We start from the raw sequence: 71,628 nt of genomic DNA on the forward strand, positions 1-71,628 counted from the left end.
TGCCCACATATCTATTCAGGGGACACCATCACAGGGCCTAATAACATCAGCCACACTATCAGAGGCTCATTCACCTGCACATCCACCAATGTGATATATGCCATCATGTGCCAGCAATGCCCCTCTGCCATGGACATTGGTCAAACTGGACAGTCTCTACGTAAAAGAATAAATGGACACAAATCAGATGTCAAGAATTATAACATTCATAAACCAGTCGGAGAACACTTCAATCTCTCTGGTCACGCAATTACAGACATGAAGGTCGCTATCTTAAAACAAAAAAACTTCAAATCCAGACTCCAGCGAGAAACTGCTGAATTGGAATTCATTTGCAAATTGAATACTATTAATTTAGGCTTAAATAGAGACTGGGAGTGGCTACGTCATTATGCAAGGTAGCCTATTTCCCCTTGTTTTTTCCTACCCCCCCCCCCCCAGACATTCTTTTTAAACTTGGATTTATGCTGGAAATGGCCCACCTTGATTATCATACACATTGTAGGGAGAGTGGTCAGTTTGGATGAGCTATTGCCAGCAGGAGAGTGAGTTTGTGTGTGTGTGGGGGGGGGGGGTGAGAAAATCTGGATTTGTGCTGGAAATGGCCCACCTTGATTATCATACACATTGTAAAGAGAGTGGTCACTTTGGATGGGCTATTACCAGCAGGAGAGTGAGTTTGTGTGTCGGGGGCTGGAGGGTGAGAAAACCTGGATTTATGCTGGAAATGGCCCAACTTGATTATCATACACATTGTAAGGAGAGTGATCACTTTAGATAAGCTATTACCAGCAGGAGAGTGGGGTGGGAGGAGGTATTGTTTCATGGTCTCTGTGTATATAACGTCTTCTGCAGTTTCCACAGTATGCATCCGATGAAGTGAGCTGTAGCTCACGAAAGCTTATGCTCAAATAAATTGGTTAGTCTCTAAGGTGCCACAAGTTCTCCTTTTTTTTTTGCGAATACCGACTAACACGGCTGTTACTCTGAAACCTGGCATTGTTGAAACGCTTTATTTCAGCGGGGGGCAGCAAACAAAATGTCATTGAAATCAGTACTTTTTAAAAACCTTTTGATTTCAATTATGACTTTTTTGGTCGAAAAATGATTTTGACCAAAAAAATAAAATAACATAAAATAAAATTCTGGCCCAATCTAGTGCTGAGTACTTTGGAAAACTGGATGCGGTATTTGGTAAAGCACATTGGAATAGTTAAAAATATCAACTTTTGGACAACATTTTAAAATTAAAACAATAAAATGGAACATTTGGAGATGATCTGGGGAGGGGGCAAGGTACATTCCTCCATTTTTTTTGCCAGCTGTAGAACTGGTTGAATTTGTACAACATTTCAAATTTTGTAAAAAAAAAAAAATGAGAAAAATATTTGAAAATGTTGCTATCTTTTGAGTATATTTTTATTAATAATATTTATTTAATTATTATTTGTATTCCCAATAGCGCGTAGGAGCCCTAGTCATGGACCAGGACCCCCGTTAGGTGCACCTCAGTGATCTAGAGGCCTAGATGCATAGGCATGGGAACTAGGGGGGCAGAGGGTGCTGCAGCACCCCCAGGTTTTACATGGGTCTCCTCTCCCAGCCCTGCACCTGGGGCTCCGCTCCTGGCCCCGCTGCTTGCCCTGTGCCCAGGGTCCTGGCTGCCTGACCCCGCCTGGGTCTCTGGTCCTGGCCCCGAGCCCACCCCCAGCTGTGGCCCCAGCCTCAGCCCCCTTACCCCTGTCCAGGTTCCCCCCTTCTGGAGACACGGCCCTCCTCCCGGCCCCAGCTCTGGAGGGGGTGGTGGAAAGGGGTGAGGGGGCTGGCTTTAAAGTGTTCCAGCGTGCCTGCCTAGACGGGGACTGTAGGTTGCTGAGTTCTTTAGAAAATCTGGGCCTGGATGTTTATCCTACATTTGAGAAAGACAAGGTGGGTGAGATAATCACTTGTATTGGACCAACTTCTGTTGGTGAGAGAGACCCGCTGGCAGCTTTCAAGCTCCAAAGAGCAGAAGAAGAGCTCCGTAGAACTCCAATGCTTGCCTCTCTCACCAACAGAGGTCAGTCCAATAAAAGATACTACCTCCCAGACCTTGTCTCTCACATATCCTGGGGCCAGCATGGTTACAACAACACCATAGCCTACATCTAAGCATTTTGTGCCAAAGAGAATTTGAAGAACAAAATCCCCAACAGCTGAACTTTAAAAATGTTCCCAACTTTGTGTGCAGGAGATGAGAAAGAGAATGAAGTTAATTCCCATGACTCTTGGCTGCAAGGTAGTACTGTACCTAGTTGAGCTTTGAGTTCACCTCATTTTGGGACCTCTATCTGCAAGGTGCTAAGCACATTCAACTCGCATAGTCCAAATCCAATATTATTAAAGAATAAAACATTATTTAAAAAAGAATACCACGTCCAGCTGAAACTACAGTGGGATTACAAAATGCTCAGGGCTGAACGTGGCCAGAATAAATGAGAATTACAGACCAACTCATGCAAAAAAGTGCCATAGGGCCATGGTTTCCCAGTGTGTTTAAAATATTCATCTTGATCTCTATTGATCTATACTCCTTAGATCATGTCACTAGAAATCAATAGACTAAACAGCGCCTGCTTACACTTGCAATTGGACGTGGCATCTGGAACAGCTTCCGTACAAGGAGAGATTAAAAAGACAAGTTTAGAAAAGAGACGACTAAGGGGGGATATGACAGAGTTCTAAAAATTCATGACTGGTGTGGAGAAAGTAAATAAGGAAGTGTTCTTTACTCCTTCTCATAACACAAGAACTAGGGGTCACCCAATGAAATTAATAGGCAGCAGGTTTAAAACAAAGATAAGGAAATACTTCTTCACACAACACACAGTCAACCTGTGGAACTCATTGCCAGGGGATATTGTGAAGGCCAAAAGTACAACTGGGTTCAAAAAAGAATGAGATAAGTTCATGGAGGATAGGTCCATCAATGGCTATTAGCCAAGACAGTCAGGGATGCAACCCCATGCTCTCTGTGTTCCTAAACTTCCAACTCCCAGAAGCTGGGACTAGATGACAGGGGGTGGATCACTTGATAAATTGCCCTGTTCTGTTTATTCCCTCTGCAGCATCTGGCACTGGCCATTGTTGGAAGACACTGAGCTAGGTGGACCATTGGTCTGACCCCATATGGCCGTTCTTACGTTCTCTTGCTTATGTTTTGATTATTAATTACTATTATTATTAATATTAACACCTAGAGACCCCAACAGAGATCAGGGCCCAGGGACATCAATGGAAAGTCTCTTGTCGACATCATTGGGATTTGGATCATGCTTCAAATAAACAGGAGACAGACCCCTGCCTCAAACTGCATGCACTGTAAAGAGGGGGAAAAAAGCAGTGTTAACAGTCCCATATTACAGATCACAAGCTAAATATGAGTCAACAGTGTAACACTGTTGCAAAAAAAGGGAACATCCTTCTGGGATGTGTTAGCAGGAGGGTTGTAAGCAAGAAACGAGAAGTAATTCTTCCGCTCTACTCCACGGTGATTAGGCCTCAACTGGAGTATTGTGTCCAGTTCTGGGTGCCATTTCAGGAAAGATGTGGACAAATTGGAGAAAGTCCAGAGAAGAACAGCAAAAATGATTAAAGGTCTAGAAAACATGACCTATGAGGGAAGATTGAAAAAATTGAGTTTGTTTAGTCTGGAGAAGAGAAGACTGGGAGGGGACATGATAACAGTGTTCAAGTACATAAAAGGTTGTTACAAGGAGGAGGGAGAAAAAATGTTCTCGTTAACCTCTGAGGATAGGACAAGAAGCAATGGGCTTAACTTGCAGCAAGGGCGGTTTTGGTTGGACGTTAGGAAAAACTTCCTGTCAGGGTGGTTAAGCACTGGAATAAATTGCCCAAGGAGGCTGTGGAATCTCCATCACTGGAGATTTTTAAGAGCAAGTTAGACAAACACCTGTCAGGGATGGTCTAGATAATACTTAGTCCTGCCATGAGTGCAGGGGACTGGACTAGATGACCGCTCGGGGTCCCTTTCAGTCCTACGATTCTATATATTGGAAACTGAGGCATAGGAAGATCAAGGCCACACAGAAAGTTTATGCCAGGGCTAATAATTGAACCCAAATCTCCTGAGTCCCAGTTCAGTGCCCTAGCTTAAAAACAATCCTCCCTTTCCTGGGTGCTAGTAATGAAGATGAAGAAACTGATTGAGTGAGGCCTTCACTAGGGGCCCACTCCTGCTACATGCCGAGTGGCTCTGTAGAGCTAGCTGAGCATCTTGAATGACCCGAGGACACTTGGCACTGCTCAGGCGGGTCTCTATGCTTTGCAGACCCCCCTAGTGTATTATTTCTGAAGAGTGACATTCACCCCTGTGCAGACACCCATCACAAGGTTCATACATCACTTAAGCCCTACGTAAGGCCCACATGGTCCTTGTGGTGGGCCTCTGCTTAATTGCACCCTAAGCAGTGCAGAGTCTGCTCATTTGAGAAGCTGCTGAGTCATCACCGGAAACACAACCCCCAAACGAGTTGTGTTTTCTCGCCCTTTTTTTAATTTCCCTGGTTTCCTAGGGCTCATGTGGGTGAAGGATATTTGCTGAGTGAGCTGAAGACCAGGCCTGCGGATTGTGCAAAGACCCTCTGAGAAAACATTTGTCCACCCTTAGGAAAATATTTAGCTTGTCTGTCCTTTCCCATCCCCACATCCCTTCATCTCGGTGCACCGTAAGTCATGATAAAACGCACTGGCTATGACTTCTCCAGGAAGCCAGGACTGGGTGAGGAAACTGCCCCCCGGGAAGCAAATTCACCCAGAATAGGCAAACTGATCCATATTTAGCACCGGTGTGGGGGCTTGGGTGTAGCCCAAAGCTGTTTTCTTTGGCAGAGTCACTCTGTCACCAGATGCTTTCAGTCTCTCTGAGGTTTCCTTCTTCCATACGGTAGCTGGCTCTTCCTTGATATTCTAGCTCCTTTCCCATGTGGGAAAACAATTCTTTGTGTATCCAGCGACAGAGGGAGAAAGAGAGAAAAATAGGACCTTTCCATAAAAAATAACCCCACTCTCCACTAAATCTCCGGAGAACTCTTCCAAGGACAGTGCCCTGAGATAGACTGGGTTTTATGAATAGCCAGTGGCTTAAAAAAAAAAAAAAGGCTTCCAAAGCAAAACTAGTGATCCTAATCCTCCCCCCTTACATTACACACATCCTTCATTGAAGAAGAGAGAGACTGCTGGCTTCTACCTGACACTGGAGATGGTATTTCCTTTTCATCTTTAAGTTATACGAGGCAGATCACCCTGCGTCCCAGCCAGCATGCAACTGGGGACCTACCCCATATTGTTGCTTTGCTTAAACACTGTGTCTCAGCTGGGTTCCTGCCTCAGCCTGCTTTGCTCTGGAGTGTTCCAGATGCCACGTCTTCCACTGGCATTGTCACTTCCTTCACACGCACCCTGCTTACAGGGTGACACACATGCACAAAAGTACATGGGCATATCTGCCCCAGCCAGCATGCATGTGGCATAAACCAAAACATGCTCCTTTAAATTCACCCACAAGCATGTATTCAGACCCACCTGGAGACAGAGACCCATGTGCACACCTGGACTCAGACACACACACACACACACAATCATGCAGATTGCCCACAGACACCAAAATACACCTGTACGTATAAGTGCACATGTGCAGAGAGATACATGCACTGCTAGACACAGCTGCATGTAAAAACATGTGTAATTATACATATACTCACTCAGGTAAACACAGTACCCACACACATGGAAAAACCTGCACACACCTCTTCAAACACACATATGTGTGCGTGTGTGGGGGGAGTGGCTTTGGTCATTAGTAGGCGAGGTGTCTCTAAATTATAGTATCGTAGATTCTGACAAGAAAGAGGATTCCCTAGAAGGTAGGAGGTAGATGTTCCGCCAAGAAACTGGGAGTTCATCTGACTCCAACCTTCCAGTTCACCTTGATTCTAACCTCCCCAAGCTGAACTGAAAAGAGCTCCAGAGCTGAGCAAAATTTTTCAGCTGAAACTTTTTTGGGGGAGGGGGAAGGGGTGCTAAAAATTTAGATGCAGTGACACCCAAACGTTGGGCAAATTCATGTCAGTTTCTCTGAGGTGTTTGTGTCAAAAAAACCCAACACAAACTTCGGAAAAAGTCAAACTGTTTCATTTCAACTGGGAATTGGTCCTGCTTCGAGCAGGGGGTTGGACTAGATGACCTTCTGGGGTCCCTTCCAACCCTTATATTCTATGATTCTATGATTCTATGATTTGGACATTTTTGAAAGGAAACGGGTTTTGTTTCAAAATTTCCTTCAATTTTATTTTTAAAAATTCAACAATGTTAACCAGCGGTTCAAACAAAAACAAAATGTATGCTTTCAGGTCCAAGAAATGTCTCATTTCACCTTTAGAGATTTTTTTTTTACTTTTTGATTCACCGAAAATTTTGAAAATTTTTATTTTTCACCCAAAATGATTTTCTTTCCCAATTTTTCAGAATTGCCAGCAAACTGATAAATCTAGTATTTGCACAGCTCTAATCATGAATTTTGCAGCCTGGTCAGTTTCAGGATAGCAGCCTACTATTGCAGGAAGCAGGTGAAGCCACTCTTTTAGCTCACTGTGACATACCAGGGTACGATCCAGACCAGTGAAGGGTTGTATCACCCATGTCCTGTAAACTGGGGTGCCTTGCAATGCATTGCTGTTGTAGCATCCAACCTGGACTTTTCAACATCAGCCACCAGTATGCAGGTCACTCTCAGATGTGTTTGTGTAACTGCAGCCTGCCAGTCACACCTTGGCTTTCACCAGCCTTTGTTATACTGCAGGGTGACCCCAACTTACTCCTAGTCCCAGACCTTCCCACAGAAATGTGTGTCCTATACTGCCCAGCCCTCTCCTGGACAGTCCAAATATATTAAGTCTTTTATTCCTTTAACGAAATAATATACAGCATATTCCCTTATATAGAGTTACCTGGAAACTTCAATTTACACATACTGAATTAGATAAAACAATAAAACAGATTTGTTAACAACAAAGAGAGAGATTTTAAGTGAGTACAAGTAATGAGGCATAAAAGTCAGAAATGGTTACAAGAAAAATAAACGGAAAAGGCTTTCTATTGCCTAACTTAACAAACTAGGTTAGATTCAAGCAAAGTTTCTCACTACATGCTTCCAGCAAGATTACTGATCAAACTCCCCCAGAGTCCAACGGCTGTGTCCTTTGTCTTCTCAGTTGCAGAGAATGTCATGGGCAGGAAGAGAGAGACGTGTCCCTTGAGTATTTGTCCCTCCTTTTTATAGTTTCATTTCCAATCTTGAAAAAACATTTCCAGCTGAGAACCAAGAGACAGACAGTCTATGTGGAAGGATGTTCCCTGCTGTTTTTTTTCACCTGTTTGAGCTTTCTTTGTTTTCCCTTCTTGCTTGATGACTCTGTTTACTGCTTATATGCAAATTAAGCAGTGCACACATTCCTTTGTTGAGGACAGACCTCTTTGCCAACTTCTGCCTGAGCAGGACTGTGGGGTTTGGAACATGTGTTAATAGCATCATACCGGGGGATCTTATAAGTTCATGTACAATGTTGCCACACATATTTTATCAGGACAATACTGACCAGCAAATTATGAGTTTCCAGATGTTACCTTCCAAGGCCTACCTTGTACAATGATTGCTACAATAGTGTGTAGGGTGTATTACATCACGCTCACATGTAAGAGGTCTGTGTTGCACTGCTAGAGTGTGAACCCTGCTGATGAGCTCGCTGAGGGGCGATGGGGTTGTTACACCAAAATCTCACAGCTTCTTCTTCGACATCAAAACAGCCCCTGAATCTTTATCCACTGCTCCATCCATTGCCTTTTCTCTCCACTTCCTTTGGTTACTGAGTTCTCAATGGCTCTTTGAAGTGATCCTGGGCACAGAGCTGTCTGTGGCTGCTTCATATAAAACAGTGTGTCTTAAATTAGCTTTAGTGAGTTTCCACAGCGAGCTGCTCCGTTTTCTCGTTGAAAGAACTTCTATTAAGTTTTCGGTTGGTGGCTGTATTTAATCCCAGCCCGGGAGCAGCATGGAGTTGTCAACACACCTAAGACACATGCGAAGCCACCCACAATTACATATATTTGATACTCAATATAACCCTCATTGAGAGAGAGTATTTGTGAATTATTCTACAAATATGTGTGACCCTAAGAGCCCCTGAATGGCAACTGGCAAAGGGTTCGTTGTTCTATAACAGCAACTCCTATCAGGCCAGACAAACTCACTACACTTAACGCTGATTTAATAGTATTTATCCAAAAGGGGTTGTGTGAGGCATCTAATAAAAGGTTATGTCACACTGAGCTTCATGACTGCAGTGAGATGTATGTACAAGTGATAGGTAAGAATTTGCAAAATATAGTTTGCAGTCTGCGTCCCAGGCAGGGTTGGCAAGCAGGTTTTGCCAGATAAAGTCATGAATCTACATCCACCTGCCTGCCTAAGTTCATATGTCAATTAAGCATTGTAAGCCAACACAAGGGGAACCTGTTTTACACAGGGAGTCAACACGAGGGTGTGAAGACCAGGAAAGGATCCAAGTGGGTTAGCCTATCTCTGGGACAAAAGAATGAGTTTGGGGGAAAATAAACAGAAGCAAAAGGGCATGTTGTTATCCCTCACTGAGGTAGCCAAAAGGACAGCGCTTTTTGTATTTGCGAAAGATGGATCCCATTCAGGTTGAGTAGTGATGCTGGGGAATTGCTGCAGGGGAGAAATGACTTTAGACAGGGATTTTAGCCTGTTGAAGTTAAGGTTAGACTCTCAGAAGTGTGTTATCCTTTTTGTTTTATATGTGTGAGCAGGGTCTGAATGAGCTCTCCCCTGACATCTAGTGACGAGCTGTGAAAAAGGACTTCAGGAGCTGATCTCGTTTGCATGGGCACACCCACCCTGCCCAGGTGCTCAGCATGATGGGATTCCTTGCCCAAATGATCACTTTTGGCTGGTGCTGGATCCCCAGACTCTTTGTTATTGGGACAGGCATAATAAAGGGTTGTTATCCTTGCTGTGTGAATCAAGGGCAGCAGAACTGTGCTTGGCATACCCCGATTGAGGGGCTCACCCTCAACTTACTAGCACTCCCTAGGCAGGGGACATGGGTTCCAAAGCCCAGTGAGTGGAGAGAAGGTGGGTTTTGTGTAAGGGGTTATAGTGCAATCATGTAATAAAAAAACAAAAGAGTCTGGTTGAGAGTCTTGTTACGTACACCAGAGCTGAAATCACTGATATCTATGTCTAAGCATTAGACCTACTTTGGGACAGTGTCTCTGATGCAAAAGGTTGCTTAGTGTGCACCAGCAATGAGGCTTCCCCATAAACAGCTGAAATCACTAAGAGCTGTGTTAAGTGGTGGGAGCTGAAGACATCCTAGTGAGAGGGTGCCCTGTGGAGAGGAATGGCAAGTGAGTCCCTGGACAGAAAAGTGAGCAAGGTGTCTTCTTACGCACTCATCCACCCATGGTGGGAGGTGAACTTGGCAGATGCACCTCTGGGCCTGCACTGACCAAGGACAACAATTGTGAGTGGGGTGTGGAGAAGAGACAGGTACATTGAAGGGACTTGTGGTTGATGGACTTAAGAACCTGAGGGAAAAGGACACTGTCCAACTTACTTGGGGGTGGGTCTTTTGCTCATGGTTTATGTTATGAACCCTGGTTTGACAAAGATGGTTTGACAAAACAATGAATAGGGACGTTTTGCCCAAGACATCAGGAACAAGGGAAGGTAACAAACAAACGTCATGATATACGTAAGGTGGCGTGTAAATTGTGTATGTTAGTTTGGTTTAGCCTATAAATGTAGGGGTACTTCGCCTTCACTCTTTCTTTGGGCGAGGGGGCAGCGGAAGCGCCCGCCTCCAGCTGAGCCATTCCTTGCCACAGGCACTCATGTGTGAGCGTATCTGTAACCATGGAGCCAGGGCACCAGGACTGTGTCGTGATGCCAATTAACCTGGCCAAGTGCCTTTGTCACTGAACAGTGCCTGTGGTCTTTCTTTAGAAGTAACATCAAGGTCTGGGTGAACGAACGTGCTGCACTATCTACTAATAACATTGAAGCTTCAAGGACAGAAGGCCGGAGCAGCCTAACCAGTGTTATTGCGGTAATGACATTCCAGCCTTCAGTACTTGACAACAACGAGTAGTATTATCGAGACCTGCTAACCCAGCTAGCTGTATAGGGCTGGACAGCGCACTGAAGGAACACACAAGCATGTAAGCCCACTGACAACAGCCATCACACAAACAAGCTGGAAAGATGTCAAAGGGTACGTCTACACTGCATTGTAAACCATAGGCGCCGAGTTTCTAATCTGCCAGGGGGTGCTCCCCCCAGCTCCACCCAGGCCCCTTCCCCCAGGACCCCACCCCCACCCTGCTTCTTCCTGTCCTCACCACGTCCCTTCCCTGCCCATTTCCGCCCCCTCCTTCGAGCAGGCTGCGCCCTTGCTCCTCCCCCATCCCCCACAGCGCCTCCTGATACCGTGAAATAGCTGATCTGCGGCAAGCATGAAGCTCTGGGGGGAGGGGGAGGAGCTGATAGGGGGGATGCCGGTGGGTCAGAACCCACCATTATTTTCCCATGGGTGCTTCAGCCCAGGAGCACTGACGGAGTTGGAACCTATGTTGTAAACTCAGCGCTTCCAAGCCTGTGACTGAGCATCCTCACTGTATTGTAAACCTGGGTTTACAATTGCTCGACCCAGGTCCCACAGCTGTGCTAACATGTCCATACCGCACTGCACAGATCTTCCGGCTCGGGTCTGTGGCTTGAGCTGAAGATATGCTGCAAAATGACAGAGCTTGGACCCAAGTCACAGGGGGACTCGGGCTCTGACCTTCCCCCACTCCAACAGGGTCCTAGGACCTGGATCATGAGTGCTTGCTGTCCCTAGTCACCCTAATTTGTGTGTGGACATAAGTGAGGCTTGGGCTCAAACCTGACTTATGAGGAGAGGCTGAGGGAACTGGGATTGTTTAGTCTGCAGAAGAGAAGAATGAGGGGGGATTTGATAGCTGCTTTCAACTACCTGAGAGGTGGTTCCAGAGAGGGTGGTTCTAGACTATTCTCAGTGGTAGAAGAGGACAGGACAAGGAGTAATGGTCTCAAGTTGCAGTGGGGGAGGTTTAGGTTGGATATTAGGAAAAACTTTTTCACTAGGAGGGTGGTGAAACACTGGAATGCGTTACCTAGGGAGGTGGTAGAATCTCCTTCCTTAGAAGTTTTTAAGGTCAAGCTTGACAAAGCCCTGGCTGGGATGATTTAATTGGGGATTGGTCCTGCTTTGAGCAGGGGGTTGGACTAGATGACCTTCAGGGGTCCCTTCCAACCCTGATATTCTATGATTCTATGATTCTGAGTCAGAGCCTGGGCTTAGTGTACAGTGTAGACATACCTTAGAAGGCCAGCTGTGCATCCCCCTATGCCAGGACACCTGCTCCATAAGGCAAGTCCAAGCCACTTTAATCACCTGTGGGACTCACCATCAGTTTTGCACTTCTCATGCCTGGGCAGCCCAGAGAGCACTGTGTACCTGCCATGGGAAGCATCACTTGGCAGCCTCGTTGTGAAATTCCCTCAGAAGCTTGCAGGGGATTGGTGTGAAGAGCAATAGCACAGCCAAAACAAAGAGTGTGGCCGAGCAAATAGGGACTGGGCCTCAGGAGACCCTGGTTCAAATTCTGGCTCTGCTGCTGAGTGACCTTGGGCACGTCTCTCCCCGTGCCTCAGTTTCCCCAGCTGTAGTAAAGCAGTTCGAGATCGATTGATGAAAAGCACTACATACGAGCAACTATGGGTGATTATTATATCTCCAGCAACATGATCTGGCAAGATGTCCCTGCTATTAACCCAGGAGGTCATGTAAGGTCCCAGTGGAGCTCTGTACAGGCAGCCGCCAGCAGTCTCCTTTCGTGCAGGTGACGGGGGCCCGTCACGGAGAAGCTGAAAGCTGAGGCTTACGGAATGCCGGCGCGGCTGGTGCCACGTGGCTCGTCTCGGCAGCGAGCTGGCTTTCGCCGCACGTGCAGGGGGCGTTTGTCACCCTAGCCAGCAGTGAGACCCCCCCCCCGTGCCCCCCAGGATAAGACAAGGAGAGGTGGGAAGGGATCAGCCCCCTTACCCCCCACGAGCGGCCGCAGGGTCGGCATCACAGCATCGGGCTAATCTCGCGGTTGCCACACGGTCCATGAAACCGTGTTTCCCCAGGGCCACAGTTACCAGCCAGGGGCGCCCAATGCGCCCTGGAAACCAGCCGCCCGCCCGGCGCCGAGTCTTCCGCAGGCCGCCTGGCAAGGCGGGGTGCCGGGGTGCGGGGAGGGGGGGCGCACACAGCCCGGCCCAGCGGGGCGGCTACACCCCGGGGCAGCCTGGGCGCGCGGGGCCGTCCCACGGCCCCCGGCCCGCGCCATGAGCCGCTTGGCCGCAGCGGAGGTGAAGCCACCAACGCCGCTCCCAAGCCTCGCCCTGAGCCAGAGGCTCCTGCTATGAAAAGATCTGCGAGAAACTTGGCGAGTCTCCTGGCCCCATTTTAGGAAGGAAAAAAAAAAAAAAAGCAACGTTCCCCAGCGAGGATGTCGTTTTCTGAAGCGGGGGTGTGTGTGTGTGTGTGGGGGGGGGGTATTATTTGTGTGTGTGTGGGGGGTATTATTTGTGTGTGTGTGTGAGGGGGGGTATTATTTGTGTGTGTGAGGGGGTATTATTTGTGTGTGTGTGTGTGGGGGGGTATTATTTGTGTGTGTGTGTGGGGGGGGTATTATTTGTGTGTGTGGGGGGGGGGTATTATTTGTGTGTGTGTGTGTGGGGGGGTATTATTTGTTTATTCTTGTGAGTGACTCTTGCGCTCATGACGGCCAGGGGCCGTAACGGCACGTCCCGGGACAAGCCGAGCACGGGCTGAGCACGCGGCGAACCCCCAGCCCGCGCCCGCCGTCCCGCCCAGTTGCCTCAGCGCGGCACCGCCCGCCACGCCGGCCCCAGGCCCACAAATCGCTCCGCCGAAGCACCTCTCCCGGCACAGCGCCCGCCGGTTCGGCCTGGCCCCCTCACCCTGTCCCGCCGCTTCACCTCCTTCCGCCCCTCCCGAGAGCCCTGCGGCAGCCGGCCCCCCTTCCCTCCGTCGCCGTGCCCTGGGCGGGACTTTTCGGCCCTGGGCCGCCTCCCGCGCTCCTCGCGGTCGCTGTGTTGAAGTGGGTGAAGCGGGCACGTGTGGCCCTACGTTTGCAATGCACCCCTGCGGCGCCTCCTGCTGGTCGAGGGGGAATCAGCTCTTTCCAGCGCGGCGCGCCCTCTGCAGGCCGGTGATCCGCACGGCTCTGCCCCCCCTTCACCCACCCCCCACGTGTCCCTCACAGACCCCGGTGCCCCTTTCTCTGGGTGCTGCCCCCTGGCAGCACCACCCCCCCCCACGCTGCCTCTGGGTCTCCCCTTCCTGGGGAACCCCCCACCCACTATCCCCACCTTGCCTCAGTCTGGGCTCCTGCCAGTCATCACCAAGCCCCCGCGCCCTGGGGCAGACTGCTGTCTAAAGGCCACTCATCTAGGCAAGGGGGTTCGGACCGGCTGCCTTCCTCCGCCTCCCAGTACCTCCCCCGCTCAGCCTGCTCCTTCCCCAGCACGGCACCACCCTCAGTACCCGGGCGGGCAGGCGGGCAGGCCCTGCTCTCTCCCGGCCTGGCGAGAGACTCCTGGCCCGCTGGCTCACAGCCTTTTCGTACAGGCCAGCTGGGGCCTGATTGGGACGTGGCCCAGCTGCGGCTGCTTCCCCAATCAGCCATCCCCAGCCACAGCCCTCTTCAGGGCTGCTTTTAACCCCTTCTATTTTAGGAGCAGGGTAGCCACCCCGCTACAGGCGCCTAGAAAATTACAGGGACGCGAGGTGGGGAGGTGCCCAAGCTAGTCAATGGGAAAAGCCCACCAGAGGGGGGCACCACCCCGCTCTCAGAGTTCGGCACCTAAGTCCGGCCTGCTGGGAGGTGCCGAGGTCTGCTTACGATCCACAAACCAGCGGGAAGATGGGCGTTCGGGGGTGATCCAGTCAGCGTGCCTGGAGGGCGCTCACCCTGCCGGTCCTTCAGGAGAGTTCACACAAAGCAGCAGGGGGTTGGAGGACCACTTCCCTTATAACCTGTAGCCAATGGTCAGAGTACTTGGGTAGGGCGTTTGCCATGTCCCCCAGCTCAAGTCCCGCCGGGATTTGAACAGGGCCATGCTACTTCTCGCGTGAGTCCCTAACCACCAGGCTCCAGAGTCATTCTGACTCCTTCTCTGGCCCAATTAATATTTAATTATTCAGTTACTTAATTAAAATGGACCAGCTGCAGTAGGAGAGACTGGGGCGGACTCCATGGGAGACTATCCCAGGGTTTAGAGCACTTACCTCTGAGGTGGTAGATCCCAGTTCAATCCTCCCCTGAGGTGAAGAGGGGACTTGAATGGGAGAGGGTCTCCCACCCCCAGGTGAGGGTCTCCCACCCCAGATGAGTACCAACCAGTGGGCTAAAGGTTACAAGGGAGCTCTTCCCCTTCCCCCGGCCCAGCTGTTTTGCGTTGAACCCGCCTGAGGGGCCTGATCCAGTGGGTCGGGCCCCGCATGCAGCGTAGATGGCCAAGCGCCCATCTTTCCGGGGTTGTGAATCGCCCTGGGGCCCAGCTGGGAGAGCGGCGCCTCGAGAGAGGCAGCAGAGCACAAGCCCAGAGGGAGACACATTGGCGCCTTGGGAAATTTCGCTGCACACACTTAGGTGCCAAGTGAGGTTAGGTGCCTACAGCATTCGGCAGGAGTTTTGTGCCGCCTAAAACTGGTCCTCGGGCACCTAAACCTGTGATTTAGGCACCTAAGTCTAGGGTGTATTAGCCTACGGACCTTTGTGGGTCCCACCCTAAGTGCCCAATACCAACAACCCATCTTGGGGTCTGGTTAAAATTCAAAATAGATACAGAAGACCCTCTTCTGAGCAGCCGCTCCCAGGCCTGTCTCCCCAAAGTCTGACCCTGCACTTTATCGCTGCAGGACCCCCAGACTTTTCCACCTGGAGTCTGCCACAGGCTCACAGCAACCAAGTGACCCTCCCAAACCCTTCCACCAGCCAAGGGTCTCCTGCAGGGGCCTCCGGAGCAGAGGAGCTGTGGCCACAGCTTCTTCTCTCTCTCTTTCCTGGCCCTTTCTGGCTCTGTAGAGATGCCAGCTGTTCCCTAGCACAGTGGTTTTCAAACTTTTTTCCTCATGACCCAGTTGAAGGAAATTGTTGATGCCCGTGACCCAACATAATTATATCTTTTGACCAGAGTTTTCATAAAATCATAATATTGCAATACATTCCAGCTTAACCCACTTACATAACTAACACTAGACACTAGCATTAGTAAGCCAATGGTAAGGAGTCTGGTAGGTGGCCCAGGGTAGGGCAGAGGGTGCTGAGGGCTCTGTCTGGGGCTGAGGGCTCTAGGGTGGAGCTGGGGATGAGGGGTGCAGGGTGCAGGAGGTGGCTCAGGGCTGAGGCAGAGGGTTGGGATGCAGGGGGTGAGGGCTCTGGGGTGGGGCCAGGGATGAGGAGTTTGGGGTGCAGGCAGGCTGCCCTAGGGCTGGGGCCAGAGGACTCCCCCAAGCCCTCTCCCAGCTGTCAGCAGCTAGTCCTGGGGAAGGGCCTCTCTCTCCCTATGCACGGAGCTCTAGGGGAAGGGTCCCTCTCTCCCCGCTGGCAGCAACATGCTCCAGGGCCAGGGGAGAGGCCCACAGCAGCCCTGCAAGCCCCAACTTGTTCCCCTTCCCAGTTCCCACGCACCCCCTACCAATCTCCTCTCCAGGTCCCTGCTGCGCGGCAACGATCGTTATGATTTGAATCAGCAAGACGACCCAGTGTCTGACATTCCAAGACCCAGTACTGGCTCGTGACCCGTACTTTGAAAAACACTGCCCTAGCAGGCCCCTTAAAAGTCTATTCATGAGCCACAGTGGGCTGGACCCAATCCCTCTTTAAGGGCCCAGCTCTGCTGGTGCTCATGACTCCTAACGAGCGATGCTCTTTGGTCGTCTAGTCCTGGGCTCTCACCCAGTTCTGCCAATGACCCTCAGTCCTTTCCTGCAGTGTTACCCGCCCTCATGGTTTTATTGTGAGACTCCTGATGTTTGGGGTTTTCTTAAAGTCCCAACTCCCGGAGTCAGTTGAATGTGTCTTCACACTGGGGTAGGAGATCAAAGTTTGGATTTCAGTATAGTTTTGTAATCTGCACCTTGAGCTCAGCGCCCTGTGGTGAGGGGAAGTCCTGGGGCCAGGAGCCTCCTGATTCCTGTATGAAAAGGACGCCTGCCAGCAGCAGTCAGCAGCCCCTCTGCAGTGACTGAGGAGTCCAGAGTCCTCTCTGAACCTGAGGCTCATTCACATAATTATGAGTCACTATCTTTTAGTTAGCTAGTCAGGGAAATTGTTTGGGGGACCCTCTACTCCCTGAACTGTGTCCTCAAGCCAAGGGGTCAGGGTTTGGGGATTTTGTTATCTGCTGCCCATTAAACCTGCAGAGTGACTTACCACCTTATCCCACTTGTGAGTCTTTTGGGCTGTACCGAGTCCAGTCAGCCACATTGCTAACTGCTGCTGCACAGAAGATATCATGGTCACAAGTCATTGAGGGCCCCTACAAAGTTTGTGTACCAATGGGATACTCATTTTCATTGGTTATATCAGGTCACATGGCTGGGAAACATCACAGGTAGTATGAGCGTGGGCACCGGTGACCCTGAGAATAATGTTCTACCCTGTTAGGTTATATTTCTCTCCTGTTTAATATAATGACTGTGTTCAATATATTGTAGGTGCCAGGAAGGAGCAAGGAGGGGAGAGAGGCACTGCCAAATAACTTCCTATGGAAAGAGAATAAAGAAGTTACATATTGATGAGTGGGTGGCAGGATCCAGAAGAACCCAGGCCTGTCCATCACAACCTGTAAGCAGATTGGCATTTAAGAAGGTAACTGGGTAGATAGGAAAAAGAAAAGGAGTACTTGTGGCACCTTAGAGACTAACCAATTTATTTGAGCATGAGCTTTCGTGAGCTACAGCTCACTTCATCAGATGTTTACCGTGGAAACTGTTCCTCTGAAACCTGTCATTATGCAAGGCACTGCATTTAGCCGTATGGAGTGGAAATCTATCAACTGCATGAAGAAACTTGTACAGATACAGACAGACATCATCTTCCTTTCCAAATGCAAACAGGCAGTTTCCACGGTAAACATCTGATGAAGTGAGCTGTAGCTCACGAAAGCTCATGCTCAAATAAATTGGTTAGTCTCTAAGGTGCCACAAGTACTCCTTTTCTTTTTGCGAATACAGACTAACACGGCTGTTCCTCTGAAACCTGTCATTATGCAAGGCACTGCATTTAGCCGTATGGAGTGGAAATCTATCAACTGCATGAAGAAACTTGTACAGATACAGACAGACATCATCTTCCTTTCCAAATGCAAACAGAGGCAGTTTCCACGGTAAACATCTGATGAAGTGAGCTGTAGCTCACGAAAGCTCATGCTCAAATAAATTGGTTAGTCTCTAAGGTGCCACAAGTACTCCTTTTCTTTTTGCGAATACAGACTAACACGGCTGTTCCTCTGAAACCTGGGTAGATAGGGGTTGCTATGTACGCAGCTTCAAGTCAGTGCCGCCAAGGTTCTATCAGTTGCATGGTAGCAAGTGTTTGCAAAATATTTTATATATAGAAGTGCGTAGCAAATTTCATTGTGACCTAAATCATTTTGAGGACTTGTCTAGAAGGCATCTAAGTGATGTTTTGTCTCCCCTTGGAGAAAATGGCTGAGTTTTATCTATTCAGTTGGACCTACCCAGAATCTCAGCTCGAGATTCAGATCCAAGTTTGCATCTTGAAACTGTACAAACCGGCTCAATAGAGCCATAGGTTTTAAGGCCAGAAGAAACCACCGTGATCATGGACTCTGCATTCCTGCATAACACAGGCCATAGAAATTCACCCAGGGATTCCTGCAGTAGAAGGAATTAAGCTCTCAAATGTACGAACACAGAATCAAAATGCCCTGCCATCAGATTTGGAATGCATCTCAAACCACCACATTACAGAAGGGTTGGAACCATGATTTTGTTATGCCCATCACAGCAATGAGAAATTGAGACCCCCATCTGCAGTTCAGACTTGTGGCTTTAGCTATGGCCCCTCTCTAATACACACACACACACACACACACACACACACACAAAATGCAGCAAACAAGGAACAAAGACTCCCCCCCCCAATGAGAAAAGAATGCTTTAATGAGAAAAGCTACAGTAACAATAGGCATGTATATTAGAACATTCTCCAATCTGAACCGGGACAGACATTTCACTTACTCCATCATTCAGGCTGTTGACCTGGAAGAGACCTTTATGGACAAGGTGGACTTTTTTTGTGACACCTTTTAACTGACACAAAAACAAGTTAAAATGCCCACACTTCATGCCAGAAAAGGGTTTTTTTTCAGGTTGAAACTAAACTTGCACCTTCTATATCCCAGAAGCTGGTGCATTAGGTTGCATTTGTTGGCGCATTGGTGGGTATTACGCATATCCCTCCCCCACTTTCCCTCAAGGTCCAGTACACCCCCAGACAATATTTCCTGCCCACCAGAGAGATCTTTACACTAATCAGTGTTAATTCCACCTATTCCAGCTTACTTCTGAGCTAACTTTGAAGCCTCAAATTCCTCCGGACGCAACAAATGCAAAGAGATGGATCCAGTTGTGTTAGGGGGAAAAAAATCTCTGCTACATTTCAGATCTTCCAGTTCTTTTTTGGTATGAAATAAGTGAAATATCCTTCCCCCCAGCCTATATGATTCAAGTCGCTGTTTTATCTTAGGTATCAGAGAGCAATGAGAGTGCCCAGGTACTCAAAATTCAGACCCCAGTTCCTTCTGATTGCCACATCTCTGTAAAGGCCACCCATCCTCCCATGAAAAAAAAAATTATCCAAATAACTTCAGGGCTGGGACATTTTGTAGCTTTGTAACAGGAATCTGGGCTGGCAAATGAAGAGACATTCCGTTACGTCAAAATCCAAGGCCAGCATCGGGGGTTCATCGGAATCTGTCTTGTCCTAAAAACAAAGTTATTTTTAAGCACGAGGAGGGAAAAAAAACAGCAAAAAGCAAAGCCCCAAGCAGCTCCAGTTTCTCTTGGATCTGCACTCGGATTATCAATAATGAAACATCAAACTGATTCTCACTCCAATGTTATTATTTATATTGCAGTAATTGCCAGAGATTGGGGTCCCACTGTGCTAGGCACTGTACAAAGTGAAAGACAGTCCCTGCCCTGATGAGCTAAGGGTCTTACATAAAAACACAGAAAAGGGAATAGAAGAACAAAGAGGCAAAGTGATTTTCCCAAGGACATATGGCAACCCAGTGGCAAAGCCAGGAACAGTGAGTTATAGCCCAGTGTCCTATCCTCTAGACCATACTGTCTCCCTATCTCGTTACTTATATTGCACTCATTACTCTTATCTGACCACAGTTTCCATCCCACAGAGAGGGAACAGCATCGCCTGTGCCTTGTACCTTTTCTGAGTTATTAGCGTAAGAAGTGAAAAGAGCAGCAAATCTGGGAATGCTTCCCTACGGCCAGGCTGAATGTGAAGCAAGAAGAGCTGGCTGAGATCCAGAAAAGCACTTGGCCCAGAGATCTAACAAAATAAACTGAGGATTCACTAGCAGAGGATGTAACAAATTATACTTTATTATCAAGAGTTTGCAGCAGCCGGTTGGAGAGTAAGTGGAGGGACCAGTCTGTGGTTGAGAATAAAGATGCAAACAGGCAAACTAGTGGTGATAACCCATGATCATAAACAAGAAGAACACAGATGAGCTTAAGCTGCTATATGTGGCTCCAGATCCGTGCTTCCCTCAGTGCTTGGGATGTTCAGTCCTGATGCTTTGGTTTGACCTATTAAACAGAGCCACGCTCCTAATTCAAATTCAGATCCAAACCTCCACAAAACTCGAATGGATTCATGTCCAGGGTTTGGAGTTGGCTTGTTATACCATTAGGGGTCTGTTATACATTTGGGCTCCAGATCTGAATTTTCCCAAAGCTGCGGTGGGGTGACGTGCATTCGATTTGGGACTATCTCTAAATAATAATCATGATGCATTATGTTAGCTGTGGGCACAGTCCATTCTGGATGTGGGCCAGCAGGATTTTAAATGTGCCAGGCATTTGCTAAAACAGTGTGTACGTAGGGATGAGAGAGGAAGGCCCAAAAGAAAGAGAACTGGACAGTGACAAGAAAACAGCAGCTGTTTAAAGCCAACTCACATTTTAGTGGCAAATTATATTTTGGAACAAAAGTATTGGAGACCTGGACTTGACTCCTACTGAAATGAACTCAAGCTCTAGGGCCTCAGCGAGCACAAAACCAAAAAGCCACTATTCTGCTGTCCTGTCCGTGGGTTGTGACAGTGCCAGATCTCACAAGCTAAGCAAAGTTGGGCCAAGTCGGTGCACGGGTAGAAAAATAAACCAAAGCTGAAGAGAAAGGAACTGGTCCAAATGAAGCCAATCTCTTTCCCGGCCTATCAGATCCTTTGCGAAATAAGTGGGGTGGTTGGTTCCTAGGTCAGACTTTTCCCATGGGCTGTAAAGATATCAATACTGGGATAAGACACTCAGAAATGTTTTCCAGGAAAGGATAAAAAAATGATGGGCAGTAAATACTGGAAATGAAGTTCAGCCAGTTTGGCATGGCGAGACTTGCGTTTGGGGTACTTAAGCTCTATTGTGGTTTGGAGAACACATTACTGAATGGGAGGCCAAAGGTACTGCCTGGAACAACTGAGGTCTTCATCTGGAAAACTGGGATAGCTGCCCATAACGGTGGAGAATCTGTGTTGTGAATGGCCAGTAATTCTCCTGAGGATCTGGGTTTAGAGCCATAAGATTGAGTTGCTTCTTTCTATTTAGACATCATTTTTCATTCACCCGTGACTTCCTCCCTAATCGGTTTCGTCTCGACTTCCCTACAGGGAAAGACTATGACAGCAAAGCCTTTAAATTACACAACTGGGAATTGGTCCTGCTTTGAGCAGGGGGTTGGACTAGATGACCTTCTAGGGTCCCTTCCAACCCTGATATTCTATGATTCTATGATTCTATGATTCTAACTATATTTTCAAAAGTGATGAGTGATTTTAGGGTCCTCAGTTTTCAGGTGTTCAGCTTGGGACACCTCTTAAGGGGCCTGATTTTCAGAAAGTGCTGAGAGCTCATCTTCTGAAAGTGAGGCCCTTTTAGGGTGCCTTACATTGGAGTATCAAAAATGTAAGCACCCTAAATCACTAGATAGTTTTGAGACGGTAGGTCACAGGGTCATTGTACTTTAGTTCCAGTGCAGTGTGGAAAATTATGTGTAACTCCCTTGAATGGAAGTTCTCAGCTGAGTTCCTCCTACAGTCCACTAAAAATTTTCATCCCCTGTAACTGATCATTTGCATTTCACGCCATGATGGGTTTTCCAAGCCGAACACAGAGACATAGATAGATTCCATGCTCCCCCCAGCCACCCTTCACCCTCTTCTCAAAGGCCTGTATTATGGCATCTAGCAAGAGATAAGCCAAAACTAAGGGTGAGTTTCATTTTACACCCCCCAAAATTGGTGGGGTGGGTGATCAGACAAATAGTTATGAATTGGGCCTCTCATTATCAGTGTAATGGGGATAAATTATTTCCAGGCTCTTGTGTAATAAACTCTCGATTTAAGAGCTGAAAATCTAGCCCTGAAAGATTTCATCTCTGAAATGCCCTCACACCCAAAAGTGCTGTTTTCCAAAACAGAGATGGAAGAGCAAATTGGAAATATAACTCTGAACAAAACTGAAAAGAAAACATAGCTTCAGATTTCATAATGCTCATTCACAATAGTATTTTTCTTGTGGTCTCCTGAAAATGATCTGAAGGGGATAAATATCCCTATTATACAAACTGAACAAGAGATACCACCTCACAGTGGAGGGGTAGCTGGCCAGGAGATTCTCCTGTGTCCAGGGCATCTTTGACAGTGGCTTTGGAGAAAACGGCTGAGTTCCAGCTACATGGGACCCCACCCTATACCCCCAAGATGAGGCGGAGGCTGCAAAGCCAACAGGGGAAACTGAAATAATGGTGGGATTGGGGGATGAAGAAGGAAGAGGCTCACCTAGTGTTCAGTTGGACATGATGTGCTTCACAAAAGCTGGAATGAATAGAAAGAGATAATTTAGCATCTATTTCCTTCACTTCAGGAGCATTCTGCATCTGTTCAGCACTGTTGTTATTTAATTCCATTCCCCACTCATCGTTCTGCATAATTAATACAATTTAGCTTTGTAAATAAGCCCCCAGGTGCCATGGTGGCAAGTGCTCTACAGATCTTTAAGATAATATCTACAGTATGTTCTAATGGTCTCTCTAGCCCACATCTGAGTGGCCAGCCTCAGCTGCTTCTGTGGAAGGTGCAAGGAATCTCATTGAGGACAATGGACTTGAACTGCATCATGGCACCCAAACTTTGGGGAAGGTCAGATTCAAATCTTAGCTTTGGGGTTGAGGCCCATCATTGCGCCAAACTTTCACAGGCTTACTGACACCAAGCCTTGTGAGATGAATCCAACCCTAACCACCACATACCTTCATAGTTGATACAACCATTGGCATCTTCCTGGCCAGCCATTAGCTTATCAACCTCCTCTTCACTCAACCTCTCACCTGGATAGAAAAAAACAAATTCCTGCTCAGTGATTCGGAGTGTCCGAACCATCACTTGGGTTGGGTAGTGGTCACCGTCCAAAAACTACCTACACGATAACAGCACCTTCTTACTCATCTTAGCTGCTATCTGTCTGTTTGTCTGTCTTCAAGTCATAGCTGCTGACTTGGTGTAGAGAAATCAAACTTTGCAATTCTCATACAGGTGTGGGAGAGACACAGATTCTATGCTACTTCGCATACCTGCTTCATTTCACACTGAAGATCTAAGTAGCAAAAAGAACCTGGATGAAATAAGGTATTGGTAATGTGTATTTTTAATACTCAGTAAGTGCTCAGGTGCTATGATGATGGATGCCACATAAGAAAAGAGAGAGAGAGAGATCCCAAGGTGAATTTGCAATACTGAGTGTTAAAAATCCACTTTAGGGCTTGCAAACAGAGGAAATTTGACCTAAAAGCCAGTGACTCTGAACAAATATGGAAATCCCCACCATATCTTTTTCACATTATCACTTTTCTAAGTATAACCATACTTTAGGGGCAAAATCTTAAAGCCCTGAGGTCCAGATTTTTAAATATGTTTAGGCACCTCACTTCCATTGAAATTAATGACATCAATTAAAATCAATGGGACTTTGGCATCGATGGGACCTTTTTCCCCTCAGTTTTCACTCAAGAAAAACTCATAGTAAAGTCACTTCAGTTTAGCTTTGAGTTTTAGATCCAGAGGGATCCAAGATGTAACACAGGACCAGTGCTCTTTCAGGGTCTGCTCCCGCTGCCACTGAAATCAGTGACACAACAACTATTGATTGAATTGGTGCTCTTGGGAGCGAAGCATGGAGCCATCTGGAGAGTTAACAGAGACTAATTTATAGAAGGAATTTATTTTAGATAGTACTAACTATGATTATGATTTACAATGTTTCCAACTCTGGCAATTTAATTGTGAGTATAGTTTTCTTAAAGCCCCAACTCCGGGAGTCCTGTGATTAAGTGAGAATCTCAGCTCTCGTTTTTTCTAAAAAAGTGAGTTTCTAGTTGTAGGGAAAACCCTGAGAACATGACCCAGGTTAACCTAATTGCTCTGAGATCAGAAGATAAATAAAAAGAACCGAGTTTATTTTTAAAAAGTATCATGTATTTAAACTGATGGCATGATTTTTGAGTACTTCAGGTTAGCAACACTGTGATTAATATATTTATGGTAGTGCCTAGGGACTGCCTAAGAATGCAGCCGCATTGTGCTAGGTGCTGTAGAAAGAGTAAGAGACAGTCCTGGCCCCAAGCATCTTACAGTCTATATAGGCAAGACAGATTCAGGGTAGGGGACAAGGAGTATAACACACAATTTGTGATGGTTGGCAACTGTCATGTTAGTGTCAAAGTTTTTCTTTTGAATTCTGCTCTATTAGGAGGGGATCAGAGAATGGAAAGGCAAGGGGAGGGAGAGAACTTCAAGAAGGAGGGCAGGGCAGGGCAGAAGAAAGAGAAAAGAGAGGAGGGGAGAACAGAGGGCAGTTGGAGTGAGGCTGAAGTGAAGATATTGTGGGTTGGGGACAACAGTCAGTCAGCACAGGGCAGAGGCTGTCCAGAGTCCAACCTGTAGGAAGCATCCAGATGACATCATCAGTGCCTGGCCAGTCCCTGCTACAGTTTCTGCACGGGCGGCTACTCTGCATGCCCCTGTCCACACAGCGGGAGGCTGGAGCATGGGTCCTATTGCCTGCATCAGGTGGATGGGAGTTCTCCCCTGCACTGTACTTGTTCTGTGGGTGGTCCCGGCTGGGCCCCATCTCCCGTCACCTTCCCCCAATGTTGCAGAGTCTGCACAATCTCTCCTGCCCCTTGGTTAGGATTGAACTTTCCTGCCCAAGTGACCACAACTTGAGCTGAATATTTAGCACATTCCCTAGCTCCCGGTCGCACCTCTCTGCCCCCAGCCTGCCATGGTGTCTGCCCCGAGCCCATTCCTGGCTCATCCGCTTGTCTCCCCCCTCTGCTTCCTGGTACCTTAGCACGTCCCATTTGAAACTGAAGACTGGCACGGTATCTGCTTTAAAATCTGAATTCTTGTGACGGCCCCATCACAACTGCACTGGACCAATCTGGATTTCAACACTGGTGTAAATGAGAGCAGAGTCAGACTCATGGACTAATCACATGAGGAAGGGAGCTTCTTCCTCTCTCTGGGCCCATTTCTTCTCCCAGCCTGTGTCTGTCTAGTCTCTTTAGAGTGTAAGCTCTTTGGGGCAGGGACTGGCTCTTTTTATGTGAATGGGGCCTTGGTCTTTACTGGGACCTTTAAAGCAACACCATAGTAGCAGTATGTAATAATCACCCGGAGCAGGCCCACAATGAGCTGTCTAGCAATTTTACCTTGCTTCACATACCTTTTGCAATGAAACTTCAAAGTTGGACGCTGACAGAGCAGCTACATGCCTGCCCATTGGTGTGTAGAACGGCCCAAATCTTCAGCTGGGATAAACTGCTGGAGCTCCATCGAAGCCAAGGAAGCTGCACCAGTTTTCACTGGGTGAAGATTTGGCCCTGCTCAAAAGTCCTTTGAAGTCAATGCAAATGTTTCCAGTGACTTTCATGGAGTTTGCTTAAGGGTCTTATTCAGCACCGTATGTGACTGCCAGGAAAGTATGTTGCAATTAAAGGGTCCGTGGATGTGAAGTCACACTCAACAGGTTTTCTATTAACTGCTTAATGGCGAATTGAAAAGCTTTCCCCCCCGAAACATAGAGCCAAATACATGTAAAAAGCCACTTCAGATCGGCTAATCAGTAACAAGATATGTGTGCCGATTTTAAAAAGGTGGGGCCAATCAGTTTTTCAGCTGGAAAGTGAAATTGTCAGGTAGCTTTAGCCAAATATATAGATGGCATTTAATATATAAATATACTGGTCAGGGTTCACCTCTGTGTTAATCCAATTTTACATCATTGATTTTGGGCACATTGGGCCAGCTGGTGGAAATCTATGTCATTCCACTGAACCCAGATTTACACCAGTTGAGGCTCTAGGCCATTAATTCTAAATCTTAATCTGAATAAAAATGCACTGACTTTTTTGCTAACTCAATGATTTTCCTTTGGACTGAAATATTCCCCACCAGGGCTTGAAAGCCAGACATTACAGTGTTGTGCTGGGTCAGGAGAACCAGAAAGGGGAAATGTCAAGCTAAAGAAGTGAAATTGACCAAACTGAGCAAACTAGTTTCTTTGTCCAAGATGCTTTGAATGGACGCAGCTCCCCTGACCTCACTGACATGGGCCCACGTGCCTCGGCACTGAATTTGGTCTAGGGTGACCAGATATCACGTGTGAAAAATCAGAATGTTGTGTGTGTGGTGGTGGGGGTGGGGGGCGGTAATAGGTGCCTATATTAGACAAAGCCCTGAATACTGGGACTGTCCCTATTAAAATCGGGACTCTGGTCACCTAATTTGGACCCCAAAGTAAACAAACACCATACATGGTAAAAAGGGAATTTGACATTTAAAATTCTATTTTAATCTTCTCAAGTGTCAGTAGCAGAGATGGGCCTAAAATGGAATGCCTTCATCATAAGTCTATGCAACTAAAGAAAAACAACAAAGACACAGATGAATTTTTCACAGTTTACAAAGAAAGTGTCTTCCAGAGCTGGACAATTGACCATATAAATTAACAGTTGTCAGGGGGAATAGAATGATAGAACTAGAAAGAGAGAACTCAGAATTCAGAAAGAGAAAATCTGTGAACATTTGAGCTGAAAGATAATGATCCTGAGCTGGAATCATTTTAGGAGTTCTTCGGATCCCTGCCGCTAGAGGGTGACATAATCATCCCAGATGCTTAAGTGCACCTGTCTTTCTGTCCAGCAGAGAGCAGTGGTGCACATTCACACCAGTCAGTACGTTACCAGCTGTTCTGAAAAGACCTCAGAGTTGAAATGATATAAAGAAAGCTTCACCTTACCCAGAGTCGCCAAAACATGGCGGAGTTCAGCACCCATGACCGTTCCATTCCCCTCCTTGTCAAACACTCGCAGGCCTTCCACAAAGTCCTCATAGGTGCCCGTGTCTTTGGTCTGGGAGATGTGCTGGAGCATGGGCAGGAAGGTCTCGAAGTCAATCATTTTGCTGTTCATTTCTGTAAGATCACAGGTTCAACAGAAAGGTGCAAGGGATTCTGTGGAGACAGTGTGGCTCAGGGCCATTCAGAAGGTGAACAACACCTTGCAGGATGTGTGTGAGGGAGCTTGGCAAACTGTCAGCTAAACAGAAGGGCAGGAATATGGGACCATGATAAGAACAGAGGGGAGGGAGAGAGAGAGAGAGAGGTGTATGGAGAATGCTAGATAGATGGATATTTGCAGTGGTGTTGTAGCCGTGTTGGTCCTAGGATATTAGATAAGGTGGGTGAGTTAAAGTCTTTTTACCTCAACATAAGTTGGTCCAATAAAAGATATTACCTCACCCAGCTTGTCTCTCAGATAGATAGATAGATAGATAGATTAGATGGGGTGTATGGGGATAGATAGATAGATAGATAGATAGATAGATAGATAGATAGATAGATAGATATGTGTGAGGGTGGATGGATGGATGGATGGATGGATGGAAGGGTATCAATAGGGATGGATGGATGGATGGATGGAAGGGTATGAATTAGGCTAGATAGATAGATGGGTATGAATGGGGATGGATGGATAGACGGATATGAATGGGGATGGATGGGGAGATGGAGGGGGATGATTGGATGGATACATGAGAGGGATGGCTAGATAGATGGAGAAGAATCGGGATGGATAGATAGATAGATGGGATGGATGGGTGCATAGATGAATATGTATGGGTATGGATGGATACATTGTCATGGTTGGGAATGGATACATGGGTATGTATGGGGATGGACAGACAGCATCTGCAAGTATTTGAAATATGTAAATGTCATGGAGGGAAAACAATTGTTCAGGGTTAATCAATGCTTATTAATTAAGACTAAGTACATGAAATTGAGCAAATGAAAATTAATATCTGGAAAACAGTCCTGGCAGTGGAATCACTTTTGCTTTGCTGTAGTCTCCCCAGGGCATCAGGGCAGTGGTGGCAGCCCTGTAGCATAGGCATGTTTAAAACTGGGGAGCAGGCAGGAAAGGGGCTGGTTATCAGATGGGCCTTTTCCATCTCTAATTTCTATGATCCTGTGCCTCCCATACTGAGCTAAGGAACGAGGTCCTCGTAAGGTACAGTTCTTTCTTGGATAGCCCCAAAGTCCACCCTTGTGTCATCAGCCAAACTTGCTGTATCTTGATTGATCACAATTATTCAACAAGAGCCTGATTCTCCAAGGTGCTGAGCGGCCTCCATTCCAATTAGCTTAAATGGAGATGGCAGACAGTGTGGGCAGGTCTGCAGGGCTAGTTTGTAGGTGTGGGTCAGGGAGACTAAGCCCTGCATTCCTATGAGCAGATATATTGAGTGTGGGGAGCTTTCAGAGGAGACCTGAAAACCCAACATTAAAGATCACGTCACACTTTTTTTTAAAGAGCAGAGAACGCCCTACAATCCAGTCTACCTATCTGTTCATTTGACCCTCAGAATATCTGAGCACCTGCTCAACAGAAATGAATTTTATTCTCAAGGCAATCCTGTGAGGCAGGGAAGTATCATTATCCCCATTACAGAGATGGGGAATCGAGGCAGAGAGAGATTAAGTGTTGAGGGCTGAATGCACAAAAGGAGATATGTGCCCAAGTCCCTGTTTTAAGTACCTCAGTCTCCGTTTTGGGACCACTGCAATGCTGAACCCTGAAGGCACCTAAACATGCTTGGCGCCTATGTCTCTGCAGTATGAGTTCCCTCGTCACCTATGTTTCTACCTTTGGATCTGCACACGGCTGCCTCCTTGTTGGTGCCCAGGGGCATGAGCCCCAAAGCCATCCACAAACCAAGGGAAGATGGGCATGTGGACGCCTCCCTCACCAGAGGGGCCCGATCCAGCAGGCATGCCCAGAGGCTGCCTGCGAGTCCCCATAGGGGAGCTTACCCAAAACAGCTGGGGGTGGGAAAGAGGAGAAGATGTGGAATAGGCCTTCCCTCACAACTTACAGCCCATGGTTAGGATACGCACCTGAGAGAAGGGATCTGAACAGGGATCTGCTACCTCTCACTTGAGTGCTCTAACCTTTGGGCAATGGGCTTTTCTCATGTGGGGCTCCCTCAGTCTCTCCTGTTGCAGACTCTCCCTCCCTCCCTCAGTCTCTCCTGTTTCAGAGAGAGGGAGAGCACACCCACATGAGCATGACTCCATAACCTGCTGGTTAGAGCACACCCAGGATGGGGGGGACCCAGGATCCAGTTCTCCTGTTCCAATGGGTCCTTAATTATATATCCGCAGTGCAATAGTTTCTCCACTTCAGGCAGAAGGAGAGGTGAAGACCCTCACCACCGGGCGAAAAGGTCTCCTCTCCCCCTGGCTTCTTGCTAAAATGGCATGAGGCACCTAACTCCAAGGAGGGTTTCCGGCTTCAGAATCACAAGCAGAACTAGGTGCCTCCCTGCAGCTGGAACTCAAGTGACTATCTCTGTGAGAGGGGACACACCCCTCTGGCCAGCATCTCCCAATGGCTAGCTTAGGCGGCTGCCTGCCTTGTGTGGTGGCTTTGGTGAATCACAATGTAAGGTTAATTAATTAGCCTCTTAGAGTTGATATGGCAACTTCCACCTTTTCATGTTCTCTGTATGTATGTATATATATGTATCTTCTTACTATATGTTCCAATCTATGCATCTGATGAAGTGGGCTGTAGCCCATGAAAGCTTATGCTCAAATAAATTTGTCAGTCTCTAAGGTGCCACAAGTACTCCTGTTCTTTTTGCGGATACAGACTAACATGGCTGCTACTCTGAAAAATGTAAGGTACCTATGTCTCCCCATTCATGTGTAAGAGCTTAGGTGCCTAACTCAGGCTTTGAGAATCACCGTGATTTTTCCAGGCACCTAGAAGTTAGTTGTTGTGACACTCATCATCACAACACCAAATTCCTTTTGAGCATTCAGCCCTAAGTGTCTTGCCCAGGGAATGCATAGTAGAGCTAGGAATTGAGATCAGAGACCCCAGATTCCACTCAAGTGCCTTGACCACAACGACCATCTCTTCTCATTGCCCCTGATTGACTTGGAACCCCAGAGGAGGCTGCTCCAAGTTGTTATGTTAACCTCAATCAATCTTTCCACCAACCGAGGGAGACACGATCCAATTGGCCTGACAATTTACTCCTGGAGATCTCTCACCGAAAACAAACAGAAAGAGGGTCACTGACCTTCTGGTTTGGGTCTGCCAAGGACTTTGTGGACCTCCACTTGGGTTGGATTCTGCCCCAAAGCCCTCAGAACATCTCCACACTGTGCATATGTGATCTTCATCTCAGAGCTAGGAGTTCTGTCGAAGAGCGAGAAGGCTTCCTTAAATTCTGGGAGACACAAAGAGAAAAACACAGAGAGAGATAAAGTAACAGCCTGTCTGAACCTTCCCCCCAAACTCTCACTCAACCTGACCCTGAACCTTTTGGTTTGCAATTTGGAAGAGTTCATTAACATTGTTGTTCTCTGACATGTTTACATTCCTCCTCCACCACACTTCCTGCTTCCAGCCGGGAATGGAATTAAACAGGTCAAACGGTTCTTCTTGTGGTATTTCCGACTCAGGGGAAATACAGGAAAGCTCATGGGAAAGCCAGACCTTGAGAGCTATGCACACCAGTGAGAGTGCGCTCCATGGCCCAGAACTCTCATTGGCTTCAATAGCAGCTCTACATGTTAATTGCTTGCGTAACAATCCCCTGCATGAGTCATCCGTAGGGTTTTACAATACAGGAGCTTCCTATTCCATTTGAGTTAAAGGGGCATCTCTACTGGCTGGTAGCATTTGCGGGCTGTTCTCTTGTAGTGGATGCTCACTTGACACACACTGCCAGTGTGGGGATCAACCCCCAAGACGTTGGGGTGCTTATCCAGGGTGAACCCTACCTCTGACACTTGAGGTGACTAATTATAATACAGCCCTTTCACCCCTTCAAGAGGTATTGTCAGTAAAGACAGGCTAATGTAATGGCCTAACTGTACAGTCTTTGCTCAGATAAAAGCCCATTGAACATAATGACTGAATGACGATTGAACGAATTCAACCTAAGGGAACTATATAGTGAGAATAATTGACTGCTAAAGACGAACAATGTAATAGTGGTTAGCAACCGACTAGGAAGCTTCCCTCTTGGCAATCTGATGAAGCAACGGCAGAACAGGGAGGATTGGTGTTGCTATTTGAAAGCCCTGGGAATCAGAAAGTCTTTTAGGCCTTAAAAGTTAAGGGCTAGATTCTGAGCGGCACAAAGGAGTAGCTGAGTAGCACAGTGGAGCCAGAATTTGGCTGTAGTGTAAAGATGGTAGGAGCTGGTTCCTGTACCAACAGGTCACCTATGCTGTGTGTCAGGGACAGGCAGAGGCAGGCAGTGGGCATGCAGGGGGTAGCAGAACAGAGCTCCACTCTCCGCTACTTCAATGCACAGTTGGCATATGGTCTCTTAGGGGTTGTAAGCAGTTGTCATAATCAAAAGCAGCCCCTAGGCTACTCTAGCTGCTGTTGGGACAGCTTGAAAATCAGCCAATAACTTACACCACAAAACGTTTTCAAGAATGATAGACATTATTGGCGGGTGGATTTGAAATGTTCTGCTCTGTGATGAGGAAGTGACTTTGCAACACTAGAACTGTCAAACTTCCTGTTTCGCTGTTCCTGTGTGACCCTTGCTTTGCTGTAAATGTGAAGACCTTGAAGTGCAGCAATAAATACATAACCTCACGCCCGCGGTCAGTGCCAAGTTACCATCCAAATCTGTTATTTCAAATTGGAAAGAAAGGCCCAGGCAGTCAATGATGTGTAATACGCCCATTGTCCCATGTTCTCCTGGTTGGGCTGGGAATGGATTGAACTGGCATTGGCAATGGGTATGTATTGGACGGTGTATTTCTGGTCTCTTTGGGACCAGATTCCTTAATGGCTGGACGGAGGAGAAGAACACAAGCTATTCAAGCTGAGAATGTAGGTAGCAATTAGTCATAATAATATATCCACTAAGCCTGCAAGTGGTTTAATGGCTAACTTAAGAAATGAGGAGGGACGAGCATCCCCGGTTTCACTGCTCTGAGTACAACTGTGCGAGCCATTGAGCTCAGAAAGAGGGATGCTTTTGTATATGGCCACAAGCGATCCCCCAAAGCCATAGACCCTGTGCTCTCGTGAGAGCACACTTTCATTACTATAAAGAACCACCCGAGCTGTAGGTGACTATGGTGCAGCATGTCCTATTACAAGATGCTGCAAGAGGCCCAGTTTCAAATCAAGTTCAGGCCTGCCCTTAAGCTTTCTTGGGGCTTCCACGGCACGGTGAGAGGTTAAGCATCTAAGATAGATAGGTGGATTTCCCTGCTGCCCCGAATCCCAAGAGAACAGCTGGAAATTGAGCAAATTTGAATACCACGCACTATGGTGTTCTCTGTCCAGCCATCAGCAAGGGTACCATGAGATGAGCCCCATGCTGTAGCAAATAATCCCAGGGGATCTGGTGTCTGCACTGACTATGGGGACAACGCCCAGGAGAGGGAAAGAGAGAGAGAGAGAGTAAGAAGAAAAACAGAGTGACAGGGAGAGACAGAGAGACTGTGCATATCTAGGAAGAGAGAGAGGGGATGCAGAAAGAAGCAGTGGAAGAAAAGAGCAGGGGGGTAGAAACAAGCAAAGTGCTGCAGGAGGAAAAAGGAGAGTGGAGAAGGAAGGGACTAACAGGGAAAGAAAGAGAAAGCTGCCAGGAGATGCCAGTGGAAAGAATGAAAAAATGGAAATGAAGGAGAGAGATGATAAAAAATGAGAGGAGAAGTGAGCAAAATTCTGAATGCAAACTAATGAATAAGTGAATGAAACAGGATCCAGGGAGGGCTAAGGAAATCTAGTCTCACCAGACTCCCATGACATGCAGACTGGGGAGAGAAAGGCAGACAGGAGCGGAATAACTGCAATATGAAGGGCCAGATTCAGTAATGTGTAGCTGTTAAAGCTAGAGTGACAATTGTGATAATCCAGCCTGGGGTCCTGCATCACACAGGCCAGAGAACCTCATTCCTGCATTGAGCCCCCCACTGGTGGTGGGACTGGAGCCTAGAGGTTGGTGAGCATGGACTCCAGTGAGACTGCCCGTGTGAACAACTGCTCACCAGCTTCAGGGGCTCATCCTCTGACCCATAGTCCACAGAGCGCTAGGAGGTGAAGGAGAGATGGAATTAGGACAAGTCTGTGATGGGAAGTACCTGCTTGATGATGCATCCAAGCACAAGGTTTGCGAGGTGGGTATAAAACCAATTCTTTGGCAACATTTACTTCTCCTGACATGAGACACATTTCTGGTGACTGTATTTGTTGGCGTACAAAGGTGGAAAGTCTCCACAAGCGATCAGAGCTGGAACCTGGATCTGGGGCATGGATTGAAGGGTTAGAGGATCTTTCTCATAGACTCATAGACTTTAAGGTCAGAAGGGACCATCACGATTATCTAGTCTGACCTCCTGCACGTTGCAAGCCACAGAACCTCACCCACCCAGTCCTGTAATTGACCCCTAACCTCTGGTTGAGTTACTGCAGTCCTCAAAGTGTGGTTTAAAGACCTCAGTTACAGAGAATTCACCATTTACACTAGCTTAAACCTGCAAGTGACTCATGCCCCATGTTCAGATGAAGACAAACCCCCCTGCCCACCCGAGTCTCAGCCAGTTTGACATGGGGGGAAATTCCTTCCTGACCCCAAATATGGGGATCAGTTAGACCCTGAGCATATGGGCAAGACCCACCAGCCAGACACCTGGAAAAGAATTCTCTGAAGTTACTCAGAGCCTTCCCCGCTAGTGTCCCATCTCCAGCAGCTGGGGATTTTCTAGATTTGTCTGTCCTCATTATTAACTGACTGCTAGCTTGTTGGGCCTGATTCACCCAACGGCCCCTTTACATGCTTTGCCAGTGTAAAGGGACCTTGATGTGGATGTAAATGAACCTTTCCACCGGAGCCTTAGTGTAAATGAGAATCTGGCCCAATAACTTAACACCAAATCAGTTTCCCAAGAAGCAGCCCACTTCACCAGAGAACCATCCTTTCTTGGACTCGCTTCTCCTTTACCACCCCAACCCACGTGTGCGTGGCTTTCAAAACCATTTATTTTGTGACCCTCCAGTGGCTCGTCTGTAACAAACCAGGGTGACATACATACAGGCTCAATAAGCTGTCAATGCGGATTGAACCCAGCTCTTTCTGCACCCATCTCCCAGGCGAATGGCAAACTCTCTTAGGTGTAAGTAGCAGGTTGTTCTACTTATGGAGGCCACACACTAGACGGCGATATGATCCTGGGATATGCTTATAAAGTGTGGGTTCTGTCCCCCTCCAGTGGCTGCACCATGCTGAGGATAACAGCCTGCTACTGCTGCCAGCTAAAAGAGTTACTCCTTCAGTTCCAGCAGTGGAGGTCCATGCTAAAGGTGCTAGATTCAAAGCCTGCTGACTGCTGGAGGCTACAATCACATCTCTTCACCCGCAGTGACACACCCAGACCACAGTCTGAGAATCATAGAACTCGATCAGGGACCACTCAGGGCACTGAAGGCTGGTTGTCTAGGAACAAGAACCATAGACTGGGCTTGGCTAAGCTCCTTCACTTTGATGGTTTGCCAGGGACAGAAAGAGGCTCCTTCTGTGCTCTGACCACTTAGACATCCCGGCCTCTGAAAAATTCATGGCCTTTGAGATAGAAAACAAAATGCCCTTTTATCGTACCGCCTGGAGTGAAACAAATTGATGCCTCTGGAAAGCAGACGTGGAAAGAGACAAACTTGGAGATAGAAGCCTGGCCAGATTCAACACTAGACACGGTGCAATCGGTCTGTTTCCTCCACCCGTTGCTGCCAAGAATGAGGTTCTCCCCAGCCTGGCTGGTTATTACCACGCCATTTGCTGCGAACCTGTCCGAAGATCATGGCCCTTCCATCACCGTGGGCTGAAGGTGAAAGTGGCGGCTCTGGCCTGCCATTGTGGCGGCTCTTGCCTGACTGCAGCTGAAAAAACACACCGGGTTTTACTCGCAGTGTTTCTCTCTCGTTTGCTTTGGCCTGTCCTTAACGATTCGAAAGTCCTTGTCAGCAGGAGCTCCGATCTCTGTCTAGCTCATTCAGTGGCGCTCACAGAGCTGTGGCTTTGAGTTCCAACGCAGACCTTGGCCTGATGCTGCCGTGCATTGCTTGGAGGCAGGCGGGAGGGAAAGGGCTGTTGCACTGTGGGAAAGCAGGTCTGCTCTGATTCCATTAGCCCCCTCGGCAATGCTGCGATTTGGGAACTTCCACTGAAACACCCTCTCGGAGACATTGCTGAAGTTCCCGTAATCTACCCATCATCTTAAACTGTCCAGACCAAACAGCAATGGGACAGGCCTCTCTCTGTTTCCTCGTCTCTGTATTTCTCCTCCTTCCTGGGCACTCTTCATTTTGGGGCTCTTCCCCACCCCATCTCTCTGGTCTCTCCTCTCCCTGTAGTAGCAGGATGAGTGGCAGTAACCATGCTCCACTCCACGGGTGGGAAACTCACTCGAACGCCTCCACTCCATCTTCCTCTGCCTGTTGCAGAATCAAACAGACTAGATTGCTCTCATCAGTTTTTTGCTGCAGCTGACTCCTTACACAAAGGGAAAAGGGGCCAGGCATCTCCTTTGATGAAACTCCTAGGTTGAGCCCAGAAGGCAGCAGGGAAAGATCAGGGCTTGATCTACAGCTCATTGAAATCAATGGAAAGACACCCACTGCCAATAACTTCAGGGCTCCAGTCCACAATGAGGGTCAGGAAGGAATTGCACCAAGGACCGGATGGGCGGGCAGTATTTTTAGCTCATTCAGTACGTGATGCCTTTACTGACCGGTGCTTCTGCCGGCACTACCCTCACAGCACCCACACCATGGTATGTGGAAGCGTCAATAGAGCAGAGTGGAGTTGGCATGGGCTGGGATTTGGTGCCCTGTAGTGTTTTTCCTCCCCTCAGTAACTCCCACTGGTGCTGATGCAGTGCGGGAGCGGTGTGTTGCGCTTCATGGACACAAAGGCTGACGTGGTCCCTGCCTGCGGGTTCCACTTTGAGATTGTCACTAGATAATATGGCAAACCTGGATTCTCAGCTCTGTCTGGTAGCCTGTGGTCGAAGGAGATGGGCATGGCTCCCTGATTCGAGGGATGGTCTATACCAGCCCTGGACCTGCTGCACTTTAGAGCAGCCTTAGGGCTGCTCCAAAATACACCATATATCTGTGGTCTCCAGAGGTTCTCTCCTGGCTGAAAGTCAGCAGAGTACAGTAGTGCTCCAGCCATGCCCTCTCCTCTACCCTCCCCTACATATCTCCTATACCAAGGGCCAATGGGGCAGTGGGAGGGGACAGAGCATAGGAGCCAGAAAGGGACTCTCCAGCCTTAGGAGAATCACCTTTTAGGGGCAATCCAGCTGTTTTCCAACCCCTTTGTGCCACTGAAATGGTGCAAGGGGGCTGGCTTGCAGCTCAGAATGTAGCCCTGTGAGCTCAGCATTTGCTCACACACAACCTTGGATGCCAGTAGCTGTGTTCAATGAGATGGGAACTGTTGCCTAAGACATGGGGCGTTTCTCTTACCCTTTGTGGAAAGCTCTCTGGGATGTGCTTCAGTGCAGCATCTCATTGGGAGCAAAGTGGCTCTGTGTGTCAGGCCACACAGTCTGGGCCCCAGAAATGGACACACACGGAATCTCTAGTCATTTTTTTTAAATGATCTATTATTGTCAGAAGGGAAACTGAGGCACAGGGTGGTGAAATTACTTTCCCAAGTCTTGCAGTATATCAGTGGCAGAACCTATGGCTCAAGACAAAAGGCATGAATCCAGTACATCCTGGATCAGAAAAACCCTTGAAAGTAAGAAACCCATCCTCCTTCCCTTCAATCAGCCTGTGGTCCCATACCCATAGGGGAGTTTTCCGCTGTGCTGATAACCAGCTTGTCAGCTCTACCTTTCAAACATTTGAGAACCTGTTAAAAACCCCATCAGACGTTCAACCACAAAGCATCAATTATGTCTAAACAAATCCTACATTGGGTGCCAAGCTACAGGCAGCCAGCTACATCATGTGGTATTTGCAGCATTACATGAGATCGGCTTCCGTCTCAGTTTCTGGGACCGGGGTGGCCGGCTAGGAAATTGAGCTTGATGTTTTTCCTTCAAATGAAATAAATTAAAATAAAATAAATGCTCTGAGTTCCATTATGTAGCTGCAACAGATTAAATTCCAATTTAACTCAGGGAAAAGTTTTCAAAGGCAAAGAAGGGCTGTTTTTTGTTTTTTTTTAAAGAAAGGACATATGGTTACATTGAGTGATTTTATTCTTTCTCATTGGGGCGTTTGTGTTTTCCTTAATGTAATAAATCTGCTTTGCATGTCTGTAATCTGAACGACGTATGATTTTCAACCCTCTGCCGAGCACCACAGAGCCATTTGGGAACGTGTCTTAATTTCATCAAGGAGTAAATTAAAGTGCCCTTCCCCTCAGTGTATTGTGCAGCATGTCTCCATGGCAGGCATGGTAAGAACAGGGCAGACACGGCTCAGGGATCAAGTGCTGTGAGATCGAGGAGGAGATGTGTGTAGCTTATAAGAAAGAAAGCGTTGGTCATTGTGAGATAAACAAGCTGTGCTCACCAGGTGGGTAAGGGTCAGGAGATACACCTCATCCAAAGGGACAAACAATGGAACTAAAAAACCCCACTTACTGTTCTGAAGGAACATTCGTGTGGAAAGTCTCTGTTCCCCTCTGCAGCATCTCGGTGTGACCAAGCGTCACCAGGCCAACCATATGACCAAGTACCATCAATGATCACTTCTCCAGACTCCGCCAGGGGTCCCACCTCACCCCCTGCTTTACATGCTAGATGGTGACTTGCCCAAGGAATTCAGTCTCTCTTGCATCCCTGCAGGGTCTGCCCAGATCTTGGGTCCAGCAGCACAGGGGCCAGGAGGTACTATGCACCAGCTTACTCCATGCCCAGAACTGGGGGCGGGGGGCACTGGTGGAGCCTTGGCTCTGCCTTTTCTCCTTGCAGAGAGATGTTGTAAATTGCTTCTGACATAGACCACTACTTTCCCCACCACGTAGCAAGAGACTGATGTGCTAGACACCGTGCATACACACAGCTAGGGAACTGCTGTGGAAGGATCTGGACCCAAACAAAATTAGCCATCAAAGTAAGAAAGAGAAAAAGAAGAGAGGGACATTTCAACGATTGTTTGGTACATAGGCCTCGTATACACTACAAAATTATGACAGCACAGCTATGTCAGCAAGGAGTGTGAAAAAAATCACAGACAGCCCAGCCGACACAGCTATGCTGGCAAAACCCCTTGTGTAGACGCAACTAGGCCATACCTACAGGATGTAGGGGCTCTGTCCTGGGAAGCAGTGACTGACAAAGTTTTGGAGGACATGGTGGATAGTCAGCTGAACATGAGCATCAAGTGTGACTGAGGGTGTGTCTACGCTGCTATTAGACACCCGCCGCTGGCCTGTGCCAGCTGATTCGGTATAAGGGGCTTGGCTAAGGGGCTGTTTAACTGCAGTGTAGATGTGTAGCTTGGACTGCAGCCTGAACTTTGGGACCTTCCCACCTTGCAGGGTCCTAGAGCCAGGGCTCCAGCCCGAGTTGAACATCTACACCACAATTAAACAGCTCCCTAGTGTCAGTCCTGCAAGCCCGAGTCAGCTGGGTATGGGCCAGCCATGGGTTTTTAATTGCAGCATAGACATACCCACTCTGGCCAAAACAGCTAATTTAATTCTGGGATGCATAAGCTGGGGAATCTCAAGTAGGAGAGAAGAGGTTATTTTACCTCTGTATTTGGCCCTGGTGCAACCAGTGCTGGAATCCTGTGTCCAGTTCTGGTGCCCATAATTCAAGAAGGAGGTTGATTAATTGGAGGGAGTTCAGAGAAAAGCCATGAGAATGATTAAAGGATGAAACACATGCCTTATAGTGATAGATTCAAGAAGCTCAATTTACCTTAACAAACGGAAGGATAAAGGGTGACTTGATTACAGTCTATAAATGCCTAGATGGGGAACAACTATTCAGTCTAGCAGAGAAAGGTCTAACACAATCCCATGGCTGGAAGTTGAAGCTAGACAGATTCAAACAGGAAGTAAGGCATACATTTTTATCAATGGGAGTAATTAACCATTGGAGCAATTTACCAAGAGTCAAGGGTCCTGCCATGAGTGCCGGGGACTTGACTAGATGACCTCTCAAGATTCTTTCCAGTCCTATGATTCTATTCTATGATTGTATGGTGGATTCTCCATCACTGACTATTTTAAAATGAAGTTTGGATGTTTTCCTAAAGGATTTACTCTAAGAATTATTTTGGGGAAATTCTACGGCCTGTGTTGTACAGGTGACCAGACTAAGATGATCACAGTGCTCTCCTCTGGCCTTGGAATCTATGAATCTATGGCGGCAAAGTGCTAAAGTTGTATGGGGAGGTGGTGTAGCCATGCCAGTACGTCTGTTGGTTTACACTGCATCTCCACTAGGGCGCTCAGCAGGCATAGCTATACCGGCAAAGGCTCTGTAGTGTAGACAAGCCCAAAGAAACATGACCACTGAAAGGACTAACGCTAGCTGAAATAACTGAAACTACCTCAGTTTACACCAGCCGAGGATCTGGCTCCAGACATGAAATTAGGGACAACCCTATTTTGCTTAAGCCCAGAGAAAAAACACAGTTGTGATGTGCCTTTTACTCACATTGGAATACGCTCTCACTGTTAGGTTTTGTGCCCCTGCCTTTAGAGAGAACTTGCCCTGACCAGAGCATTTATCTGTTGCCATGGAATTACCCCAGTGGACTGCTGGCATTATGGGGTAGAAAGCTGGGGTGATATGACAGTTTGTTCAGTGACTAAGGCACTGGCTGGGAACTGGAGATACGGGGGTTCTAGTCCCCACTCTGTCCTGCTGAGTGACCTTGGGCAAGTCATTAGCTCATCTGTTCCTTCCCCCAGCCCCCATTGTCTGTCTTGTCTATTTATCCCAAAGGGACAGGGATTGTCCTTTTCTATGCGTTTGTACAGGACCTAGCGCAGTAGGGCCCCAATCTCAGTTGAGGCCACCAGGTGCGACCATACCAAATAGCAAATAGCAAAGCTGTTAATTAAGTATCTTCTTTGTCAAGTTAATTATAAGCTCCAGAGGCTGTGTTCATTCCACCCACTGCCACCGCCTGGAAAGAGAAGCAAATCCTCCTCACCTTCAATCTGATCGGGCGTGAATTCAAGCTGAAAGAGAGCAAGAAAAAAAAGTCACAGTTTAGTCCCTCTGCTGATGTACCTCAGGGATTGCGATCTCTGACATATGGTGCTGGCCACTGCTGGAGAAAGGCTACTTGGCTAGGTCGACCCCTGGTGTGATCCAGTCTGGCACTTCCAATGGGCCTGTGGAAACCCTCTGTGTAGAGAGGGTCAATGTGAAATAGGGTGAGGAAAATAGGGCCCTGCCACTGTCAACCCAGCACCTTTCTCTGCTCTGTTTCTGATCAAGGATTGTTTTATTAAAAAATTGAAAATATGTCCCATTTTAACTCGGATGGATGGAAATCAAAATGTGAAAATATGGCCACTTATTTAGATTACTCATTCAGCACTGAAAATCTGGCCCATAATGCCCAAAGCTAGGCGCTGACTAAATGATTTCACTATTCACTGCTCTTTGCCTCAGTTCCCCATCTGTAAAATGGGGATAATGACCCTGACCTCTTTTGTAAAGCACTCTGAGATTTACAGATGAAAAGCACTAGAAAGATCTAGGGACTATTCTCAAGGTAACTTTTCTTTCCCAAAGACAATATTTTACACCCACTATTACTTGCGAGTGAACCACGGTGTTTGTTTTAGCATGACACTGTTATTTGGAACGAGTACAGCTTTCACTAGTGTTTTCTCTGCCAGCCATTGTGTTTCTGAGCCCTTTGGGGCAAGGACAGTTACTGATTATATGTTTGTACAGCACCTAGCACAATTAACCTCATGTGGTTGTGGCCTTTGTGTGTGTGTGCAGGGAGTTTGCACCGGCATTGTTTCTTGCATTCTTTTAAACAACGCAAACAAGGAGTCCCCAAAATGGAATCAATGTCTTTCTCTTCTACGGCAGGCTAAGGAATTCTAATGTTAATAACGAGGTTCTTAACTAACCAGGGCGGGGCTGGGTTAGGGATTAGAAATGCTGAGGATGGGAAGAGGCCCGGAAACCCATCAAGGTCTGTATCGTGGTGATGAGGTGGCATTTGTGCCCTGCAAGATTTTTTTCCACTCAGTCCTTTTTAAAGCTATTAACACACATTGTGCTGGGCAGCAAAACCCACAAACCCATCGGTTTGTGCACAGAGCTATTCCGTTGCATGCAAAAGCCTGCAGTGCCCAGGCCCATGTGTTTATTAGTGTGAGGTCATGCTCCCTGGTTCAGTAGTCCATGAGCTTTGGTACCATCTGCTTCTTGAAATTCTTTCTGATCTGTGGATACCTGAGGTTCTCCACTGCATAATCCACAGAAGAGAGGATGGAGAGAGAGAAATGTGTGTAGGCAGGGGAGGGGATAGATAGATAGATAGATAGATAGATAGATAGATAGAGATAAAGTGTGTGTATGGGGTAGATATAGAGGTGTGTATGGGGATGGATGGATGGCTAGATAAATTAGATAGATACTAAGTCTGCTCTTAATACTGAGGATGAGTATTATTGTCTGTTCAGTGACCTCTTTAACCTTCCTACAACCCACACCTGCCTCAATGCTCCTTTCCACCTGCTGAACCTACTCCAAACCCTCTCACAAGCATTCTGCTCTGAATTCCCCCCTTGCTGGTCAACCCACCCACTAACCCTTCCTCCCACAAGTCCTCACGCCCTCCTCCCTCTTTCCCAGCCATTGAATCCTCCCGCTCCCCTTTTCCCCTGGAAGGCAAACGGGGACCCCTGTCTGGGTCACAGGAGTTCCTGGGCTTGCTAAAAGAATAGGATGTGGCTGGAGCAAGATATCATGGGAGTTGCTTGCCTGGGGTGGCCCAGGGGCTGGCCTGTTGTTTGGATTAAGTGCCCTTCCTGATGATCGCTAGTCACACCTTCCGCAGTCATTGTGGAGCGTAAACTCCACAGGGATCCCCGGACAGCTTTGGTGACTCACAGCAGCCCATGCTGAGTGACTTGCCCCAGGCCCTGACAGAGCTAGGAACAAAACGCTGGTCTCCTAGCCCTGCACTGTAATCTGAGCCTATTCTTCCTCTCCCCGGGCATAAGCGGGTCATCTGAGGTCTGTCCCCATTAACTGGGTTTCATGATTCGCTCTGTCTACATTACATGGTAGGTGACGTATCACCGTTGTCTGTCTTGTTATTCCAGCACTTATACTCATGGTCTGGGTACAGACTAAAGCCCAGATCCTCAAAAGCCTTTGGCAGTTAGGAGCCTAAATACCTTTGAGGATCTGGGCCAAATTTCCTGTGTTTGGGCAACCACTCAGGGGCGCTGTGCAGGGAAGAAGGGAGGTAGAGCCAGGTCAGGGCTTTAGCCTGCACAGATCTGCCATGCCAGGTACCTCTCCCTTCCAAGCTGTACTCTCTGACCCTTCTCCTCCCTCAGCCTGTGGAGAAGCTAAATGGGGGAGGCTGGCTGCATGGGGAGCAGTGGCTCGCTGAAGCTCTGGCAGGGGTCTTCTCGTTGCTCTATGCAGTGACCAGTGCTCTCAGGCGAGGAGGAAGCATGAGGCTCTACCTCCTGTGTGAGAAGCTGCGGGAGGTTGTGGCGAAGGTTAGGGAGAGGAGGAGAGCAGTACCGCTGCCGGGGCTAGGGTCTGGCTGGTTGACTAGCCTTGCTTAGAGAAGGGCCCAAGCTACAACACGTAGCTTCAGGTCTGCTCAGGGGCAGGGTTTCACTGCAGGCCCATCTCTTGTAGGGGAAACAAGAATTCTGTCTTCTGAAAAATGTCAACATGGCCCCGTTTGGTTTTGTTTCCACATCAGAACGAGTCTAGCCCTGATGAAAATGTTCATGAAACCACAATGAAAGCCCCGCCCTGTGAGAGACACTAGCCCAGCAGTGAGCACGCCCTCCCTGATTCAGAGCAAGGTCTTGAACCTGGGTTAGGTTCGGAACTTCAGCTGAGCTGTGGGAACCCAGGTTCTGGGCTATTGGCTATAACGGGGCAGACCAGAGATTCTACCCTGGACCTGAGGATCCTTCCTGACATTTCTGTTGACACTGATACATTTTTGCAAAAAGTCGCAGTTTTGACAAATTTGACACTCTCCGATGGAGTAATCGTTTCTGTAAAAAATTCCCAACCCGCTCTAATCTCTAGCCTGCAGCCACTAGAAGAGAAACCCACAAACCCTCGGGGTGTTGAGGGCTAAACCTAGCAGCCCATGGGGAACATGAGTCTCCAGTGCTCAATCTCCTCTTCTGCAGGGCCACCAACCAAAGAGGAACAGGGACCACGTGCTCACACTTTAGTCTCTCCTACACTATGGGTGCTTTGGTCCCGGCCTGCAGCCAAACCACCCTGAGGTCTTTGGGTGGCTGACGAGCAGCAACCCGCCTTGACGGGGACGGCCATCCCCAGCCTCCTCCTTGCAAGCATACTTTTTCAGAAGAGACTTTTTGAGGGCCTGGGGTCGCTCTTTGTTCTTTTCAGTGCTAAGCCAAGTTGGCAGGGAGGCTTCAGTCTGTAAAGTGATAGCCTCTTTCTTTGATTGAGAACATGCTCCTCTTTCTTTTCCATAGCATGGGGAATTCTGAGGCATCAGCAGGAGACGTAGGGCCGCTTTGCAGAAACTGAGACAGTTTCTGGCAACATTCGGCCCCAGAAATGTAAAACATTTTAACCTCACTCTTCCCCTTCAGCAACATGAGCATGGATTCTCTGACCACTTATTGAAGGCTGGCTCACCTCCCTCTCTCCCCCCCCGCTCCGCCCAACACACACACACACACACACACACACCACACCACAAGCCTTGCAGCAGATGTTTGTTCAGATGTTCTTAACCAGCAAAGTATTATGAAAAATTAAAAACACCCTTGGATAAATGGCAGGGGAAGCCAAATATTGTGTGTGCTGGCTGCTTAAAGGAGAAGACCATAAAGGGCTGGGCTGGGTAGATGGTGCGTTGCAGGAATTACCCTGTAGCTGGGCCTCCAAGGGTATGTTTACACAGCAACCAGACACCAGTGGCTGGCCTGTGCCAGCCGAATCAGGCTTGCGGAGCTGTTTCATTGCTGTGTAGACGTGTGGGCTCAGGGCTGGAGCCCCCACTCTAGGACTCTACGAGGTGGGTGGGTCCCAGAGCCCGGAAGTCTACACGGCAATGAAACAGCCCAAGCCAGAGTCCGCTGGTGCAGGCCAGCCAGAGTTTTTTCTTTGCTGTGTAGACATACCCCAGAGTGAATTCTGGCTGACTCAGAATTTCCCGAGAGTCATATAGCAGAGGTCCAGGACTGACTAGGCTATCGAGTCCAAAATATCTTCTCACCCCTAAAGACAGTCCTCTCAGACACAGCCATGTTGCTTTTCCACGGCTCCACAAAGGACTGTAGGAGTGGGTGGGTTGCATCAAGGAATCCCAGGTGGCCTTTGAGTCCCACGTGGATAAAATTGAGAACCTCTGCTCTATAGCCCAGCATTTCTGTCATGGGATGTCACAGTTACAACACTATGAACCTGCAGTAGTAACCGGACAACCCACAACAAAGCAACACAAACAGCATTGTCACAGTTTCAGGGTAACTGCACCCTTGTTCTCTCTCCATGGTCCACTCCAACAGTCTCAAGTCTGGCGTCAGGCCCCCAGATATGGTGTCTTTGGGCAGGGACAGAGTGGCTCCTTTCTAACCATGCATTTTAAGTCTTCACAGCCTCCTGCCATGTACTGTGATACCCCCAGTGAGCCAGTCTACCCTATAAGCCAGCACCTGTGCGTTGCTTTCTCTCTGAGACCAACAGTGACCACACAGCTCTTCCAAAGCAAAGTACATTTATTCTTAGGGCAAAAGCATCACAGAGAAAACATATAAAACAATAAAAGGGTTTAAATGCGCACTAAATGTACCAGGAATTGCTCATCTTTTGCAGTAGGCCAATGTCCCTTCCACCTCTTCAACAAGGGTTGGGACCTCCCCGTGGACAGAAGGGCCTGGCCCTTCACTGAATCAAAATGAAGCTCCTGGGTCTGTTTAAACTCAACCTTTTGTACCCAAAGCCCTCTCTTTGTCTCTTGGTCTCTGGAAAAGAGATGAAACCAGTCCCTTGCCCTGACCTGACAGTCAAGCTTTATAGACAGGCTTAGGTTTTTCATTAATCGCCCCATAGTGATTCCGGGAACCCCCAAATACACCTCACCTGTATTGATACCAAAGTCTATGAGTATTATACAACTCATGTTGCCTGATCCATCTCAATATAATGGCTTTTTGAGATTTTCATGCTTTCAATGTCAAATACAACAAGGTTCCCAAAGGTACTGACCGTGCTTGCAATATCTGTCACAATCATAGAATCAAAGGACTAGAAAGAATCTTGAGAAATCATCTAGTCCAGTCCCCTGCACTCAGGGCAGGACTAAGTATTATCTAGACATACCCTTACAGGTATTTGTCTAACCTACTCGTGACCCTGTGACACTGTGGTGAAAATCCCACAGCGCCGTCATTATGGCTATAACCGGCATGCTGTGGCATGCCATAACGGTTTTAGTTAGGCATGCAACAACTCATTTGCATGTCGTAGCCGATCCAAAATGGAGTCCTCCATATGGCGTGGACAGAGACCACTCGTCAGGTTATAAACTAGACACACCTATTGGGGTGTTTTGTCCCCCGTCTGGTACTGAGACAAAACCGGAGGTGGTTCTGTCCGGTATGGGACAGGGGACACCATAATGGAGAGCGAGCCACTCTCCCCTGCTGGTGTGACCTCACACACACCGTACATGCAAGGTCATGCTGGTGGGGGTGGCGCAGAGAGCGCTTCAAAATGGCATCCCCCAGGAGGCATGACCTTACATGCACCATGCGTATGAGGTCACTCGGGGGGGGCGGGGTCACACTAGCGGGGGTAGGTTCATATCATTCCTGAAAGTGCCGGTATGTCTGGTATTCCGGGAATGTGTGAGTGGTCACCCAAGCGGCCTGACCATGCCCCTCTGGTGTGTGAGGTCATGCTGTGCCGAGGTTGGTTCTACAAAATGGCGCCCTCCATGGGGGCCAAATGGAATTGTGCCGTGGGCCAGATCTGGCCAGCGGGCCACCAGTTGGACAGCAGCCAGCCAGTCGGGCATGGTTTCCTGGCATACACTAATGCCTCGTCACCGCCATCCTGGCCCCACCAGTCTGACTTCCTGATGCTGCAATGAAGGCCTCCTGATATCGTGACACAAATGTCCCAACAGTGCAACCTACACTGGAATGGTGCAACGTGCCCCTGAGGATCCAGGCTCCTTGTAGGTTGAATCAGTGCTTTTGCACTCGACAGTATTAAAATTCCAGCAGGGTAAATCATAGCTAGCCAGCTAGAAATGTCACACTGCCTGGTGTCCTGTGTAACCGCGTCCCTGAATAACTAGGGTCACTCCGTCTCTTCCAAAGAATCGCTGCGATAAAGAATTGGCACGAGAGAGAGAGCTCTGGTTTTGTTTCAGAGTTGGCAATCAACCGGCGTGCCTCTCCCGAAATAATCATCCTGGAATTCAGCCATGGTCTTTAATGGGCCAAATTGATCCCCTGAGCAAATCATCACATCAATGGATCTGCCCCTGGGGCACAATTGGACCCATTACTGTAATTTATTATTGTCCTACAGAGGACACTCTTCATTGCAAACTGACAAATATTGTGTTCTGAGTTTTCTTTGTAATCCCAACTGTCCGAGACACTTAGTCTGGATCGAGGAGTTTACTAAAACAATGGGAAGCTCAGACGAAGTTTGCTGGTCGGTATTGTTGGAAATGTCAAAATTGTGATGCCCTTTTCCAGCAACATTTCAAATTATAAAAAGGGAGGAGGATCAAAAATTCTGCTGAACTAGACGTGGGTCACAGCTGCAGAGCTGAACCCAGATCCAAACCTTTCCACAGCTCAGGGGTGCTTGGATCCAGGTATTTGGTTCAGCGCATTAGAGCATCCAGATTTGAAGGTTGGAGCCAGATGAGTGTGTTCAAACTTTGGCAGTGTTAATGAGGTGTGAACCATGACTGTGTGGTCCAAACTGGGAATTAGGGGGCTGTTTAGTTAATCTGGGAGTTAGAAGCCAGAGAGAACTACACAGTTTGTCTATGTCCAACAGCCTCATAAAGAATGCCCATTGCATTCGTACAGCTGAGTCTGTCCTTTTCTACCTCAAAGGACGCAAATCATTCAGATGAATGGACTGTGGTTCAAAATCTTGGGAAATCCACTCTGTGGCCAAGTTTGGACCCTAAACCAAGTGAATATTCTGCAATTTTTGCCTGTATTTTTCTTTCAGTTTGGGCTCAAACCTGTGATTCAAAATGAAACTCAGGGGGAGGAAGTGTCCAAATCCAGACCAATCCAAGCCCCAAAATTCCTGCTGATGGGAAACCTGAGACTTTCACCACCCCAGCCGTAAACCCTGAGGGGGTTTGCAACTCAAGTCTGTTTCCTTACCAATGTTTTTTCCCCACATCCATCATACACGTGCAAGTTTACTATTGTAAGGTCGCTTCTAAGCATAGTTGTGTCTTTATAGGGTTCTCTCTGTAGGGCGTGGATCAGCGTTCACTTTGCACTCCCCATCAGTCCCCTGTCAGGGGAAGCTAATGATCCAACTAGCGGACCAAATTCGGTGATGAATCCTGGTCACCTGCCACCTGAGGCACGTTGTGCAGACGCTAAGAAGGAGGGTTCTCTCTAGACATTGTTTTGTTATGGTAGGGTTGCACACAGGCACTGTTTTGTTCCCAAAGGGTCAGTAATAAGCACTGCTTTTGTGTCCTAGGGCCGGTCGTAGGCACGGCTCTGTTATGATAGCGTTGTCTGTGAGCGTCTGATGGATGGTGGCATTAATATGTGACTATCCGGACGTGCTCATGCACGTCCGTGCTTGCAGGCTCGGCTGGCCGTCTCCGGGGAGAGATCAAGGACTGAATGCCATCGTCAAGTCCGGGCGCCATCCCTCCCTGCACATCAGTGGGGTGATGTGGGGGAGAGCTCGCCCATGCTGCACCTGCTTTAGGGCTGGAGAGAGGCCTTCACTCTCCAAGGAGGTCATGCCGCCACCTCCCTCCAGCTCTGTATTTATGTGCCATTAGCACCCCGCCCAAAGAGCAGCCAGCACCAAGGGGTGGGAGACATAAAGGGCCATATCCTCAGCGGGCGTAAACCAGCACATCTCCATTGAAATCAATGGACCATATCCACAGTTGGTGTAAATCAGCACATCTCCTTTGACATCAATGGGCCATATCCTTAGCTGGTGTAAATCAGCACAGCTCCATTTACATCAGTGGGCCATATCCTCAGTTGGTGCAAATCACTACAGAACCATTGAAATCAATGGGCCATATCATCAGCTGGTGTAAATCAACACAGCTCCATTGAAATCAATGGGCCATATCCTCAGTTGGTGCAAATCAGTACAGCACCATTGAAATCAATGGGCCGTATCATCAGCTGGTGTAAATCAGCACAGCTTCATTGAAATCAATGGGCCATCTCCTCAGCTGATGTAAATTAGCACAGCTCTATTGAAATCAGAGGGTCATAGCCTCAGTTGGTGTAAATCAGCACAGCACCATTGAAATCAATGGGCCAGAGCCTCAGCTGGTGTAAATCAGCACATCTGCATTGAGATCAATGGACTGTATGATCTGCTGGTGTAAATCAGTGTAGCTTCATTAGACTCAATAAGCTGGCTTCTCAGCTGGTGTAAATCAACCTGGCTCCACTAAAGCGAATGGGCCAATTCTGCAGATGGTGAAAATGGGTGTAGTTCCCTTGAAGTCAGTAGCTCCTAGACATGGACAGATTTTGTGAATTCAAGAGCTCTATGCTGCTTTTCACCAGCCAAGGCTCTGGTCCTGAGTGTAGAGAGATGCCACAAGTGAATGCATCTGAATCTTCCTCGGGCACTATTATTAGCAGTGATAACACCCGGCTCCCTGTACGTGACCATTCGGTACATGATTCTAGGAAGCAGCCACCTCATCTAGGAGAACTTGGCTCCTGGATGACCACATACCCTTGACATAACTTAACGCTTTCAGTTTAAATTTAGTTCCTCTGATGCCCCCCTCCTCCCTTACCACTCCTTGTGATTTGGAGTACAGGCCAGACAGAGAGAGCAGGGAACAATGCCTTATAAGATGTCTGCCTGCAGCGGGAGATGAAATTACACTCGGGAAGGGATTTTGCTCAGGAACAATTCTAGCGCGGGCTTGTGATTGCATTGTCCCTCTGGCCATATCGCTTCCCTTTCCTTTCCCAGGTTTCTTTCCAAGCCTTGAAACCTGCCAGCGTAAAAAGAAAGGATAGGATTGCTGAGTGTGCTGCCTGGCTCTAGCCAAGACTTGTAGCATGACCTTGGGCAAGTTTCTTGACTTCTCTTGGCCTCCATTCCCAGCCTGTCGGACAGGAGTAATACCTCTCTAGCTCTCCTTTGAGTGTTCATTTCCCTGCCATTGCAGGGTCCTCATGCATGGGTGCAGCTTGGCCCCTCCTGTTTTCCGCCTGTGGCACACAATAATCTAGTCTCCTGTGGGTCTCATTTCCATTGCTGGGTTTTGTGTGCAGGGGCCAGGTGGTGTTGGTGGCTCATGACATACAGGGCATCTGACTGGATGGTCTGGTGGTCCCTTCTGGACTTAAACTCAATGGCTATGATATAGTGCTAACCATAGGAGGAGGCAATGGGCCCAGTGACTAGACCACTGACCTGGGATATTAGAGATCTGGGTTCTGCTGCTGGGTGACATTAGGCAAGTCCCGACTCCTCCCCCCGTGACTCAGTTTCCCCATCTGTAAAACAGGGTAATGCTACAGAGAGCTTTGAGATCTACTGATGAAAAGCTGGCATTGGTACTATCCCCGTTTTACACATGGGGAACTGAAGCAGAGAGAGGCTAAGTGACTTGTCCAAGGTCATACAGAAAGTCTGTGGCAGAGTCAGGACTTGAACTCACATCTCGGCCTACTGTCCCAACTGACAGCCATTCTTTCTCCATATACTAATATCTCCATTGCCTGGCTGGTCTACTTAGATTGTAAACTCTTGGGGTCAGGGGCTGTCTCCTACTGAGGGCTCAGTTGTGAACCCAACTAAACACCTGCACTGGGAAATCAAAGGGCATAAGAAAGGAGCCCTTTTAAGCCCATGTATATCTACCTGCATTGCCACAGCTTGGAAGGAGATAGCAGCCAATGGTAGGTAGGGAGTGGGTGGACCCTAGGCTCTGACCCCCTAATGCGGGGTCAGTAAGCCGTGCCAAGAAAGGAACTGGTATATGGTACTCTCCGAGTCACATTTCAGTCCCTTTAGGTTTTACTGGTTTATGGGTGAAATAAATATTCCATGCCTACTTGCATAATGACAGGTCTCAGAGTAGCAGCTGTGTTAATCTATATTCGCAAAAAGAAAAGGAGTACTTGTGGCACCTTAGAGGCTAATAAATTTATTTGAGCTCGAATAAATTTGTTAGTCTCTAAGGTGCCACAAGTACTCCTTTTCTCCATGCCTACAGTTTGGCTTTTGAGTCACTTGGGAAAAGTTTAGCACTTTGGCTCTAGCATCCTGCATGTATTTAGTTGTGCATTTAACTTAAATTTAACAGAACAGTTATTGCACATTAAACAAATAGTGATTAAAACCACATTTATTGAGGTTTAGCAGCTATGTGAGAAATGCAGATCTTATTACAGAGTTGCTTGGTCTCCGGAGTGTGCTTTTAATAACTCCCTGCACATCAAGACACATTGTGGCTGGGTTTTAAAAAGAATCGATAAGGGAGGGCCAAGATCTGGGAGGGCTAGTGGATAGGGCACCAGACTGGGAATCAGGAGACCTTGGTAAAATTCACAGGTCAGGTAAAAATTGCCCGTGTGACCTGAGGTAAGATGCTTAAGCTCCTCTGTTCCTCCATTCCTTATCTGTGAAATGGGGGTAAAACTTCCCTACACTTGTAATGATTGTGAAGTGCTCAGATACTACAGTGATGAGGTGAGATAAACATGCAACTAGAGAGCAAACAAGATACTTTGTTGGTGTAAATCAGGGAAGCTTCATTACCAAGGTATATTAGCTGAAGCACAGCGCTCGTCCCCAATCTTCTGACTGGTACCAATAACATTTGTAACTATGCAGACTACGGTAACGAAGATAATACTAAACAACCCTCATGCTTCAAAGCACCATCGACTTGCCTGTGAGGGTCAGGAAGGCATTCTACTTTATTCCCCAAGCCCCAAGTACATTGATGACTAGAGCTAACAGGCTGTATTCTCAGCTAGTGTAAAGCAGGGTAGCTCCATTGAAATTAATGGCCATATCCTCAGCTAGTATAAACCAATGTAGCGCCATTGAAATCAGTAGGCTGGATTTTCAGATAGTATCGCTTCTCTGAAGTTAATCAGCCTCCAACTGACCTCAGTAAGAGCTAGATTGAGCCATGGATTCACACCAGGTCCTTTGCAGGAGCAGATTCTGAGCATTATTAGACACGGGTTGTCATTAGATTAATTACACCAGTGTCTTGGTCCAGACACAGCTCTATCCCTGCGTTCCTGCTTTACTGGACATTCCTGTTATGACTAGACCCTTAAAAGCCACAGACCTCACCTAGCTGACACCACCTTGGCAATGCAGGGGTAGCAATCTCAGCACATCCTGACTGAGCTCAGACAACGACTTTAAAGCAAACCCCCCCCCCAAAAGATTTACAAACATCTATAATGCTGAAACTTAGAGCTGTGCTAAACTGTTGTACCAAACTGAGATGCCAGGTGAGACTCTAAATTCAAGCCAGAAACTATGATGATGAGAATCATATAAGTATGAGCGAGCGAGAGAGAGAGAGAGAGAGATGGGTACCTATGGAGATGATAGATAATTAGGTGGATAGATGGACATGTATGCATGGGGATAGATGGATGGACAGGTATGCTTAGGGAGAGAGAGAGAGAGAGAGATGGTTTTGGCTGGTTTTATGGTAGTTTGTACCAGGAGTTGCACAATGTCAAGTTCAGTTTTAAGCAACCCAGGGCCTACTTTCGAAGAGTCCCCAGCTTGAGTTTTGAATGTGCTCTGGGTTTCCTGTGGTTCCATAACCTGGACTGAATTAGTGTAAATGGTGAAAAACATGTGACACTTGAAGGGGTCCCACAGTGGCTCTAATATCCTGAATCCAATACAGTTCCTTAACCACAAACCCTTTCTTCCTCTTGACTTTCTGATCCCTCGATCTGCCCTTGTGTATCTAACCTGGCAGCTTTGTCCCTATCTCCCCATCCCTACGTTTCAAAACCAGTCCCTTCCGGGAATACCCCTCAACATTGGGCCTGTTTGTGCTCCAAGAGCTGGAGCAAGTTATGGTGACTCAAGCCCCATCTCTACTTACAAGGAAAGGGCTCGATCCTGCACCCTTTCCTTACATGAGTAACCCCCAAGGTACTGTCAGGTCCAGCCAGCGCTACTGCATACATTTGTTTCCTAGAGTCCAAATACCACCCGCCACGTCAGATAGCGACCAACTCCTGCACAATGAGTTGCCAGATTCAAGTCAACCCAAGCCAGCTGCTCAGAAGGGAGAGAGGGGGAAAAACAGGCTTTCTCCGATGATTAAAAGCCTGCCCCGCAGTGCCCAGCCTGACGGAGGACGGTCTGTACCTCTGGCTTTACAGGCGCTGTGATAAATAAAGAGCAAAGCTGCCTTTAGAACTGTCCTCTGACTTTCTGGTGTTTCAATTATCTTTGCTGCTGGGATCCATCCACAAGCGCCAGAGTAAATTACTAATAGGGTATTCTGAGCATGGCATGGGCTGTATTGCCTACATAAAACAGACCCAGTCTTGGCTGCAGGCTCCTGAATGCTGAGGGAAAACTGGCTGGAGGTAATTGAAGACAACAACCCTTTGCAGCAGAGGAGGCTTGTGAGAGGAAACAGAGATTGTGTTGACAGGCCAGATCTGGATTCCTCTTGCTGAGATGCCCCCTCCCTGGGTGTACGCGCTGTGTGTAACATCACACTTTCCTGCCTCCTGTTACAGAAAGGGGACACAACCGGGGGCGGGGGGGGGGAGGGGGAAGAAAGACCCTTCCATTTATAGAAGACAAGAGCAGAGGGGAGGCAGGCCTCAGCTGTGGTGTATGCCGAGGGTGGCTGCTGGACCCTGATAGAACACTGCTCAAGCCAAAGCCCATTGAAATCAGAGGGAAAACTTCAGTGAACTTTGGATCAGGTGCTTTGCCCAGGCCAAAACGTCAGTAAAGACTGCTACTCAAAGACTGCTACTCACAGACTGCGACTCAAATTTCTTTTTGCTCAAACTCCTCAGGGAAAAAAAATCACTTACGGGCAGAGGAAATAAAATTTCAGCCTAACAGGTGATCACTGAACTTACAAGTGTGTGAGCAGAGGGGGCCGTAAGGGAAATTGTTCTGCAAGTATAAATCCACTGGGCAGCACTGGGCACCAGTAATAATAATGGGGGTGATGATTAAAAATATATTTCCTAAGAAAGAAAGAAAGAAAGAAAGAAAGAAAGAAAGAAAGAAAGAAAGAAAGAAAGAAAGGCCAGACTGTAGCTAACCTCTGGAGACTATAAGAAGTTTCCACCTCCTTCTTGGGCCAGAGCAAGCCAGAACCCCAATGAGATTCATGTCTTCATGATTCATGAGATTCATGTCTTCTGGCATCCGGAAAAGGACCTAGGGGTGACAGTGGACGAGAAGCTGGATATGAGTCAGCAGTGTGCCCTTGTTGCCAAGAAGGCCAATGGCATTTTGGGATGTATAAGTAGGGGCATAGCGAGCAGATCGAGGGACGTGATCGTTCCCCTCTATTCGACATTGGTGAGGCCTCATCTGGAGTACTGTGTCCAGTTTTGGGCCCCACACTTCAAGAAGGATGTGGATAAATTGGAGAGAGTCCAGCGAAGGGCAACAAAAATGATTAGGGGTCTGGAACACATGAGTTATGAGGAGAGGCTGAGGGAGCTGGGATTGTTTAGCCTGCAGAAGAGAAGAATGAGGGGGGATTTGATAGCTGCTTTCAACTACCTGAAAGGGGGTTCCAAAGAGGATGGCTCTAGACTGTTCTCAATGGTAGCAGATGACAGAACGAGGAGTAATGGTCTCAAGCTGCAGTGGGGGAGGTTTAGATTGGATATTAGGAAAAACTTTTTCACTAAGAGGGTGGTGAAACACTGGAATGCGTTACCTAGGGAGGTGGTAGAATCTCCTTCCTTAGAGGTTTTTAAGGTCAGGCTTGACAAAGCCCTGGCTGGGATGATTTAACTGGGAATTGGTCCTGCTTTGAGCAGGGGGTTGAACTAGATGACCTTCTGGGGTCCCTTCCAACCCTGATATTCTATGATGCTATGATTCTATGATTCTATGCCATGTGCCCCAAGGTGGGTGAGGCCATGGCTCTACCTTTTGCCTAGCCAGAAGCATAATCTCTCCCTCTTCAAGGATGACCATGCCAGTGCCCATGTGTGCAGCATGGCATATCCAAGGCAAATCCCTTCTGAGTCAGGATTTTGGTTGCTACACTCCTCCTGGCATTACACAGAGCACCATATAGCCCGTGCAATGGGACTGGGGGAGCAGAGAGGGTGTCTAACTCATGCACTGTTATAACATCATGGAAAAAGTGACACAAATGTGACCAATTTTCCAGCTTTTCCCAGTGAGGAAATACACAGAGATTGGGTCGCTTCCTTTTTTTCTTTCCCTCCTGGCCCACAAACTCTTTAAAGAGATGTGTAGGATTCTTCCAGGAGGGAGGAACATGGTTTATGTTCGAGGCCCTGGCTCAGCAAAGTATTGAAGCGTGTGCCCAACTCCAAGCGCGTGCCCAACTCCAAGATTGCTCAAGTGATTCTGGGTGCCCATCTTGCGATGCCAGAAAGGGCCCTGATTCTCAAAACATGCTGAGCAATCACCCTCTGAACCTCACCCTCTGCTGAGGTTCTGGCCCACCATTTGGTAATGATTTAAAGTTATCAGTTGATGGCTGTTGAGTGGCTGATATGAGCAGAGCTGGTGGGTCTCAAACCATCTCTCGTGGGTTCATGTCCCATAAGCAACCTTCTCACCTGGCCCTAACTGGTCTCGTCTAAGGAGGGTTCAGCACAGATGCCAAAGAATGACAGCGGATGGAGAATGTACGCAGTGTAGTTGTAGCCATGTTACTCCTATAAATGAATGAAATTCAGTTCTCCTCTCACTCTAAGGAGGACCACGTGGATCAGGGTTAAGGCATGGTAATGGACAGCGTGGAAGAAGCCAGCACTTTTGCTGCCCATTCTGCTCCTTGGAGACAGGGCTCCAGATCCCAGGGCCGCCGATCTGCCAGGTTTCACCAGCCTACTGAGACTTCAGGAATCCGTCTGTGCCAGGACATCCCAATCTTACTTCCAACAGGTGGATTTTTTCCTGGCAACAGAAGCCCACTTTGCATTTTCTTATGCAATCAGTCCATTCCCCTTTTCAAACGAGCCCCATTCCTCAGCCCCATACACCTCTCACTGGCCATTTAGGATTATAACTGTGGCAGACTTTCATGTGCCAACATACAAAACACAGACCTACCCTCAGAGGTTGAAATCCTCTCGCGTCCCCTACGCACGCATGACCCCCATGCCCTTCCCGCTTCTTGTCCATCTGAGTCTGCCTCTCCTCCACTACCCTGCCAGGGCACAGCACGGGATCTCTGAATGCTCTCCGTGCCTGTGAACTGAACCCATGCCTCTGAGAATGGGTAGGGAACTCATCTTCACTGTCACCCACTGCAGAACCAGCTTCACTCCCTCATGGCTGCAGCAGTCCCGGAGCCTTAAAATCCTTCCTTTCCTGCCAAAAGAGGAAGGGAGCTTTGTAACCAGAAACTCAAGGTTATACCAAGATGTGCAATCTGCAGGGCAAGAAAGCCCTGCAGGAGAGGTGGGCTTTCAAGGTTCTAGGACAGTAGGCGCCCAATGAAAATAAACCATGCCCATCCCATCTCCAAGACACGTACATTCGTGAATATTGTTACGATGGGCAGGTGGAATGGACACATCTGCCCAAGCTTCTGGAATGGTGACCATTAGCCCAGCCCTTCTAGCTCCCTGCATAGACCTAGTTGGTGTTGGTCCTGCTTTGAGCAGGGGGTTGGACTAGATGACCTCCTGAGGTCTCTTCCAATCCTAATCTTCTATGATTCTCTGACCTACTCCTCTTGGTCTTTGGACTCCGAACCCCCTGGACTCTCCACAGGCACCACTCTGGGGCCAAATCCTGCCTCAATTTATGCCCTGTGTAATCCATGGGAGCAGAATGCAGGACAAAATTTGGCACCCTGCAACGTTATAAGCACTCTACAGGGAGTGAAGGCAGTTTGCGCTGTGTGTATAAAGAACCCAATGTTCTGGCTCCAGAACATCTGAAGGACAATTCATCCCTCAGGGGAGGGAGGCTCGGGTGCAGATTTATCAATGCCAAAAGTCTGTGCAGAAAGTTCACGATATTGGTCACAAGGAGACAAAATCCAGGGAAGGGCTTATGTTTTTCATGGGCCCAGTCCACTGCCCACCAAAGTAAACAGAAACCTTTCCACTGACTTCAATGTGCTTTGGATCCCATCCAATGTCCTTTACAGTACCAAAGTGTCGGACCCAATCCTGTGCTCCCATCCACCACTGCAGCTCCTGAATCACTCCACTGACTTAAATGTAGTTACTCCAGATTTACACTAATGGAACAGAGACAAGAATATAGGGCCTGATCCTGAACCCATTAAAGTCAATGGCTTTAAAGTCCCATTCATTTCCAGAGTGTAAGATCAGGCTTTTAATCCATTATTTATTAAGATAGAAGCTAGAGGTAGAAAAGACCATTTATCTCCGGCCCCGAGAAGCAGAGTAGCTACACTCCCTGTGTGCATTTACTAACGTTTAGCCAGTCTTGTTTTAAATGTGTCAAGTAATGGCTTTCAGTCAGTTCCCACCGAGACCATCCCACAGACTGATAGATCTCATCCCTGGGAAGTTTTTACACTTCCCCACCAAAAAAAATGGCCCTTTTTCCTTTTATGAAAAATGTTGTATTTGAAAATTCTGGTCTAGGAGGATGGAAAATCATTCCGCTGGCGGAAAGGTGCAGTGTATTTATTTTAAAATGAAAAATCTGCCCACTTGGAAAACTAGTGGCGTGAAACTGTGTTCAGACGTTTTGAAAAGCTGGTGAATTTAAAAGATATAAATATATTTTGACCCGCTCTAGAATGGACTGATGCCTATCTCTCTAGCCTATTAATATGGCTCTCATTACTACAGAATGTGAGCGCCTTGCAGCCTTTAATGTATTGATGCTCAGAACGCACCATGAGGTAGGGTGGTGCTGTTATCCCCATTGTACAGATGGAGAACTGAGGCACAAAGAGGCTAAGTGACTTGTTCAAGGTCCCACGGGAAATCTGTGGCAGAGCATGGACTGGCACCTACCCCTCCCAAGTCCTAGGCTAGACCCATAACCACCATCATTAGAGTCCTTTTATGCCTGTTTGTCCTCTCTCTTACTAGGATGCTCTTACTAGGATGTTCTCCTCTTGCTGGTCCGCCGTTTGCAGACCGTTACGTCTGGGGCCCTTGCTATGTGAAAGAAACCAGAGGAGGTCCCAGCCCAGCTCTTCCTTTCTCAGAAACCCTCAGATGAAATATGGGGTCACAATCTCTCCAGGGTAGCAAAGCACCCGCCATGTTCTGCTACTCCGCCTGTGGGCCAAGTTGCTCTGAGCTGAACGAGCACCCCACGTCGGCAGCAGCATGACACATTCACATCCTCTGGCGTTCCCCGGCTCCTTTATTTGCCTTGACTTTTTAACTAGCAAGAAAGGCTGCTGGAGGTGTTGCTCCCCTCCCCGCCCCTCCACATCTGATAGTTAATCAGTGTCTCTTCAGAGAAGCCGGGCCAGATCCTCAGGTGGTGTAAATCAGCATGGCTCCATTGACCAGTCAAACTATGCCAACGTGCAACAGCTGAGAGTCTGGTCCCATGGGCTTTGTACACCAGCTGTGGATCTGACTCCATTCATTCAAGGGAGTGACACCAATTTGCACCAGCTGAGAGGCTGTTCCACCACAGGTTTTTTGGCCCCCTCTCCCTGGAATTACCCATTTTCTCACTGATGCCTTAAAATCTTCTGCTCGTCCTAAATGGAAACAGTCCTCGGGACACTTCCCAAGCAACAAGTTGGATCATTATTAAAGCAATGGGCCAGATCCTTGGCATCGTTTTAAACCAGTCAGTGGAAATATTCTGATTTACACCACCTGAGGATCTGGCTCAGGTCCCCACAAGAGTTCACTGCATGAATTGCCATGGTGGGTCCTTCATTTCCTAGCTCAAAAGCAAACCCTTTGCAAAAGGCAGACAGACCTGCTACTGCCTGATGGCCTCCATCTGTTGTGTAGCCTTTAACGCGCCAACGGTGTGAGAAAGTGCTTCCTAAAGACATCTGTGGGGCTTCTGGATTTCAATCCAGTCCAGAAAGAGCGAAGGGTAAATGTAGCTGCCCTGCCTTCAAATCTTTATTTCTTTCGTTAATTTTGTAGGAACCAACGGGGCAAACCCTCCAGTAATTCATCTCTGACACTGACATTTGGATGCATTCTTGCTCTCTTTCTCAGTCTGGGCCAGATCCTCAGCTGATGTACACAGCCACAGCTGAAGTCAATGCAGCGACACCAATTTACATCAGCTGAACATCTGGCCCTCTCTGTGCTATATAGGAAAGGAAATACACACAAACACAGGCATATGAACACGACTTAACCAAATACTCAAGGAATCAACAGGATCAGCTGTGTAACAGAGCGGATCTAAGAAAGGTAGAATGGAATGAGGCTCATTGCACTTGTTATCCTTTTGGGCAGTCCCTTAAGGCAGCAGGATGCTCAGTATGCATGGACTTTCGCCCGGCTTTCTCTCTGCATACCTAGCATACGTGCACACTGAGGCTTCATATGCCACTGTGTTGTGCTGCTCTTAGAAACTGTGGGGTGGATTTGCTCACTTGCTTTAAGGCAAACAAGTATTTCTTATTGGCATGGAAAACCTTGCAGCATTAGATTTCCCATCCCCGTGTGGAAAGGCGGAAGGGGAGGGATTTGCCTCTAACCGGGGGCAAGAGGATCAAACGTATCCCTTGTCAAATGGAATTCAGCCCTCAGCTTTTCTCTTGGGAAAAGAGAAGCCCCTGGGAGTTCCATTATATTGCTCAACTGCAGATTTGACTCCAAGAGCTGGCCCGAGGGCACAGTCCCTCTGCTGCCCACCTCCCGCAGCAGGACCTGGCCAAGTGACAAAGGGTAGCTCCAGATAGGCTCGGCTCTAACCTCATAATGCACAGAAGGCAACAGCCCTGCTTCAAACAGCCCTGGCCATGCCTCCTGCAGTAGGTTGAAAAGATACCTACTTTGATGTTAGCTGGGTCAAACAGGACTTCCTTGGGGGTCTCCGGCTCTGGTGGTGGTGCTGGCTTAGGTGCTGCCTTCGGTTCCTCTTTCTTTGGTTCGGGCTTCTTTGGGTCAGGCTTCTTGGGGGGCATGCTGCTTTTTCGACTGTTTTACAAAGAGGAAAAAAAAGAGAGACGGAGAGGGAGAGAGAGTCAGAGTAGGGGTGGCTGCTCAAGGATAAAGCAGAGCACAAGTCACTCCTCCAGCGGAGGTCTTTATCCCTGCCAGTCCCTTAATGTCACACATTGTGTCATTCACCCAGCCCATCACATGCCAGGGCCCACAATAGGGGCACTGCTATAAAAGGGCAAGACATTTACCCTGCTATTTTAGAGCAGTCCGTTATGGCATTGTTATGAATTAGCACTGAAATGGAAAGAGAGTTTGGGGATTTTAGGCATGAGGTTGGAGCCTGATCAAATTTTTCTGGGGTGTGTGTGTAGGGGAGGGGGGAGTGGATTACACTGCAGGTTCCCATCTCTTTGTTCTGTGTCCAGTGGACTCTGCCAGGTACCTTTAAAGCTCACCTGTTTCTGAGTGACCAGCTCTGCTAGAAGTGATGGAGCTCTGTGCCTTTGCTGTACAGTATTTAGTTGATTGTCAGTAAAAGCCCTGGTCTACACTGTGGGGAGGATCAATCTAAGTTACACAACTTCAGCTACGTGAATAACGTAGCTGAAGTCAACGTACTTAGATCGACTTACCATGGTGTCTTCTCCGCAGTGAGTCGACTGCTGTCACTCCCCCGTCCACTCTGCCTGCACCTCTCGCAGCGGTGGAGTACAGGCGTCAACGGGAGAGCGCTCAGGGGCTGATAGACGCAATAAATCGACCCCCGCTAGATCGATGGCTGCCCACCGATCCGGCGGGTAGTGTCAACATACCCTTAGTTCCCATCTGAGACAAGAACGGTCTCAATTTTAGATGTCAGCTCTCTGATTCCTAAGAGAGGATAAGGCACAATGGGTCTGTTCACACGGCAGTTAGGCACCCGTGGGCCAGCTGACTTGGGCTTGGGCTGCTTAATTGCGATGCAGACATTGGGCTAGGGCTGCAGCCTGAATTCTGGGACCCTCCCACCCTGCCGGGACCTAGAGGCAGGACTCCAGCCCAACCCTGAATGCCTACACTGCAGTTAAACAGCCCCTTAGCCTGAGTCCGAGATGGCCGGCACGGGCCAGCCGCCGGTTTTTAATTGCCATGTAGACAGACCCTAAGAACCCTGGCACCATACATACAGTCCTCTCCCAAGGGAAATTAAAGGAGCCAAGGTGGCCGGATACATAGCTGGCATTGTTTATCCAGCGGAACGCAGCGATGCACACACACAAGCATTCACACTCTAGTGCGATACTAAAAGTCTCTATCGAAAGACAGGTTTCACCATCGTGGGTGAGATTTCCGAAACTGCCTTAGGGACTCAACTGATGAATTAAAAACAACAGGAACTGTGTGCCCCAGTGTCCCAGGGAAGCTTGGATAATGTCAGCTTTTGTTCTGATTAAAAAAAAAAACTCACCACCATCAACGTAGGGACTAGGGCAGCCTGACCATTTTTCAAACATCCCTAGAAATGATGCAACTTCCCCAGTTCAAGATCGACAATGCACTGGCGGTGTCCCCAGTATTTCAGATGAACAGCAGTTCCAGCAATATTCTCTTGCCCTCTATCATTCTTTCTGGGTTAATGCAACATTCGGGGTTCCATCAGGCAAGCCCCTACGGGACCTGCATTGATTTATGTTTGACATCCTTGGTAGCTTACAGTCCCCGTCCATCTGTCTGTCTCCACCTGTTGTCTCGCTTCTACCTCGATTTTAAACTCTTTGGGCCAGAGACCGTTTTTCTGTCCTGTGTTTGCACAGCGCCTAGCACAATGGGGACCCGGTCCATGACTGGGGCTTGTAGGTGCCCTGGTAGTACAAATGATAAATAATCAAACTGTATTTATTCGTGTGTCTTGAACAATCATGATTGTCCATTATGTGTTGTCCAGCCAGAATTTCCCTCCTGTAAACCAAGGTGGATGTGAAAATAATCCAGACACTTGATCGGCTTTTCTAGCCTGATGCTGTTTCATTCCTTGTTCCACTGGCTAGTCACTGATTTCCAGAGATCTCTAGTGAGCTGTGGATTATTAGACAAGAGGATCGTTTTTTTGAAATGTAGCTTCACGTTATCATACTGGTTCCTACTCCTGACACCTCCTCACCCTCCACCGCTTGTAAGGAAGGTAGAAAGGATGCAAGTTTCTATTTGGCATTTCTGAGGAGGCCAATCCATAGGCCTCAGAATCTACAGGCGGGTTAGCACACTGAAATGATACGTACCAACAGCCCCTGCCAAACGGAAGGTCACCTGTTCTTCAGCTATCTGAGGCTGAATGCCAACAAGAGCCGCATGCCCAGCTGGCATCTCACATTTCTTTCTGCTGTATTTGGTCCTGCCTGGGCTCCCATCTGCAGTTGTCTCTGCTCAGGCCCGGCCCAGGTGAAATGTGACGTGCGAGAAGTGGTGGGATCCCGCTGAAATGACACACTCAAGAGCCTCCAGGCGACGGGACGAGCGGCTACCCCGCTGGGGCAAAAGTCGGACAAGCCTCCCATCATCTAAAAGGAAAATGTTGGCTCAAAGCTTCCCAGCCTTCTTTGCTTCTCCAGTTACCGGGCAGATGCAAAGCCACCTCACCTGGAGTGTGAGAGAGAAGAGCAATCAGCAAGGGCAGCCCTTTGTCTGCTCACACCACAAGGACATTGCATTGCTGGCTTGACAGATCCTAGAGCCTGACACCTTCTATCCACAGAAAAGGGAAGGGACCGGACTAGGGGCTGCCAACTTTCTAGCTGCTGAAAACCGGATACCCTGCCTCTTCCCTTCCTCCCCACTCCCCACCGAGGCCCCAGTCCCAGCCCCGCCTCTTCCTCCAGGCCCTGCCCCCTGCTCACTCCTCTCCCCCTTCCCTGCATTGTCACTCCCCTCCCCCATCATCGCTTGCTCCCCCCCCGCCCCCGGTCCCAGTACTCACCTGCCGCCTGCAGAGCTGGGCTGGGAGGAGCTGACGTGGAGCTCGCCTGCCTGCCCAATCAGGACATGGCAGGGCAGAGGGAGGAGGGTCAGGGCCTGGAGCGAGGGGATGGGGAGCAATCGAGGGACAGCGGGGCAGACAGGGGACAGACAGGCTCTCCCCCCACACCCCATACCTACTTCTCAGCCACTCAGAAGCCAGCCGGCCACTTCTGTCCATGAGGAGCTGAGCAGAGAGCAGCTCCTCCAGGCTCCAGCCACAGCTACTGCTCTTCCTGCCCCGTGCTGGCAGAGACCGGTTACTGCAGGTAACCGGTCGTTTAGTGTCCGGTCAGCAATGCTGACAGGACACTGCCAGGTTCCCTTTTCAACTGGACTCGCCGGTCAAAAACCGGACACCTGATAACCCTAGGCAGGACAAACTCCCATGTCAATGTGCCTTAGCGCTGCCCTGCAGGGGAGCTCTACTCACTGGTCTATCCTACAGGACTGACACCCAAGGGGTTCATTAGTGCCAGCGGTAACAGAGATGCCAGCCCCCCAGGAGCAGCACTCAGATCCAGCCACCCATTTCACTTAGGCCAAATTCCAGTGCTGTCAATCCGCACAGGCCTGTGGGGGACATACCAATGGGGGTATCCAGTGCCCTTAGTGTTCAGTTTTTGCATCATCATAACTGAGAGCAGAACTTTCCCCTCCCGCCGCAGGAAACTGGCTCTGCTGCAGTAGGAAGGGCAGGGAACGGAGATTAGGCGCTAGAGTGACAATACAAGTGCAGAGATGGACAGAAAGTGTGGCAATCACAAAAGCACCCCACTTGGTCAGAGTGGGAAGAGATAGATGTTCATGACCTTGCTGAAAGCAGAGGGAGGGAAGGTGATGGCCATATCCCAAGCCTTCCTCTACGTACTGCAAGGCAAGCATTGACAGAACTAGGATGCATCAAGTGCAACCACATTTTGCATGCACGTGACCACCCATGTGCCACTTAGCAGGTTATCCCCATACAGGGTGGTAGCTGAAATCCTGCCATCCTTTATGCCTTCTAAATGGTTGTGTTGCCTTTATGGTAAGTGTCCATTTACTTTAATACTGTCTTGAGGGAAATTCACTGCTGGAGAAAAGTGCCAAATAGAAAACAGAAGTTCTCCATGAATAAAGAACATGGATCCGGCAAAGGCAGAGCCAACACAAGCTTCCACCACATTCCCCCTCTAATGTGCCTCAGCCTAGAGGAACCAGGTCTGAGCGTGGGAAGGGGAGTTCAGAATTCCATTTACTCCTTGATCTCATGGCTGAATCAGCCAACCAAGGGTGCTAATGAGTGCTCAGTGTGTGGGCGGTTTGGGGGCATGGAATCAAGCCCCCTCCCCGATTCATTTCACTCAGACCACTGAACATCCAGCAGATCTTATTTCTGAATTGGCCATGGCCATGAAGAGAGGGGAATATCAGGCATGCCAGAGACAGCTTAGCAGCAGCTCAGCATCTCGTCAGCTCGGAGGTTACAAGGTAATAATAACAACAAGGCGTTTTCTCCATCCAGAAGTTCACAGATCACAGTTAATTTCTCAGCCATATTCATAAAAAGACAGCGGAGGACTGATAGTGCAGGTGGAAGACCTTGTCAGGTCAACCTGTATAGACTGGAAAGCCCACCACAGTCTAATTGTACGCCCAGATTCTGACAAGGGGACAGACAGAATGTAACCTGGAACAAAGGGCCCAAGAAATGCTGAATTCTCACTGTGCTCTTAGGGGCTGATCCAAAGGACACTAAAGTCAATGGGAATCTTTCCATTCATTTCAATGGGCTTTGCCTCAGGCCCTTGCTGCAGAGATGCTTTTTGCCCTGGGCCACCAAAGACACAAGTTTCAGAGGGGTTGCCATGTTAGTCTGTATCCACAAAAACAACGAGGAGTCCGGTGGCACCTTAAAGACGAACAGATTTATTTGAGCATAAGCTTTTGTGGGTAAAAAACCCACTTCTTCAGATGCATGGAGTGAAAATTACAGATACAGGCATAAATATACTGGCACATGAAGAGAAGGGAGTTACCTTACGAGTGGAGAACCAGTGGTAACAAGGCCAATTCGATCAGGGTGGATGTGGTCCACTCCCAATAACTGAAGAGGTGGTGTCATTACTAAGAGAGGGAAAATTGCTTTCCTGATATCTGATTTGTGTCCATTTATTCTTTTACGTAGAGGCTGTCCGGTTTGGCCAATGTTCATGGCAGAGGGACATTGCTGGCACACGATGGCAGATATCACATTGGTAGATGTGCAGGTGAACGATCCCCTGATGGTGTGGCTGATCAGCAGCGTATTAACAGCTAGGCCGACAAGGCCTAGGCCTAGGGTGGCAAATTTGCAGGGGCGGCAAATTTATAACAGCAGCCGGAGGCTGCTTCCCCCGGCGCTGGTTTGCGCCCTCCGCCCCCAGCCCCGCCCCAACTCCACCCCTTCCCTGCCCCCATTCTCGGCCCCCTCCCTGCCCCTATTGGTCCCCTTCCCCAAATCCCCACCCCGGCCCAGCCTCCTCTCCTGAGCGTGCTACGTTCCCCCTTCTTCCCCCATCCTTCGCGAAGCTATTTCACTCACAAGCACTGGCAGGGAGCGGGGAGAAGCAGGACCCGATGGCGCATCAGGGGAGGAGGCGGAGCGGAGGTGAGCTGCGGCGGGGGGGCCGGGAGCTGTGGGGGGGCGAGGCGGGGCAGCAATTATTTCATATTTAACTTGCTTGAGATCAATTATAGAGCTGGAAACCAGGATGCAGAAACCAGGAGTCCTGATTTCCTAATTCAGTGCTTTAATCCAGTGGTTTGCAACCTTTTTTCATCTGAGGACCCCTAAAATTTTCAAACGGAGGTGCAGCCCCTTTGGAATTCTTAGCCATAATCTTTGGAACCCCCGGGGTCTGTGAACCACAGGTGGAAAACCCCAGTTCTATGTTAATGACACCCATTCGCGGACCTCTTACACACGGTCTGCGGCCCCTCAGGGGCCCACGGATCACAAGTTGAGAACCACTGCTCTAATCCCTAGCTGCCATGCCATTGCTATTCTGATAGCATCCCGGGAGCAGCAACAGATGCAGGAGGCATTAGCAAGAATTTTGCTTCCTATTAATTGACTTTCAGGTGCAGAAAAACATGTTTTTCTGTTTTCAGGCATGTTCACGCAACAGATGTTAATGGCAGCTTTCTGTGCCAGAAAGCTGTTCCAGAATCACCTGTGCATTTTATACAATATAAGAATGTAAGAACGGCCACATTTGGTCACACCAGCGTCCATCTAGCCCAGGATCCTGTCTGCCGACAGTGGTCAATGCCAGGTGCCCCAGAGGGAATGAACAGAGCAGGGAATCATCAAGAGACCCATCCCCAGTAGCCCGTTTCCAGCTTCTGGCATAGGCTTGTTGTGGATTTCCTGAAATACTCTTGTTTATTACGTTTTGAGAAGTTCCACCTGAGAGCTGGGTTGGGGTAATCACCAAAGACAGCGGAGCTCATCGGAAAACGGGCATTCCCCAGCGATAATTTCACCTTTTTTAGGCAAAAAAATAAATAAATCAAAAGCCAAAATATTTCGGGACCAAACCGGAATATTTCCATTCAGAAATGCTGCCGTGGTGCCCCATGGGAGTTGTGGTTCCGGTATCTCACGTGCCCATTCTCCTCCATCAGTCCAGCTCCCTGCTCAGACTACAGCCCCTGCGCGCCTCACAGAGAGGTGAGGAGAGCGCATCATGGGAACTCCTGGGGGCGGTGAAAACGGGAGATGGAGACCAGCCCATACGAAAAATGAGGGCACGAGGAAACTGACCTACAACGCCCGTGAAGCGCCACAGTGGGACCTTTGACTTTAAATATTTTGATTTTCAGTTTTCAGATGCTTTTTTTTTTAAACCCATCCACCCCCCCCAAAAAATGAAATTTTCCATGGAAAGCAGGCACGTATTATGAAAATTTAATGTAGTCAAAATCTCAATTTTCCATCTAAAACTAGGTTTGATGGAAACATGTTTACAAGACCTAAAAGAGATCCCGGGAGGCTGTTGTTTGGCGTTCCCCAGACAGGAATGTCCTCTTTTGGCATTAAGACAGTGTTCACTTTCAGCATCTTTCCTGGAGAAGGATAGCAGAGAGGCTTTTGCTGACTTGCCTGCAGAAGCTGGTGCGTGTTCATGTTCCTTCAATTCCCACCCCACCACATACCATGTCAGTCACTGAATGGAGAGGAAAAGCACTAAACCAGAGGTGGGCAAACTGCGGCCCGTGGGACCCTCCTGTCCGGCCCCATAGCTCCTGGCCCGGGAGGCTCGCCCCCGGCCCCTCCCCTTCTGTCCCCCCTCCCCTGCAGCCTCAGCTCGCTGCGCTGCCAGCACAAGGCTCTGGGCAGTTGCAGAGCCATGGCCTGACCCAGTGCTCTGGGCTGTGTAGCTGTAACACCGTCAGCCACCGGTGCTCCAGGCAGCGCAGTAATGGGGCAGGGGGGTTGGATACAGGGCAAGGGGAGTTTGGGGGGTGGTCAGGGGCCAGGGGTGTGGATAGGGGTTGGGGCGGTCAGAGGGCGGGGAACGGGGGGTTGTTTGGGGCAGGGATCACAGGTGCAAGTCAGGAATGAGAGGGGTGGTTGGATGGGGTGGCAGGGGGGGCAATCAGGGGTGGAGGGTCCAGGGGTAGTCAGGGGACAGGGAGCAGGGGGTGGTAGGAGTTTCGGGGGGACGTCAGGGGACGGGGGGGGTTGGATGGGGCAGGAGTCCCAGGGGAGCTGTCAGGGGGCTAGAAGTGGAGGGGTCAGATAGGAGGCTGTGGCCAGGCCATGCCTGGCTGTTTGAGGAGACAGAGCCTCCCCTAACCGGCCCTCCATACAATTTTGGAAACCCGATGTGGCCCTCAGGCCAAAAAGTTTGCCCGCCCCTGCACTAAACAGATGGCAAGTTGAGATCTACACACTGAACTAGCCAAATATTTCAAATTTTCAATCACATTTCAAATGTTGACAATTAAAACGAAACACTGGAAACATTTCTATTAAATTGTCACCATTTCCCCACCCTATTTTTGAACAATTGTACAGCTATTGAAATTATTTTCATCGTCAGAAATTTTGAAGTTCACAAATTGAAATTTTTCAGCTTTCAAAATGTCAAATTTTGGAAAATATGGGGGGAAATTGAATAGCATGGTCCCTACCCCTTTTCCTCTCCAGCTCTCTTCAATTAGTTCTGTTGAAAAATCTGCTTTAATGGCTGTGCAGTTAATATATATACATAATGTTTTCAATTTGTAGTCACTTTATGTTAATCTTAGAAGTGGAGGGTAAGAGAACAGTTGGAAGACCCAAAACTAGATGGATGGATTTCATACAAAAGGAACTGATTAGCTGACGAGTTTCCCAGGAACTGCTTCAAGATAGAGTCCTTCTTCTCCATTCCAGTCTAAGAACTGACCCATATAGATGGGACTAAGGCTAGTAGAACAAGGAGATTTTTAGTCACTTTATGACTTATAGCACAATGGAGCAGCACAACCATTCTGTTATCGACCTCTGGGCAACTATCAGCTGACCCGAACTGGCGTGTCGTGAATGACTATACCAGAACATACATGTTAGTTTCTGCATGTCTGTATCCACATGAAACTTTCTACAATGCTGCTGTAGGAAGAAGTTATTAATAGAGTTGGGCAACAGTTTTCCAGTTTTCAAAAGGCTGTTGAAATTTTTCCTCAAAATGTTGAACTTTGATGACCAAATTAGCTTCACCCAACGGACTAACCAAATTAGCTTCACCCAACCCAGTGGAGCGGGGCCGACTTTCTGACTCTTTCCCAGTCTTCCCCTCCCCTTGTCTCTTCTCTCCTGCTCTCTCCCCCTTTGGTGACAAGCTAGATCCTCGGTTCATATGACACTGTAACTATTTTTTACAGCCTTTGCCTCTTCCCACATGTACCGCAATGCGGCTGCCGTAAATTAAAAAAACTGAGCATTGCGGAGACAGCTGCCATGCCGGGGGAAGGTGGATTTCTTTTCTTCTCTCCAGCTCTGTTGTTTCCAGCCAGGTCGACTGGAAACAATCCTGGGGGTATACAGTAACAGCTGCTTGCTTCTGGCAACCTGTAACGCATGTAGGAGTCGACATAGGCCCAGGCTAGGAATATGACCTCCTGCATGTCCACAATGGAACCAGCGCTGCATGTGGTTTGACTGAAAGGTTGGACCAGGAAAATCCATGTTCAACCCTTATCAGGGTTTTCTGATGCAGAGCTCAGTCGGCAATTAAATCATGCTCCTCCGTGTAGAGATCAGAAGGAGAATTTTAACCTGGCACGTTAAGCACAGGCCTCCACCACTTCAACTAACTGCTTTAGCTGGTAGTACTCGGCAATCTTGCAGTGTATCGGCCATGAACGGGGAATGTAGCACATCCTCTGCCAGAACATCATGCTGTACCCCTTATCACAGAATCATAGAAGACTAGGGTTGGAAGGGACCTCAGGAGGTCATCGAGTCCAACCCCCTGCTCAAAGCAGGATGAATCCCCAACTAAATCATCCCAGCCAGGGCTTTGTCAAGCCGGGCCTTAAAAACCTCTAAGGATGGAGATTCCACCACCTCCCTAGGTAACCCATTCCAGTGATCAGCAATGGCTATTTTTCCTACTAGTGTAGACAACCTGAGAAGGAAAATAAGCTGCCCTTGTGTGACCTGCACTGTTCAGAGTGTGCTCCAGGTCTCCCTTCAATGGCTCAGGTCTATGACTTGGCTGCTGCTTCTACTTGTCGGGCTTATTTCTTTAGCTCAAGTGGTAGCGATTCCCGTTTTCAGCACTAAAGGAACTCGCCACAGGTCCTGCTGTTCATCTCCCCTGCTCCAAGAAAAGTGTGAAAATCCAGCAGGTGAACATGAAAACTGAGCTTGGATCCAAACTAAAGGCGCAGCCCTCCCCCCATGTCCTTTCTTAAAAATAATTCACATGCATAAAAAGCTCACAGGTAAGAGTAAAGACCCAGATCCATTCACTTACAGCGGTTCTCTCTGCCCACGCCACGGACGTGTCTGGCAGGGGGGCTGGAGCAGTTTGTATAGTGGGGGTGCTGAGAGCCATTTAGCCAAACTATAGACCCTGTATATGATGGAAACCACTTCAAGCCAGGGGGTGTGGCAGCCCCCCATACTCCTGGGTTCTAGATTGTGCTCTAAGAACCAGTGTTTATGGCTGCAGAATTGTAATTACATCACAGTGTGGCTGTGGGTTTAACATCCTGTTAAACTGAGTTCTGACAAGCATCTCCTAAGGGTAAAACTGTAGGTATAACATAACCCGCTGGTGTGTCTTATGGGATTGCTGATGGAACTGACCCTCAGAGCATAGGAGTGTGTTACAGCCCCAGGGGGGAAGCTCAGTCTCTTTATCTCATGCTGTAACAGATTGGGCTTTTAGCTCTGGAGGTCCCCGTTGTGCCAGCCAACCCAGCAGTTATCCCAGCAGAACAAAAATGGCATTGGGGGAAGGTGTTTCACTGTAGCTCCTTGACTGATGGGGTGGCAGCAATAGGATGATAGGAAAAGAAGAGAGAAATGGTTCCCAGGGATGCTTGGGAGAAGCTGATGAGATGGGGACAGACCCGGCAGCTGTGGGACACGGCCCAGACCATCAGGTCCCTCGGTGTGGCTGGGAATCAACTACCGATGATTACTGACTGTCGACTTGTGCGGTCAAGTCTGACGTTGGTTGAGTGAGATTACTTATGCCAGCAACACTGAAGAGCCCAGCACAGGAACTGAAGAAGAATGGGTGGGTGATCCTGATGCTGCCAGGGAATGCTGGAATGGGTTACCTAGGGAGGTGGTGGAATCTCCATCCTTAGAGGTTTTAAGGCCCAGCTTGACAAAGCCCTGGCTGGGATGATTTAGTTGGGGTTGGTCCTGCTTTGAGCAGGGGGTTGGATTAGGTGACCTCCTGAGGTCTCTTCCAACCCTAATCTTCTATGATTCTATGAATAGCCAGGGCCTTGAGGCAACTGGGAAGTAGCTGAGGTGCAGGACCACCCTGGCCTGTCCACGAATTGGGCCCAGTGAAGTAGGTATCAGAGGACCTGGGCGTGATGACTGAGAGGGTTCTGAGCACTTGCAGCTCCTGTTGAAGTCAATGGGAGCTGAGGGTATCTAACATCTCTTGGGATCAGGATGGAAAAGAGTCCTGTCCCGACATGTACCAGGTTGAGCATAAAACCAGGGATGAGCTCTCTTCTTTGGTTGTTCCCAAGTCCTGGTCAGGAATCGGGAGAGGACATTCCCAGGGCATTGCAAACCTTTCCCGTAAGCACACACAGCAGCGCTAAGAGTGCGTTGGAGACGCTCCTGAGCTAGTGGTGACTCGAGTACATAAGATACTAATCCCCCTTAGATGTGAGTCGAGATGGCGGGAAACCCCAGCTCACAAGAAAGAGCCAGAGCCATGTTAGGACTCAGGACGCTGGTGGTGCTTTCTGACTGGATGTCAGCAATTGAACGGCTGTTCACCTCGGGCCTGATCCTGACAGGAGCTGAGCACTAGCAACTCCCATTAGCATTATATGGGCCAAACGCCTTTAGGTCTTATCTCTAATTTCCATGTACCAGAGCCCTGCCACACCCAGCCCTGGTGCGGAAAGGGGACAGTGTCACCAGCAGCCCTGGTTAAAGCCACTCGAGCCCTATGATAATTTGTATCACAGTAGCACTTTGAGGCCCTGTTGTACCTTAACTATCACCTGCCTCTATTTCCCCTTCCCCAGCGCCCCTTTAAGAACCCACTGTTTCCCGTTTCCTTCTCAGCCCAGAATCCTTTAAGGCACCCTTCACCAACAGTGCTTAACAAAAATAGAACTCAAAAATCCCACCGAGAGCA

At 48.4% G+C, this 71,628-nt stretch overlaps 1 protein-coding gene across 2 annotated transcripts; it reads right to left on the reverse strand.

The window, feature by feature from the left end:
- Positions 1–18,347: 18,347 nt before the first annotated feature.
- Positions 18,348–59,931, reverse strand: MYL3 (myosin light chain 3). 2 transcript variants are annotated; one of them, XM_048837364.2, is made up of 8 exons: positions 59,665–59,931; positions 40,240–40,267; positions 33,195–33,356; positions 30,155–30,304; positions 26,805–26,978; positions 22,756–22,833; positions 22,286–22,321; positions 18,348–19,188 (listed from the first exon to the last, which is right to left on the reverse strand). In XM_048837364.2, the coding sequence occupies exons 1-7, from the start codon at positions 59,794–59,796 to the stop codon at positions 22,293–22,295; spliced, it is 753 nt and encodes a 250-aa protein (XP_048693321.1). In that variant the 5' UTR covers positions 59,797–59,931; the 3' UTR covers positions 18,348–19,188; positions 22,286–22,292. The 2 variants fall into 2 exon arrangements, with proteins under 2 accessions (XP_048693321.1, XP_048693322.1); XM_048837365.2 differs by lacking the exon at positions 33,195–33,356 and having other exon boundaries at positions 59,665–59,927.
- Between the last annotated feature and the right edge of the window lie 11,697 nt (positions 59,932–71,628).

This window comes from Caretta caretta, chromosome 2 (genome assembly GCF_965140235.1).
Source record: "Caretta caretta isolate rCarCar2 chromosome 2, rCarCar1.hap1, whole genome shotgun sequence".
In the NCBI taxonomy this organism is placed as follows: domain Eukaryota; kingdom Metazoa; phylum Chordata; order Testudines; family Cheloniidae; genus Caretta; species Caretta caretta.

What these genes read in the sequence shown, in the direction of transcription:
- MYL3 (XM_048837364.2), bottom strand. Translation starts at nt 59,796, where the DNA reads ATGCCCCCCAAGAAGCCTGACCCAAAGAAGCCCGAACCAAAGAAAGAG. An exon ending in CACGCCCGATCAGATTGAAG is followed by an intron (nt 33,357 to 40,239) that starts GTGAGGAGGATT and finishes TCCATGCCCCAG; the next exon opens with ATCCAGGTTCCAGCTCTGAT. An exon ending in TGGTTGTATCAACTATGAAG is followed by an intron (nt 22,322 to 22,755) that starts GTATGTGGTGGT and finishes TATTCATTCCAG; the next exon opens with CTTTTGTGAAGCACATCATG.